The sequence below is a fragment of the Netta rufina genome (assembly GCF_964035555.1).
Source record: "Netta rufina genome assembly, chromosome: 5".
In the NCBI taxonomy this organism is placed as follows: Eukaryota; Metazoa; Chordata; class Aves; order Anseriformes; family Anatidae; genus Netta; species Netta rufina.
Window position 1 is genome coordinate 35,901,887 of NC_140128.1, and position 72,089 is coordinate 35,973,975.

The window sequence follows — 72,089 nt, forward strand, 5'->3', positions numbered from 1 at the left end:
TGAAGTAGCTGTGAAGTGACCCCCTACAGTTAGTGGAGAGAGACAGGTATCTGCAGAAAATGCTCTCTCTCTTTCCTGACACTTTAGAAATTGTGAGGATTAATTATCCTCTGCAGATACTTTTGTTTCCATTGGCAAAAGAAGTGTCTTAAATTTATGTTAGATAAATAGGTCCTTTCTCTTTAGCCTTAGATTTTTAATTACAATATCATCAGGACTATATCTAGCATAAACCTAAATGCAGAGCAGACTGAATTGTTTAGCAGACAATATTATGGTATATACCTTTCAGAATCTGATTTGTGATTCAACATATAAATGGTGACTTTCATATATAGAGGAATACAAACATATGAACAGACACACACATGTATATGCATATATATTGTATATTCAATCAATATCTGAAACTGTCAGCAATGTAAAACAGCCACGGGTCTTTTCTGGAAAGTAGAAAACCAAAATTACAAGGTGATTAATGATGATGGATTTTACTGATTTTATTAGCAAACAAACCTTCAAACAATTGTTCTTTGTTCCATGGAGGCAATATTCCCAGTGTGCTGAGCATCTAATATTTGCTAATTTATTATATGTGAAGCAAAGTCACTGAATGCACTGGTTTTCTTACCGCTCAGTAAGTAATATTAGAAAATACCTCAAGTCTTAGGCCCTCCAGGAGTTTTGAAACAATAAACATCAAACTCTTGGCATGGACAGATTGACTTGGAACATCTAAACTGAAATTCATCCACTTGATTTTGAATAATTAGTTTGAAACCAGCCCATGATGGTATTAAACTGCAGCCCTGTTTTCCACGTTGACTGTATGTTAACTATCTATACCTCTATTTAGACATCAGGTTGTTGATTTGGATTTGAAACAGCTTTTGTAAATTACAAACCCCTAATATGTAAGAGACCTAGTACAGCTATCCAGGGAGGATAATTTGGACTCTGAAAATCTTACCAGTAACCATCTTTGCATTTAGCATCTGATTGAAGCTTGCTCTGAGACTCTCTATACTCAATAAGAGAGACAAACTCACAAAGAAGATGATTCATTTCTGTTAGGTTAGTCAGGACATTAAGATAGAAGAGTCAGAGTCTAGAGGTGTCTATGTCTTTTTCAGTGATTATAGATAGGATCTTGGTAAATAGTTTATTGTTTTAGACAACTGCATTTAGGAACAATTAATCCCACTCCTAATGACTCCTTAGTACATGTCAGTCAAATCACAGGCAAAGACTTTGTCCTGTAAAAAGAAATGCAGACAAAAGTTGACAGTAGAAGTTGAATTATATATATATATTTGTATAATACATATACATATAAAGTCATATATATATGTATATTTATATATATATAAAATCTCCCCCTAAATGTGAAAAGAAACAAAAGGTTAAAGAGCTTACACTAGGAGGTGTCTCTTCAGTTTATGCTCAAGTTATAACAGTAGGATAGTTTGCATGCCAGTTTTCCTGTGTGAATGCCACTGCTGTTTAAACTCGTTTTAGTGCAAGCAGTTACTTTCTGTAGTTTCTAAATCCAATGTACTTTAATAATTCCAAATTTTATTTTTTTTTTCAACGATTCCTGAAAATACATGGGGCTAAATTAAGGCTCAAATTAAAAAGAAATAAAAAATAATGATGACTTAAATGACAAATCAGTCCTACAGACAGCATAAGTGATTAGAATTTTTAAATTTTTGTTGGCAATAGATTCTTATGCCATAATAAATGTTGCAATAGAAATCCATGAATTTGAGACTAATTGATCATCTCATTCTTTATGTTGTGGAAATGTAAATTATTGGCCACTCTAAGTATTAATCTTTATTCTATTTTTTTTTTTTTTCTATTTCTGTGGTCATACTTTACCACAACATTGATAATGCAATAAGAACTGAATCTGACCAGTAATTCTTATCCTGCTATCTTGCCACTAGTATGTGGTAGCAAATTTGGCAACCAGCAACAGGAGTCTGTCTGAAAGAAGGACTAGAATATATCTCAGTGATCCTTACCCTCCCAGCTGAGTAGTCTGAACATTCACACCAGGAGATACAAATAAAACCCTTAAATGAGTTGCACAACTGCTCCAACAGAGTTCTCTTCCATGGGTCTCTATGCTACTGTTATAATATTTGCTTTTTAAAGTCATTGCACCATTAAAAATCTGCAAAACAAACAAACAAAAAAACTACCACCAACAAAACCCTATCCTAAGGAGTAGATTTAATTACAATACTTAGATCAGGAACCATAGCTGTGCTTTTCCAAAGTTGCCTGGCCTTGGCCTGTGATTTGAGATCAAGTACAACTCCTGTTAAGAACACAAACCAGAAGACACTTTTAAAAGTCCCCAGACATAATGTAGACAGCACAGCACTCCTAACCAAGAGCCAGGCACGTGGCTCCAGCAGGCAGGTCTAATGAACAAGATTAGTAACTGTTTTATGAATTAAAAATTGAAGTAAAAAAAATAGTGTTTCATTTTCTCAGCAACCTCAATCTAATTATTACCAGCAGGTTCAGTTGGCAAATTTCAGTACTTTTTCCCCTTTCATTTGTAACTGAGACTTCAGTTTCATATTTATTTTCCTTCTCCTCTAATGCTGTTGTAGTTCAATGCCCGCCAGTCCTATTATTTTCTTTTCTTCCTTTTTTTTTTTTTTTTTTAATAAGGCTTCGTTTACCAGTAAAATAAATATATAATGTATAAATTGCTATAAAAGCTCACACTTTTGCATTTGTTTCTCCCCATTGTTAGCAATCCAAAGTAGCCACGTGTTCACAGCATGTCCCGTCTGGCAGGAGCACCCATTGCTTAATTTCCTACCATCACCCTCACAATCCTGGCAGGCTCTGGCTAGTCAAAGGCAGTTGTTTTCCCTAATTGCTTCATGGCATTTTAAGAAGACCTTTTCATGAGAAATGAGTGTTCACTGGAGACTTGTCCAGACACACAAAGACTGATGGTCAGCAGGCTGAAGGAGGTAAAAGAGTGTTGTTGCATAACTGTAATGAAGTTAAAGACATTATTGTTGTTATTATTATTATTATTATTTTTACTGTCGTTGTTGTTGTTACTATGTTATTTAAGTGTCCTGTTAATCTGATATTTTTTTCACAATGAAATCTCAAAGACACTCTCGCTCTCAAAGGTCTGCAGCTTGAAAGACATTCAAGTGTCAACTGCCTCAGGGATTGCTGAGTAAATGAGGGACTAGTGACCAGAAGGGTATGTCTTCACAAGATATACAACTCAATTTTTGGAAATTTTGATTGCCAGAGAAGGAATATAGAACACATTTCAGAATTCAAGAATTCCAATAACAAAACAAAGCATTACCTACTAAAAATGTATTGAAGAAAATGCCTCAAGTGTAATTCAAAGTATTTCCTCCTGTTTCACATACTCCCTCCCCACTTTCAGAGAGAATCTTAATGGGAGAAGGGATGCAATCAGTATTACCCCAGAGATAGCTATCAATCCTTTTTCTAGGAATACTCTGTCACCATACAGTTTAACATCTGAATATCTTAAAGTGGGATACTCTGAGTGTTTTAGGTCCAGAGAAAGATGCCAGATGCTTCTATTTATTTCACCTTTAATTTTAACAGCTCATGCAACTATGTGGGAGCCTGGTAAGCATTTAGTGTTGTGGTTTCAGTTTTGTTTTGATATACTGATTCTTTCATTTTGATGCAAGGTTTCCTTTGTCTTTCAAAGAATTGTTTCCTATGTTTCCTATGTGGATTTGCAAGGTATAGAGAAATGTGTGTGGGGGGGGATGCGTGTGTGTGTGTGGGGGTTGTTTCTTACTTTTTTTTCCCTTTAAGGTGAAGAAGAGAGGATCAGACCTGTTCTTTCCAGTGATGGGATTGTTAACTGCTTTTACCCTTTAAATTCAGGGCAGTCTTGGATGAAGCCATTTTACCTGGATAAATGCACTACCAATGGAACACAAAAAATGCAGTCAATAAATAGATATTTTGAGAGTTAGCATCTTGTTTTGCTTATTGCTTGATATTTGCCAATGGATCCCTAATCCATGCATAAACTTCTTCCCTTTTTTCCTGGCAGCCCTTTCTGTTTTGATAAAGCAGGACGGAATCAGAGCTGAACAGATTATTTTCCATCCCACACATTTTTGCCCCACATCTTAATCCTCTCCTGTGAATACTAAACATATATTTCTATGCATGAAAAGAAGCAAAGAACTAGCTAATTACTCCTACTATATCTGCACTGTAGTAGTCTAGAAGCAGCACCTAACCTTTACTTGGTAGTTATCTCCCAATTTTTTTATGTTCCTGTCATGCTTTCCTAGTTATGCTTCTGTCAGTGGTATGTGAAGCATGCATATAGACTTTCTGTCTATAACAGAAAAAAATTGGGGTAATCATAAATGCAAAACACCTTATCTGATTTGAGATGAACAGACTTAGACTGAAATGACATAACTACAGTCAGAATATCTGACTGCAGGAACAAAGCTTTCTTACAAAATCTACAGGTGAGAATTCAACTGCCTTCAAGAAGAAAAAAAAAAAGAACAACAGTTACAAAATGTATACTTACACAATCAATTATTCATGCCCTAATCCAGTTTATGATATTATCTTGAGGATACAAATCATTATTTCATAAATTGCTTAATTTCATTTGAAACCTTCATCATGTTTTAGCTTTTACTCACGTTTTTTTGTCCTTTGCGATTTAAAAAGGAATATGCAGAAGAAAAAAATAATACATGCACACACACACACACATATATATTTAGCATCAAAGAAACACAATTTCAGCAAAGAAAAAGATGCAAGTGGCATTTTACCTATGGCTAAATGCCAAGCACAGAAGTTTCCCAAGCTGTAATGTAGTCACTAAGGCACTTCAACATCATTGTAAGGTCAGCGACAAATGGTTGTTTTCAGTGTTTCTCTCAAAATGCTTTAAATTGTATATTTCTGTATTGATGATCTTGTTTCAAAACCCTTTTCCTACCTGGAAATAAATAAATAAATAAACAATTAAAAGTGGTATAATATATCAAAACTATCAAAAACGATAGTACTGATTCTGCTGATGGACTGTTTGATATGTAACTGAGACAATCAGTTTTTACATTTTAACATGACTTTTACAGTAATGGTCAAAAGTTTCACAATTTGAGCTCGTATTGCATTTCATCCGTTAGAGACACCCAGAGAAAGGCTACTTTAGAAAGGCTACTTTAGCTACAAAGAAGTCAGAATGGAAAAGATTAGACACAGATAAAAGGAGAAGAAGAATGATTCTGAATGATTCATTAGCTTCTGTAATGTGCACTATTTTTTTCTTCAGGGAGAGCAATGTATTGTACAAATTGTAGTGCAGAAGGCTGCTGTCAAAATATGTATATTACTTGTAAATAAATTTAAATGGTTTCTCATTTCACCAACACATTTGTCTAAACTTCACTACAAAGTGAATTGATTCAAAACTCAGACTCACTGTACCTAGGTACAAGTAAATACTTAATATGGTGGGCTTAGATATTGGGAAATGAATTGTATCTGCTTTTACTATACATTGCTACATTTTCGTTTACGTCAGATATTAATTTCTATCCCTTACTAGTTAGTATTTAGTGGCTGTATTATGGCAGCATTTTTCTGCCTGAGCTAACCTACATTGTTGGGACTCAAAGCACTTAGACTGTTCTCTTCCATATTCTCATTTTGTGTCGCCTGACACAAGCTTTGGGAAAGCTATCCAAACTAGCTCCACAGTATTTGTACAATACAAAACAGAGAGACATTTAAAAGTCTTAGAATTTTTGCTGTTGACCTTGAAATTATTTCAAATATTCACACAGAACAATCAGTCAAAAACACAGTCATGGCTTATGCCTAAATAGCAGGCTAAATAAGTATGTTTTAGCACTGGTGACTTATTATTAAAGATGGTCACGTATTTTAAAGAGAGGATGCCTAACCTGAATTACAGCTCTTCAGCTACAATACCTGTACTGTTAATAAAATTGTGTGCAGCAGCAGTGTTGCTTTATGATATGACTATTCTTCCTGTCCATCAAATGTGGCACAAGTAGAATAATGAAAGTCTATTAATTCCATCTCACTGCAGTACTGAGAAACATGGAGGACTTCTCTGGATATGAAGGTTCATACCTTACTTCAGAGTAATCCTTCAGCCATTTTTTATTTGAAAGAATATTAGAAAACTGGTTTATGATTCCAGATAGAGTTTGAGATAACAATCTCTTAAAATATTACCTGTCAACTTCCTTGCTCAGACTCACACTGCCATATAAATGTTAATTATTTAAATGAACCCCCCAAAAAAGGGGAAAAAAAATAAAAAATAAAGGAGAAAAAAAGAGTAGATGTTTGGATGAAAACTGATCACACACCTTGGGCCAACATGATGTACTGAGTGTTTCATCCAAAATATACTTTCTAATACTATTTTCTGTGCTTTTCAGTTTATTTTCTTTGTTAGAGTTATATTTAATACTTTATATTGTGTGTTTTTTTTTTTGTTTGTTTGTTTTTTTTGGGGGGTGGGTTTATTATTGGGTGGGATTGGTAGTTTTGTTTACAAGTACTTGAGGTTTTTATTGAAACTTTATGTTTTCTTATTTCTGCTGAGATGCTCAGAGGCTCTAAGGTCTGGACACATATAAATTAGGATTTATTATTATGATGATGGTTACTAAAAATATGTCTTTAAGTTCCTTGGGTCATGGATGTAATGTGAAGTTTAAGTAGAAAGGAAATCAATCTTTTATACTGATATCACTAATATGTTATGGATATGAACAAAACTTTTCAGGTATAGGAACAATAATAATGCTTTGCACTTAAAAAGATTGTCCTTTCTGATGATCTTAAAGCACATGACTGCCATTGATTAAATAACTTATGGAAGTTCTTCAAGTCACTGCCAGGATAAACAGTAAAACCTAGAACCAATCTTTTGCTTAGTCCACTAAAACAGATTGTGAGAAACATTCCAAAAAAATAATGCATTAGTAAGTTTATTTCAGAAGTTACACGGTTTATTTACATTTTACTTCCTCTGAAGTTTTACAGTAAACAAATATACCCTTTTTCCACCTTGACAAAACAATAGAAAAACTTGAAAATTCAAAAACCTGTAAAGAATATCATTATGAATAATCACAAGAGATACTAAAGTGCTTTTTGGAAGGAGATAGTGTATATTTTGTCAAATGAATGAAAAAAATATTGGCTGAGTTTCCCCATTAAGTTTACCTAACATATGTAATTATTATGATTGGTAACACATGGTATTCACAAATCAATTCAGGCTTGCAAATGTGTTTTTCCAGTAGGTGGCTATTTTTTGTGCATGTGTGAAGGATTTTATTCTTAACCATTTTCAAAAGTCTGCATATGGTACAGCTGGGTTTTCTCTATTGTTCTCAGGAACCATATCCTAAGCTCATGCAATTTTATATTGTGACACTGACTTCACCAGGGCCATGCCAAATTACTCCAGCTGGGTGCCTGGACCCTTACAGTGAAAGGAAGCCATTGTCATTGTAAATCTTCTTCAACATTGAAGAAGATTTCATATTCGTATTGTTTCTAGATTAAGTACTGCAGAGGCAGTAAGACTTTCTTACATGGGAAAGATGTTCTGTATAAGACTCCCTAGCGATTTAACAATGACTCTAGAATGATCAGTGTCACATAGCTTATTATTAGGAAATAAGAATGTTATATTGTTTTAACTTGGTACATGTACAAGATAAGTTCCAAAAATTTGTTCAAGTGTCCATGTTCAACACACTTGAGTCACTGAAATTCATAGCTGGATTCATTCAAGACAAAAAGAGTTTACCACTGAAACAGTAGAAATACAAATTTATCAATGGAGAATTAAGTTTTATATTTGACAATTGGAAAGGTAGTCAGTCTAAACGACCTAGCTGAAATCAAATTCGTGTTGACTTGTCATGGGCAATTTGAAGCACAAAATAAACAAGAACACTGAAATTTTAAATCTGTCCCTTGAGGACTGGTGCTTGAGGGCTGAGATTTTATATAAAAGATAAATATTGCTACCAATATATAAGTAAGCAAAAGGCACAAACAAGTACCTGTTGGAAACATGATCACATGTTTATATGTAGGATATATCTGAATATTTCTAGTAGACTTTACCATCTATATTTAGGTAGGAGAATGAGTCAGGTGTGGCTGCAAGACAGTTACTGTGAACTGAGGCTCCACACCAGGTTGAGTTACTTCTGTGAAACTGAACTCAGACACTCTTTAACATATAAATACATGGCCATGGCCCTGGGAGGAAACAACACAAAGAAAATCAAAACTGTCTAACATTTTGGGGCATGATGTACAGTTCAGTAGATCCTTGCTTTTAATTATGCAAACTAACAGTCTAGAATTCCTACCTACCTCACCACTTCCTTGCCTTGACTTCTAGCCTTTTTTTCCCTTTCACCTTCTTATATGTAAAATAAAGTGAATAGTCACCTTCAATTCACACTGATGTCTCTTTGTTAATTGTGTTAATATGTTTTTGGCCACCTTTGCTGCCAGGGCTGCTGACTTATATTCTACCAAACTCACTTTCTACCAAAAAGACCAACTCATTATTCTAACCAAGCTACTCCCCAGCCAGTCAGACCTCAGATTGTCATGAAAGCTAAGGTTAGTAACCACACACACACACGCACATGCGCACACACACGCGTGCATGCAAACACACACATGCGCGCGCACACACACACACACACACACAACTTGCCTCCAGAGAGACTTCTTTACATGACAAGAAGGAAGATAAGTTTTATTGACCATGGGGTCATAGTAATAACAACATTAATTCATGTTATAAGTGTTTATGTTTCCAGAAATTTGGCCAACTCTTTTTGAATCAATCCTTTAAAGATAATGATCAAAACAAATGAATATGGCCCAATGAATGAATAATCATAAAGTCCCTGGAATGTTGCTACTTCCATATCTGTGATATGGAAGGCTTAGTGAATGGATATTTAGTAAGGGTTCCTCTTGACTTTCTATTGCTGTTGGATAATCCCTTGGCTAGCTTGATGTCGTAACTCAGGCTTTATGTGTAAGGAATCTGAGAGGTTTGCTAAAGGTCAAAAACTTTTTTCCTTGCAATCAATTGATTTATAATGAATATAAAAGCCCAAAAGTACTTGGATTAGAGTGCTAATAGACTACTTCTGTCTACGTCCCAGAAAAATGAATAGGCTTAGCACGGAAGGGTATGTAGTATCTAACACAGCATTGTGCAAAGAGGGCTTTCTCAGTGTATAGGGCTTTCTACTGAAAGAGTAATCTTTTATATTTCTTAATATGTGCTAGGGTTAATTAATGTTGAATGTATTAGTTGTCTGGAATCACTTCTACGGACCTCACGGCCTGTCAGTCTAGGCTGAAGAGAGCAACTTCTTTTGTCTTTTTCAACTTCATTCCTATTTTTTTACCTGAGGTGACTCCAATATGACTGTGCTATTCTCACCTACTGTGGATTTAATCAGATGGAAAATCCAAGTGTTTAAAGAGAGGAAGAGCAATAAGAGGCTGCTATCAGGCAGAAGAATGTCAATACAATAGTAGTTGTGGATTAAAATTAAACCTTAAGACCTTACATTGCTGGAATTCAGAGATGTTTTACCAGCATTTCATTAGCATTTACTTGATTTTTTCTTCTTATACAAGGTTTTCCTTTGTTTGTTTGTTTGCTTTATTGTTTGTTTTGTTGTTTAAATCCTAAGTAGGTGATGGGTGCAGTTTTTATATGGGCGATTTTTGCAAATACATTATCTGTAATTAAACTCTTTTTGCCTAGTAATGCTGGAGATAAATCCTAAATTTATAAAGTCTGGACAGGAGTTATTTCAATTCTCATCTCATTCATATTTCAGATGAACTTGAAAGTTTTCTGTCATGTGTACTCTATGATCACACTGCAGGTCCAATAGGAAAATGAATTTAAAAAAAGGAAAATCAAGGCATCTAAAAGATTTATTTATTTATTTATTTACTAACTTGGTGTACAGTCAGCACTAAATTATTTCATTCTGTTTCTCAGTTTCCCCATCTGTAAATCTGAGTACAAATTTCCCTAAATAACTCTTTGTGTGTATGTGTGTAAAGGTTCATTGGTTTATAAGTAAATAGCCCTTTTAAGTGTTTAGCACTGTGCAGATACTAAGTGTTACTTTTCCTTTTCAAAGAACAAGATTGCCTTTGCAGCTATGGGCCATGATTTCCTGGGTCATGCAGAAAGAGTATGTGCTTTCCCTTTGACATCCTGTATCAGCACAGCAAATTGTTTCATTAAGTGCCACTTGTTCAGTAAGTATGCCAAAATTAAAGCCAAAGATGAATCATATATGAAGACAGAGATCAAGGAGCAATTTATTTTACAAATGTCACTATTAGGCACATTTTCTTTTCTTTAAAGTGAGGAAATATTTGACTCATTTCAATGGAAGCATCTGTATAATAAGAGGACATCTGTACTTTTCAACACTTTGTGTATATAACTGATATTCAAAAGATATTCCACCATTTTCATTCATTACTTCTGCTCTATAATATTTCTTAAGTGTCAGTGGTTTGCATCTATAATTGTCAAGGGTATGATTCACAAACGTGAGTTATTTTAAATTGAGAAATAGAAAGAAGGGTCAAGAACCTGCTTATCAGTGGTTCAAGAAAACATAATAGAACTGTTCCAAATTAGCCAGTAAAGTTTACAATCTAAGGAAAACATTGCAAATTAAGTTTCAAAAGATATCAAGTAAATCACTAAGTGCTATCTCTTTTATATTTATTTGAATTCACAGAATATTTAATAAAATCTTTACTATATGAATTCAGAAGTGCATTATGTGGGAACTCTGTAAGAACTGCAGTCATAATGAATCTATATGACTATGTTTATGTATTTATAGTCCATACCTGTCTTAGTTGATGTAGCAGAGTGAGTCAAGCTAATAGCTACAGAATAATCTTCTTTAAGAATCATTCTGGCTATCTCTACACACATGAAATGTTGTTTTCAAATATATTTGATATATGTTGTGCCTGAGGAAGGTGGAAAAAAGAAGAAATGTTTTATTCTTTAACAAGTAAACCTTGTTTAGGCTTGCTTCATCAGTGTCCTTTTAACAAATAATGTAAATAAATATTTATCACCCCTTAAGATTCTTATACATTAGTATGGGAAGAGATTATTTCTACATGTACATGTATCAAATGGTCAAAACTATTTGAACACATTAGAGAATATTTAGTATTTTGATTCTGACTTTATGAAAAGGCACAGGAGGCATATCTTTTCACTCACTGCATTTATAATGACAAAATACTCTCTGAAGTATTCCCCGTGGAGGTGGGTGTTTCTCCTGAATGCACTTTGTCTAGGTGCACACGATTGTGACTCAACCGTTGAAAAAGTGTTTTTGATGGCAACCCTGCTTTGCTGGTTGGTCTCACAGAATCACAGAATTTCTAGGTTGGAAGAGACCTCAAGATCATTGAGTCCAACCTCGGACCTAACACTAACAAGTCCTCCACTAAACCATATCCCTAAGCTCTACATCTAAACGTCTTTTAAAGACCTCCAGGGATGGTGACTCCACCACTATCCTGGGCAGCCCATTCCAATGCCTAACAATCCTTTCGGTAAAGAAGTTCTTCCTAATATCCAACCTAAAACTCCCCTGACGCAACTTTAGCCCATTCCTCCTCATCCTGTCACCAGGCACGTGGGAGAACAGACCAACCCCCACCTCGCTACAGCCTCCCTTGAGGTACCTGTAGAGAGCGATAAGGTCGCCCCTGAGCTGCCTCTTTTCCAGGCTGAACAATCCCAGCTCCCTCAGCCACTCCTCGTAAAACTTGTTCTCCAGACCCTTCACCAGCTTCATCGCCCTTCTCTGGACTTGCTCGAGCACCTCGATGTCCTTCTTGTAGTGAGGGGCCCAAAACTCAACACAGTACTCGAGGTGCGGCCTCACCAGAGCCGAGTACAGGGGGACAATCACTTCCCTAGCCCTGCTGGCCACACTGTTTCTTATACAAGCCAGGATGCTGTTGGCCTTCTTGGCCACCTGAGCACACTGCTGGCTCATATTCAACTATCAACCAATACTCCCAGGTCCTGTTTCTGTCAGTATTGTTTCTGTCAGTACTGTTTCTGACAGTATTGGTCCAACCAATACTCCTCAGCCCATCAGTCCAGCCTATCCAGATCCTCCTGCAGAGCCTTCCTACCCTCGAGCAGATTGACACACACAACTAACTTGGTGTCATCTTCAAACTTACTGAGGGTGCGCTCGTTCCCGTCATCCAGATCATTGATAAAGATATTAAAGAGGACCGTCCCCAGTACCGAGCCCTGGGGGATGCCACAAGTGACGGCCTCCAACTGGATTTGACTCCATTCACCACAAGTTTTTGGGCCCAGCTGTCCAGCCAGTTTTTAACCCAATGAAATGTACGCCAGTCCAAGCCGTGAGCAGCCAGTTTCCTGAGGAGAATGCTGTGGGAAACGGTGTCAAAAGCCTTACTAAAATCAAGGTAGACCACATCCACAGCCTCTTCCAATAGTCCACTGCAGTAGTTTTTCTTGGAGTGCGTTATAAACTCAGTGAGTTATTTAGATAGTATGGGACCTCTCAGGGAACTTGTAGTCCAGCCCTTTACTCAAAGCAGGAGCCACATGAATAGAGATTCACCTTCAAAGTTAGATTATGGTTCATCCACACTGGATGGAGTAATAAGCACAGGTGGTGTATGGCTATACAAGTATACAGTCATCAAGACTGTAGGGGATACTTTTAACCTCACCAGCCTGCAGCATAGGCGAAGGGTTACATTTTGTGCTGTCACTGAATCTGTCATATATTACATAGCAAAATGCAATATGTAATAAATGCAATGGTAGTTGCTTAGCAGGAACATGCATTTAGAGATATTGGTGTGAAGAAACAGGAAAGAAGAGCTGGTGGTAACTTTAGAAACTTGAATGCATACTGAAATACTTAATGTTGAAATCTATACCCAGAAAAGGGTAAGGGAAGGGAAGGGAAGGGAAGGGAAGGGAAGGGAAGGGAAGGGAAGGGAAGGGATAATGTAATAGGAAGAAAAGACTGTCAGAAAATTCAGGATTTTCTGACAGTATACATCTGTAGCACAGTGAGTTTGTGTGGAGTGTCTCAATATCCACATGATGCTCCAATGAACCAACATTACTTTTAATTAACCACAATGGTCGCTGCACCCATAAATAAAAGATGACACATGGCCTCTGATTTATAGAAGAAGCTGACATAATTAAAGAACAATTCATTAAAACAAAACACCAAGCACAATCTCTGAACTTTCACTCTCATTATTTTGAGAGAGAAATGCTGAAATATATGCTCTTCAGAAATAATTCTGTTAATTTCTGAAGATCTCTATACCTGAAAAAATAGAGCTGATAATGAAAGCTGTATATGATGATATGGTAGTAAAAAAGGTTACCTACAAACTTAAAACCAAGAGAAAAAGAGCTTTGGGGTATATTGGAACACAAGTCCCTCAGGCTTAAATCAGGGTAAAAAAAATGACTAAGGCAATGAAGCTACTTATAAGGAAAAATAATTTTCTTTCCTGACTATTAATCTTCCCTTTCTCAGGATGAAACCAGCCTTAAGCGCTGTTTCTGCAAGGCAAAATTTCAGCTTGTTGCCAACAGAAAAACTGCAGTTTGGGGCAAAGAAGCAAATGATGTCTGCAAATGATCTTGTTTCCAAGCAGCTGTCAGTAACAAAAGAAAAGTAAAATAGAGAAAATCTATGAGGCAGAGGCAGGAAGGTGTTAGGGAGTTCAAAGATTTTTTCACATTTTTTTCAGTGCAGCTACATTTCAGAGGGCCATCCAAGCCTATCCTGACAGTCTGTGAGGTCTGTAGAAGCAATTCACCACCAAGCTAACCTCTGCTGTTAAGTTTATTGAAATTGAAAGTTAAGACTTCTGTTAAACTAAAAATAAAACAACAATAAAAGAAAAAGAAAAAGAAAAAGAAAAAGAAAAAGAAAAAGAAAAAGAAAAAGAAAAAGAAAAAGAAAAAGAAAAAGAAAAAGAAAAAGAAAAAGAAAAAGAAAAAGAAAAAGAAAAAGAAAAAGAAAAGGAAAAAGAAAAGGAAAAAGAAAAGGAAAAAGAAAAGGAAAAAGAAAAAGAAAAAGAAAAAGAAAAAGAAAAAGAAAAAGAAAAAGAAAAAGAAAAAGAAAAAGAAAAAGAAAAAGAAAAAGAAAAGGAAAAAGAAAAGGAAAAAGAAAAGGAAAAAGAAAAAGAAAAAGAAAAAGAAAAGGAAAAAGAAAAAGAAAAGGAAAAAGAAAAAGAAAAAGAAAAGGAAAAAGAAAAAGAAAAGGAAAAAGAAAAAGAAAAAGAAAAAGAAAAAGAAAAAGAAAAAGAAAAAGAAAAAGAAAAAGAAAAAGAAAAAGAAAAAGAAAAAGAAAAAGAAAAAGAAAAAGAAAAAAGAGTAACAACAAGTAAGATCCAGCACATCAGCAAAACAAAATGAACAGGAAGGCAAAAGGAATCTGTTACATTACTCAGGCAGCTGAACAGGCTGCTGAACTCTGGCCCAGCGATGGTGCATGTCATGAATCTGCCATGCACATTTCCTGTTTTGCATTGTTTCATGAATCCCAAAGCATATGCTGTGCCACTGAAGTCAGGAAATGCCTCACCCAAGTCATTGTTTTGTACATTATGACAATAAATATTAATGATGTAAAATTAGAATTCTTCATGCCAGGGTCATCAATCTGTCCCATGGACCTTACTATGGCCAGAAATGTATAACAATCTTTGACTTCCACCTTACTACTTTAACCTTTAAGGTTCCAGTGGAAATTTTGTTTTATATTAAATATATTGTGTTATATTATGCAATGTATTTTAATATAATGCGTTGCAATGTAATGTATTGCAATGTAATGCAACAAAACCAATGAAATAACATACAGTCTGAATTTATGTCATTTAAAGGTATATCACAGTGGAAACATGAAAACTAAGCAGAAAGTTTCTTAGTTTCTTGGACAGGAAACTTTCAAATAAAACTAAACTTTCAATCTATAAATCCAGTGCTACTAAAGAGTTTTAAACCACGTGAAATACTTTTTTGGGGGTCAACATGGTTATGTGCAAATTTTATTGAAGTTTAAGATTTCAAGTTTGTAGGCATTTTCCTGAAAATGGTGCTTATCTCCTACTCAAAACCAGATCCACCTTCTGTTGAACTAAGGAAAACATTCCCACTGATCTTAAAGAAAGTTGCATTAAACTATGTTTTTATTTGGATTAAATAACTAAAGAGGTGAATTGGATCTTACTTCCATGCTGTTTTTTTGAGCAGAACCAAGATTCAGACAGATCTTCCCTTGTTGTCACAGAATCAGAATACGCTAGGTATCTTCTTATTAAGATGTGATATTTTCAGGAATCCCATGGGACAAAAAACACTATTGATTTTTTTTTATTTTTTATTTTTTTTAATATATGAAATATCCTTTCCTCCAAGAAATCAAATTTATAGTTATCAATGAAAATGAATCAGGGTATTTCTCTGAACCTGTAAGAAAAATAAAATATTAAAATATTCTGTATATGAGAATCAGTTCATAGTGCCTTAGTGATAGTGCAGAAAGCTTGTCATAGTGTATAACAATATTTCTTGCTCAGAAAGAAAATCATCTAAAGATTTCATTTTCTTTATTCATCATTGTAGAGATTTCTGTCATTATGAGCTTTGTACTATTCTTGTCCACTTAACAGATTGTCAGGAAGGAGACAATAGTATTAATGGCAAAAACCTACAACAAAAGATCAAAGGGGAACAAGTCCTTCAGTAGACTGAGACTGCTATGTTTATATTTAGTTCAAAATGTTTCAGAAGGAGAAGTCTTATACCACTGAATTTCTAGATATTAGATCTTTGCATGGTACGTGGAAATAACCAACGGAAGGAGAAAGTGAGGAAAAGGGATGCTGGAGACAGAATATTTCTTCTGAAATGCTGAGCATCAGGTTGTCAAAGTAAACAGTATTAGGTTTTACAAACATGCACAGAACTGCCAAGGATTCCTGCATCTGTACCCATTTACCATTGTAAATTATCACGGTTTATGCTTTGGAGACACTGCAATTGTGTAAGGAAAATGACAGTCAACAAAAGATATCTGAAAGAACAAAATTGAGAGGAGGAACCTATTCTGCTTTTTCTGCTGCAAAAAGATGGAACAAAGCATGAGTAAAAGATATCTATAGATCTTATGAAACTTCCTTTGAATATTAAATGCAAGAAGGATATATTCTGGGAGTTTTTTGTTATTCATTCAGCATATCTTTACCTTTATCAGAAACTATCAGTCCACATAAGAACAAAATGAACTAGAGACCTTGTAATAGCCAGGCTCTTGTAAGACTTTCAGCATTTCCCAATGAACCACGAGATGTCTAACTTCTTTCCAGAGCTTATTCTGAATTTTTTAAGATTTCCTCAAAAAGCAGTGACTTGGATTTGCTTTACATCTGGAAATTGCAGGACAAACAGACTGGAATAAAGCAAAATATGTTTAGTGCAATTATCTAACAACAACCCTATAGATGAGTTAGATACCTTTATGACTTTATCCAAGAGGTCAGCCAAGATAAACATTCTGGGCCTTTCATTATTAAAATCTATCATTCTACTTCATCTCCTTTGCTCCTTTATTACTTTAAAATTAACTTGAAACTTGAATTTAGAATCTCTATTTCTAAGTAATTCTAAGTATTTCTAAGTAATTGTTTCACAATTACTAACCTGTAACTGACATGGCATGCTGGTTTTAACAGTGGGCCTCACTTGTACAACAGGGAAGTGGTAGCTCATTAAATCTTTGAACGATATGTAGAAGTAACCGAAAGCGGTACAAACATTTACTTTCATGAGCTTTTCATGTTGAGCCCTTCATTATGCTTACTCCCTGGAATTGCTGTTCAGTCCTTTAAAGCCCTGGTGAATTCATAACATTTGTTATTCATAACATTTGTAATTCATAACATTTGTTATTCCTTATCTTTATTTGGCTTTTTTTTCATGACATGGGAAGCTAGTTGAGCAGAATCCTTCCATTCAGCCCTCTACTTTAGCACTACTTTCATTTCAGGGAGATTAGGAATAGAAATTTTCCTTCTCAGCTACTGTGAAGAATTTATCTAGATTCAAAATTCTCAGTAGTGGAGAATATAATGTAATCAATCATAGGTCACATTCTTTAGACCACTTCAGCAGAAATTGTAGCCTCTAGAGCAGTTGGTTCTTTACATATATGCAGAGATTTTCAAATGAATGGGAGGCAAGGTCACAATGAATATAACAAATCTATATAACGTGCATTGATAAGAGAAGAAACATAAAATTCATCTTTAGCTAAAATTTCAGTTAAAGCTGAGATTCAGTGATATATATAGGCTTGTAGATTCCTAATGAATTGAAACTGAGATCTTTAAGATATATATATATTACTTTGTTATAGAAGTTTGTGCTTTAGAAATATTGGCCTAAAGTCATTTAGATGGCCTAACGTCATTTAGAAATCACAACTGTTTGGTGTAAAACCTGTCACAGAACTCCACAGAAGATAGTATCATTTTATTATAATGCTATTTATTTATTTATTTATTTAAATCAGAATGTTAGTTTGAGGGGCCCTTCCAACTTGGTGTGACTCATTTAACATTAAAAACAATTGTGGATTTTTCTCAAGTTGATCCTTTTAACTCTCCTATCTCTTCTACAGTACAACAAACCCATCAACTACCTAGTCAGAACTTTGACCTATGTTTTACAAAACAGATCAGGGATTTCTTCTAAGGCAGATGTGAACAGCTACGTATAAAACCACCTGCCAGTTGCAATGCCATTCAGGGTATACTTGAGCAGACGTTTTTCCTTCTGAGGCCTCTTGTAGCAATGTGTCTCAATGACAAAAGGACAAGGCAAATGAGACAACTCCAGAAGTAATCTACTAACAGTCTGAAAGCTTTTAATAGTTGGAATCTGCTATTTTTCTGGGGACAGTCTTGCCTCTTTCTAGTTGTCAAAATCTGTTGATAAGGCAGACAGCTTTGTTATCATTATTTTGAACTAACCAAGAAACTTGTAATAAAAGAGAATGTTAAAATATTTTCTTAGCCTTATTTGATTATGTGTGACAGTGGTTAGTGCATCATGATGTATGCCTTTTTTTTTTTTTTTTTCCCATTCCCCGAAGGGAGAAGAAGCAAGTATTCCATTCAGATATATCACAGATTAATGTTCACACTGTCAGTATTCACTGGCTTCAGGAGTTGTTTATTGAAAATATGTAGCTGTGTCTCAAAGCCAACAACATTCCCCCAGGGTGTCCATTAGGCAGAAGGGCAGCACAGTTGTAAACAATCTATTTTGTAAAGTCAAGGAATTTGATAGAAAAGACATCTAAGTAATATTTGTAAATATTTAATATTTTACATTACATAGCTTGCAGGGAGAGAGAAAGAAAAAAAAATAAAAAAGAATAATTTAAAAAGAGTTACTCAAGGGAAACAAATCTCTCTAATAATAATCTAATAAAGTTTCATTTATTTTTTACAAAGTGGATGCATCATAGAAGCTCTGTCTGTGCCAGACAACATGAGTGGGTTTCATAAGCTGGATGGAGAAATACATACCAGGATACAACAGGCCAAATAGAGGCATTAGGGAAGTCTGTGTGCTATGAGTGCAAAACCTCTGGAGAGACAATATCTGTACTGAAACCTATGATAAAATTAGGGCATGAAGAACCTCATCTGTACAAGGTCACAAGCGCAGATGGGCATACACTGTGGCTATGTACCATATGGCTGGTGTTTGCTATGTGCAGATGTTACAGGACTGGTTAAGCACTTGGTTAACAAACAGACCACAGAAGTCCTCTCCAATATCTCCCTAGAAGTCTCCCGAGCACCACATCTGACCTCACTGGTTTAGGGGAAGCTATTGGGGTTGCCTTCTCCACTTCTTCAGTTGGGTGGCTGTGAATGAATGCATGATGGTACCAGCAAGCTCTGTGAGTATGTGAACATTTTGTGTTATTAGCTAATGAGAGTGACAGCTTGATTATATTCATAACAGTAGCTTAACGAATAAAAGGTGTTCTAAGAAATACTGGCTCTTTACACACCAACACCTAGCCACTCATCCCATTCCATATTAGAAGGGAATTTACAATATTAAATAAAATATATAATAATACTACCTGATCAAAATGTTTAAAACTTCCAGTTTTCATCCAAAAAATCATGGGAAAAGCTTGGTATCCGGACACAATTTTGCACCATCCTGAAGTATTAAAATTGAATTTTATAGGATCTATATTTCTTCTGTTACTTTTATCAGTCATACATAGAATCAAAGAATGTTAAATATTCATTCAGAAGAATGAACATCTGTAGCTTTAGAAAACACTCTCTCTAAAAGTAATAATCACATCTTAGAGATGTTCTTGGTTCTTTCCCCATTTTTTAAAAAATAATTCTTTCCATCAGCCAATTCTGATTTAGTGAAACACCCTCATTTTATTTATATTATGACTGAAATTTTGTTGTTGTTCCATATTGCATTGTTTCTAAACAGGAAAATAATGAATTGTATTTATAAAGATATTTAACATATCTTTAAGTCTATAATAATATATTTGCAAACTTTCAGCATCTGTAATAATCATAATTGTTTTAATGATAAGACCTAAATACAATTAACGTGATCACACCTCCTTTAGCTGTACTGGGTCTGGCTGGGATGGAATTAACTTTCTCTGCAGCAGCCATTACAGTGCTGTGCTCTGCACTTGTAGCTAGAACAGCACTGGTATTACACCAGTGTTGTGTCTACTGTTGAGCAATGCTGGCACTGCATTAAGACTCCTTCTAACGCCCCCAGAGCCAGCAGGCTGGGGGTGGGCAAGAGGTGAGGAAGGAACATCACAGGGCAGCTGACCTAAACCAGCCAAAGGGATATTCCATACCATATTCCATTCCATGTCACACTCACCAATAAAAGGTGGAAAAAGGAAGAAGAGGAGCATGGTAGGCTCTTATTGTGAAAATGTCTGTCTTTCTGAACAACAGCTACATGCGTTGTCCTGCTCCAAGGACATGGTCAAGCATCACTCATTTGTGGGAAGTAGAGAGTAATTTCTTTCCTCTGCGTTTCCACACAGCCTTTGCTTGTTGTTGTTGTAGTTGTTGTTTTCCCATTTTTCTCCCTTCCCTTTTTCCTCTTTCTTTAAATTATTTAATCAATAATACTTTTTCCTTAATAATTATTTTTTCATTTAAATAAATTATCCTTATCTCAACCCGTGAGCTGTTTCTTTCATTTTCTTCTTCCCCTCCCTTCTGAGGAGGGGAAGTGAGAGAGTGGTTATGGTGGAGTTCAACTGCCCAGCTGGGTAAAACCACAACATTAGGTTAGCATTATTTTATGCTAAAATGTACATGTATCTTTTCATTTGCTTTCATGTTTTATTTTCAAAGCATAGAGCCTAACTAGCTTTACTTGCCATGATCTCAGATTAAAAAAGAAAAACAATATTCTGATAATTATCAAGTTTATTAAGCCCTGCAGATAGTGAGTTTAATTTCAATTTTGTAATGAAATCCAAAATCAGTTTTGTTTCTTGTAGTTTCAAGTTTCCTTACAAATTCCTAATATAAAATTACAATTTTTGTTAGTACTTTCTTGCATGTGAGTAGATAATATCTCTTGTAGATAATTCTCATGAGGAAAAGCAGTAGTAATCTCAAACCAACATGGTAAAGTCATTCATGAAGCACCACAACTAGGTGGAAGGCTGTGCATGAACCTAATACATCCCAAATGTATACCAAATACAACTCTAGCATTGGTAGCATTGTAATATTTGTTTCTACAGAACAGAATTTTCATCCTGAACGTGAGAATGTGTTTCTACAAAAAAGTTACACAGAGTTCACTACTACTGGATGATCCTAGACTAGTAATCCAATCAAAGGGCTGAGCCACAGGTTTAGTTGTTGGCATGCATGTCTTGCTGCTTGTTAGCACACTCTTTTGCATAGTTTTAGTTTGCATTGACTAGCACAATCCCAGGACACCATAAACTTTTCTCAAAGGAAGTCCTAATGAAGCGAGTCCAGGAGGCTGCTATCTGTGATGTATACATTCTAGAAGTGACAAAGAACAAGACCTAGGGTATTTTATCTGCTACCATAAACATAGCCTATGTGATGCAAATTTGGTCCGGGTCACCATGGCATTTCTAACAAATCACTAAGAGTGCATTGAACAATGTTTATGCCAAATTTCTGATTTTATTCCAGTTTTCAACCATCTGGGAGAGTACACTTAGTACATTAAAAAATGTTTGAACTGCTATCAATAGAGCCAGTTTACTCCAGTTAATATCCTGTCATGTGGAAGGATCATTTATTATCTGGTACCAAATACTCTAAAAGTAGGTTTGATTTTTTGTTTGTTTTTTTTTTGTCTTTCCCCATGAAATCATAGCCTGAAAGTTTCTTCTAAGTATGCATTTTGTGTAGGAGCCTTGAAGAGAGACTGCCTCACCACTTCAAGCCAGCACCAGCATCTTTTAGTTTCTAAAGATAAATTTGATAAGCTAAAAATAGATATTTTTTTTCACCTGAGGAAGTCAGCACTGTTGAGCAAGAGACTGAACTGCCACTGTAGTATCAAAGTTCCCTCCTGTTCATCTGTATAATAAGAATCCTAGAATAAGTATCCTTTCAATTAACTTGGAAGGTTACCCAGGGTTAAAGGTAGAACATTTCTTAAGGAAGTACTGAGTAGGTGGGTTTTCATCCAATGACTTATCCGTTTTTAAGCAAATTTGTGAGCAAACTATTTACAATCTACTTCGAGAGTAACAAAGTAGATTGATGAACAGCCACGGGAAGAGACATTCTCTTTAATTAATTTGTGACACTTTTCTTTCATTAATTCACGAAACTCAATAGCCAAATTTGAAGAACAGTTCTTAGGTAACTGTGGCTGATGACTATGTTTAGAAGTCATCAATGCTTCTGTTCAATTTAATGATAAATGAATTTAAGTGCCAAAGACAAGGCATATTCTAGATTTATTATCATCATTATTATTTAAATGCAAATTACTCCATCATTCTATATAGATTTTTCTATCCAAGACAAAAAATTTCATTTTATTTATTTATTTATTTATGGTTGTTGGACTAATATCTGCACTGCAATATATAATGTAATGTAATGTAATGTAATGTAATATAATATAATAAATATAATATATGTGGCATGAAATTAACTTAATCGGAGATGACATAAGACATATGGGAGTTATTAATAGGCATTATATAGGAAGAAGCTGTCACAGAATCACAGAATCACAGAATTTCTAGGTTGGAAGAGACCTCAAGATCATTGAGTCCAACCTCTGACCTAATACTAACAGTCCTCCACTAAAACATATCCCTAAGCTCTACATCTAAACGTCTTTTAAAGACCTCCAGGGATGGTGACTCCACCACTTCCCTGGGCAGCCTGTTCCAATGTCTAACAACCCTTTCGGTAAAGAAGTTCTTCCTAACATCCAACCTAAAACTCCCCTGACGCAACTTTAGCCCATTCCTCCTCATCCTGTCACCAGGCACGTGGGAGAACAGACCAACCCCCACCTCGCTACAGCCTCCCTTGAGGTACCTGTAGAGAGCGATAAGGTCGCCCCTGAGCTGCCTCTTTTCCAGGCTGAACAATCCCAGCTCCCTCAGCCACTCCTCGTAAAACTTGTTCTCCAGACCCTTCACCAGCTTCATCGCCCTTCTCTGGACTTGCTCGAGCACCTCGATGTCTTTCTTGTAGTGAGGGGCCCAAAACTCAACACAGTACTCAAGGTGCGGCCTCACCAGAGCCGAGTACAGGGGGACAATCACTTCCCTAGCCCTGCTGGCCACACTGCTTCTTATACAAGCCAGGATGCCGTTGGCCTTCTTGGCCACCTGAGCACACTGCTGGCTCATATTCAACTATCAACCAATACTCCCAGGTCCTTCTCCGCCAGGCAGCTTTCCAACCACTCATCTCCCAGCCTGTAGCTCTGTTTGGGGTTATTGCGCCCCAGGTGCAGGACCCGGCACTTGGCCTTGTTGAACTTCATACAGTTGACCTCAGCCCATCGCTGCAGCCTATCCAGATTCTCCTGCAGAGCCTTCCTATCCTCGAGCAGATCGACACATGCACCTAACTTGGTGTCATCTGCAAACTTACTGAGGGTGCCCTCGTCCAGATCACTGATGAAGATATTAAAGAGGACCGTCCCCAGTACCGAGCCCTGGGGAACGCCACTAGAGACTGACCTCCAATTGGATTTGACTCCATTCACCACGACTCTTTTGGCCCAGCTATCCAGCCAGTTTTTAACCCAATGAAGCGTACACCAGTCCAAGCTAAGAGCAGCCAGTTTCTTGAGGAGAATGCTGTGGGAAATGGTGTCAAAAGCCTTGCTGAAGTCAAGGTAGACCACATCCACAGCCTTTCCCTCATCCACCAAGCATGTCACTTTGTCATAGAAGGAGATCAGATTCGTCAAGCAGGACCTGCCTTTCATAAACCCAAGCAGGCCTGATTGCCTGCTTGCCCTGTAAGTGCCGCGTGATGACACTCAAGATAATCTGCTCCATGAGCTTTCCTGGCACTGAGGTCAAACTGACAGGCCTATAGTTCCCTGGGTCTGCCCTCTGGCCCTTCTTGTAGATGGGCAACAAGTTTGCTATCTGCCAGTCAGCTGGGACCTCCCCCAATAGCCAGGACTGTTGATAAATGATGAAAAGCGGCTTGGCCAGCTCCTCCGCCGGTTCTCTCAGTACCCTCGGGTGGATCCCATCCGGCCCCATCGACTTACGCACATCCAAGTGCCGTAGCACGGTCGCCAACCATTTCCTCGTGGATAGTGAGGGCCACATTCTGCTCCCCATCCCCTTCCAACAGCTCAGGGTACTGGGTATCCAGAAAACAACCAGTATTGCCGCTAAAGACTGAGGCAAAGAAGGCATTAAGTACCTCCGCCTTTTCCTCATCTTTTGTAACAAAAAAAAAAAAAACTGGAGCCCTGCATCCAGTAAAGGATGGAGATTCTCCTTAGTCCTCCATTTTGCACTGATGTATTTGTAAAAAGATTTTTTGTTATCTTTAATGGCAGTAGCCTGATTGAGCTCCAGATGAGCTTTGGCCTTTCTAATTTTGTCCCTGCACTGCCTCTTTACCTCCTTATAGTCCTCCTCAGTGGCCCGCCCTTTTTTCCAAAGATTATAAACCCTCTTTTTTCTCCTAAGCTCAAGCCACAATTCTCTGTTGAGCCAGGCCGGTCTTCTTCCACACTGGCTCATCTTTGGGCACGTGGGGACAAACGGCTCCTGTGCCATTAAGATTTCCTTCTTGAAGAGCGCCCAGCCTTCCTGGACTCCTCTGCCCTTCAGAACTGCCTCCCAAGGGACTCTACCAACCAGTGTCCTGAGCAGCTCAAAGTCAGCCCTCTGGAAATCCAATACAACGGTTTTACTGGTCCCCTTCCTGGCCTCACCAAGAATAGAGAACTCAACCATTTCGTGGTCACTCTGCCCAAGACAGCTTCCGACCACCACATCTCCCACCAGTCCTTCTCTGTTTGTGAAGAGAAGGTCTAGCGGGGCACCACCCCTGGTAGGCTCACTAACCAGCTGCGTCAGGAAGGTGTCTTCCACGCTCTCCAGAAAGCTCCTAGACTGCTTTCTCTGGGCTGTGTTGTGCTTCCAGAATATGTCAGGGAAGTTGAAGTCCCCCCCGAGAACAAGCGCCGATGATTTCGCAACTTCTGTCAGCTGCCTGTAGAACTCCTCATCCGTCTCCTTATCCTGGTTCAGCGGTCTATAACAGACCCCGACCAGGATGCTAGCCTTGTTGGCCTTCCTGCCGATCCTAACCCAAAGGGACTCGACCTTGTCATTCCCAGCCTCGAGTTCCACAACATCGAAAGATTCTGTAATATAGAGAATCCACCACCACCCCTTCTGTGCTGCCTGCCCCTTCTGAAGAGCTTATAGCCAGTCATTGCAGCACTCCAGTCATGAGAGTGGTCCCACCACATCTCTGTGATGGCAACCAAGTCATTGGTTTGTCATTGCCTGCTGCACGATGGCTTCCAGCTCCTCCTGTTTGTTACCCATGCTGCGTGCATTGGTGTAGATGTACTTCAGCTGGGCCATTGCCTTATCCCCCAGCCTTGCCATCGTTCCCCCTGGCACAGCTCCAACAATCCTTGTTTCAGCCCCATCCCGCTTCTTACCTAGTTTAAAGCCCTCTCAATGAGCCCTGCCAGCTCCTGGCCCAGGATCAGTTTTCCCCTTAGAGATAGGGACCCGTCTGCAGCCATCAGGCTGGGTGCCAAGTAAAGCGCCCCATGGTCAAAAAAAAACAAGATTTCTGTGCTGGCACCAGCCTCTGAGCCATGTGTTTATCAGGTGGGCTTTTTGTGTCCTGTCAGTACCCCTCCCTGCCACAGAAACTTTATTGCAAGTTGTAGTACAGATGAGAAGCACTTGACAATACATTTGAACCTGTGAATGATGGGTAGACATATCTTACAAATTTATGTAAGAACTGTTTTGTTTTGCTTTGTTTTCCTGCTGCTTCTAAACTAGTGCAATGAACATCTTGGGCCTCATCTCTGGTGCTTATTGACACAAATATCAGCATTCCATGAAAAGGCACAGTTGGTGTAGGATATTTGTCTTTTGCTGCCATGTTTTGACTTTTCTACTGAGCTGGTTTGTGCTTCATAATGAAATTAGAAATCTGAAAATAAGTATTTAGAAATTTGAAATAACTAAGAGATACATAAAATGAGTGACAACTCCAATAAATTATTCTCTGAAATATTAAGGTAACAACGTCCCACTGTCTTTTTTATTTTTATTTTTTATTTTTATTTTTATTTTTATTTTTATTTTATTTTTTTTTTTTTATTGTTAGTTGATGCATCGATGTATTTCACATCTACTGTGTTCTCACCTCTCTTGTTTTTGAAATGTAAAAAGGGCAGTGGAATAATGATTAGGATAGAGCCGTGTGTGTACTGGGAAAGGTTTCTACACCTGCACAACCAGAGCAAGGAAAACTAAAAAGTGTAAATTTGTGGTCGGCTGAGATCTGTAAAACAAAATTACTCTCAAGAAAGTTTCAATCAAATATTTAAAACCCCCTGGCTCCTAAAGCACATCATCTCCTTAAGATGATTTGTAAGATGATGTTCTCTTTGTCCTGTTATTCAAGGTGTTCCTGGTGCCCCTGGCTGTTTTCTGCCAGGTTTGTCATTTCACATCCTGCTTCTTAACTCATTATATGAGTAAATCAATGAAACTAAAGATCTCTCAAGTGCCTAGACAAGAAAACAATATTTTGTTTTGGCTTGTTATCACCTGTTGAAACCCATAACCTAGCAAATCCATTCTTCACTGTATGTTGGAAGATTTAAGATAAATTTCTCTAAGACGTGAGTATTATTCCAAGCAGAACACATGGACATACATGAAATTACTGACTTGAAGATAAGAAGCTCATTTGGAGGAAATAAATTTCAGTTTAGCCTGATTTCAACATAGAAACTTGGACATGCAAGATAAGATTTGAAGAGGAATTGCACTTCAGATCTGGGCCCTACTTAAACGATTAGGTGGGATATACATGTGGGTATAAACTAGCTTTGTTCAAAGTCACTAGACTCAGTAGGGTTTTTGTTTGTTTCTTTGTATGTATGTATGTATGTTTGTCTTTAAACAAATACAGTAAACACTCATGTTCACTTTAATAGAAAATATAAGTTTATTCCAGAGAGAATACTGAAGTGCAAAAAAATAAAAAAGTAAATACCCTCCTTGAAACAGATGTTGCATTTTTTTTCTTCTTTAATTTCTTTTATATGGAGGCATCCATACAAATACAAATAACATTTATAGTGCTGAAGTCATCTGAGGCACTTGTTTTGACTTAAACTTTTTTACTGCATATGTTATGAAAGGATCTCTTTACTTGATTTTAGATAAGAGTTTGGACTCACAGACTCAGAAGAGTATCAAGAAGAAAGAGAAAGATGATTTTGTTTTGTTGTTGTTGTTTTTTGTTTGTTTGTTTTTTTGGTAGAGAAATTCATTGCAATACATTGCAATTCATTGCAATTCATTGCAATAAGAAAGTACAGTTATAAAAAACCTTTCATTTTTTAGAAACATTTTGTGCTTGACAAACTGTATGCATGTATGAATTATTTCACAGAGCTAGAACTATTTTCACCCAACACCGAAGTGAAATCAACATGGCAGGTGCCTCAACAGTATGGCACAATAACTTTGGAAAGGAAGGACGAATAGCAAGTGCTAAAATAAAGCTTTACAAAGAAAGAGTGTGATCAGTCTTTCAAATAGAACATAGAGATGCTTGACCTGCTTTATTTAAAGCTTCCCTTGAGAAGAAAGTCACACCAAAAGAAATCAAATTATTTTGGTGAAAAATATTGAATTTATATGCATTAATTCTTCCATGTTATCAATCAAGTTGGTTCTTCTGGAAACAAGGACTAAAAGAGGTACAATAACTTTGGAGAGGAAACATATAAAGAGAGAAAATTTATAAGCAGATAAAAAAACGATTGTGAAGCACCCTGTCAGCCATTTGAAATGAGAATGCTGCCAACAGCTTTTTAAGAAGAGATGTATCTCCTCAAAATTTCTGCATCTAATTCTCTTGTTTAAATATTACAACATAAATTCTTGATATCTTGAAATTATACTTGGTAAATTTCCATATCTGAAGCAAAAGAAGTTCCATAAACAAGGTAAAATACCAACCTTTCATTTACACCACTTTTTATTACAGTATTTAGTAAGGATACTCTTCTTTGAGCCGTCACTGTGACTTTCTTGCCACCAGGATCTGGCGCACTACACATGTAGGCACTAGTAACAAGGCTCGTGCTGATGCTGAACTACCTGTCCCCAGTACAGCATCCCCTCAGGAGCTCAGCAGCACTCCACTTTCATTAGGTATGTGTATGCCACTGAGCGGATAAACGTATGCTAATCAGTCCATTGAGAAAAACTGTTTTACAAAAATTAATTCTCATGATACTCTTGTGTTAAGCAAGTTTTATATCAATTTCACACACAAGCAATGCATGAGATGAAAAGGTGAAATTAGACTGCAGAGTACTTACCTCTGAGATTGAAATCTAGGAATACTGTTGGCTTACGATTCCCTGTTGTAGTTGGCAGTCCTTCTTAAAACTGCCTAACACTGAAGTAAATTGATTTAAAAGACTTTTTGTGCAATTCTAAACCAATGAAAACTACTAAAAACCTACCTTGCGAATTTCATTAAGCCTTAAATCCAGTAATCATCTAGCATAGGTCAGTTTAAAGTATCTCTATTTCCTTGAAAGAATGTGAAGCATTATAATTGTGCATACCACAGTTCAATTAATAACAAATATCCCTTATCATTAAAAGTCATACTAGTAATTTATGGAGGTAGTTTGATGTACAGCTTCTGAAAAGTAGGAAGTAAAGTGTTGCTCAGAAACCTATGCTGAAAATGGGATTTCTTGTTACTGTGACTGAAGAGAAACTGGTCAGTATTGACTTTTGCTTTCCTGTATGTGACTTTATTTATTTATTTATTTAAATGACAAGAAAATGAAAGCAACAGCAAAAGGTACCATTACTGGAATTTCAATCGTACTATTAAAAACTACTGCCTGAAAATAGAACAGGTAGAAATTAAAATATTGTTCTAATAAAAAGAAGATGCCAACTGTTAATACATATGAACACGAGAGATGATACGATAATAGTTTCTGTTTTGTAATTAGATTAATTTTATTTTTAGTGCAAACTTGGGTTCAGTTTTTGTTACTGAAGAAGGAATGAAAATTGCAGTTTTTATAAATGCAAATCTAGAGGAAAAAATGTTCACAACTACAAAACCAGTTGTAAAAGATGGGCTTCTTAGGCAAAAGTGTAGGCAAAAGTGGGTTTTGGATCACAAAAAATAGGCAAAGAAGAGGGTCTGAGGTTATGCTGGGATAAAAATGCTTTTGCTATTGGAGAGACAGGTTCTACTTTGTTTAATATTGTAGCTGTATCTGCTAGCACACAAGGCTGAAGACAGTAGCATTTTTAGTATCTCTCAGATAGTAGGGGCTGGTTTGCTCAGTCTGAAATCTTTTTTGACAATTAAGAGACTAATTTATAGCAAAACTTTTGAAAATCTATTAGGAATACAATTCTAACTCTGAGGAAAGAAAAGCCTTAAAAAGGTCACCAAGAAAAAAAAAAGTCCTTATCCACCAGCGTTTTTACATAAAGACTGAAGTAACATTTCAAGATTAAAAGATTTTTATTTTTCTATCAGATATAGTTCAATAAAGTTCTGCATTAGAGTTCTTCCTATGCCATTTTCCTGTGGTTTAATGGTAACTGTTGTTAGTCATAACTGTATTTACAAAAAATGTTCTTCCCTGATAGTTTCTTCAGGTGAACTAATGCAGTTTAAGATTTAAATTTTAACTTTACCTAACAGAAAAGGAGTATTTAAAATCATGGATTTTTGTACTAGTCTGAGGTATCGATAAGAGTGTTACGGAAACAAAGGGGAAAAAAAAAAGGGTCAACCTACATAGGAGTACTGCATACCTTCCACCAAAGACTCTTTAGATCCTCCACCCTAAAAGAGTACAGTGCAAGAGAAGATAGTCCAGCTGACCTACATCATTTAGCAGTTTCACACCTTCCCTGAAAAATGGAGAATATATAGAGATTTGCCCATAGTTGGTTTTATAGTACCATCTTTTGTGCCGTTCCTCAGTAATATATTTGGTTTATCTAAAGAGCACATTCTTTAAATACCAGCAAACTAACTGTCCCAGAATATGCTGTGAGTCAGCCACACACATTCTCTTTTAGTGAATTTAAGTCACGCTTTCTGCAAAAGTCACGAAAAAACATAATTTTATAAAATCAACCCTGTTTTGTTGAACTTTCTGCTCAAATTCAAGCAGTGTCAATAGAGCCCTGAGACTTACACAAGCATATTACTTTAAATAGTTGGTCTACTCTTTTGATTTTTGTGCTTTTAATCTTTGCAAGCAACCAGAATGGCTGTGACAGTGACAGAACAACATGAGTTTGTTAGGTGTAATGCAGTTGGGTGCAACGTAAATTATTTTGTACTGTGATACCAGTACACTTTGACTCTGACTTTTGCTGTTCCAGGTAAATGTCACTGAAGGCTTCATAAAATATCATGAAACAAGTTGTGGTTACCTTAACCCTCTGCAAACAAAATGGACTAAAATAAACAGAATAAAATCCTAGAATGGAGCTTTAAAAAGAACCCTTAAAATATTGCTTGATGATAACAAGGATTTCATTTTGTACTTTTTTACTTTTTTTTTTTTTTTTTTTTTTTTTTTTAAGTTTAAGGCAATGTTTTTCTAAAGATTCAAAAGTATAATAAATAAAATTGCACATAAAAAAAGAGTTCTCCTGATAGGACTTGCCAAGTCTGTCTGGAAGCAAACTCACGGAGATCTGTCCACCCACTGCATAGTCCTCGGGGCTGAGGCACTACCTCAGCAATACCTATTATGCAAGGCCAGAGAGACAAGTGTTTCAAGTGTTTCATGAGCAGCAGCTCCAGGGGTTTGGAAAGAGTAAGACTTTGCTGGCACTGTCAGAAGTCTTATAACTGGACTGCCTATTTCCATGGATTTTGTAAAATTTTAGCAGATAACATCCTGTATAAAAACAATGATGCTTCTTCCTTTATAAGCACCTGCATTTCCAGACACTCAGTTGCATGGCATAACAAGAGAAACTGAGAAACTCCCTGAAATTGGGATTGTCTTGGTGACATGCTTAAGATTGTTCTTATTTCACAGTCAGAGCCTCTTCTGAAGCAAAATGAAATATGTTAAAGGCATAAAATAACATATATAAAGTTTAAGAAAAGTTTAAACAAAAAGCCTTAGCCAACTGAAACTTCAGGGCATTCCAGACAATTAATCAACATACATGCTAAGAAAAATTCTATTAAGTATTTTTTTAACTCTCTTCGTATGCATTCTATCTTCATGATCCATGAACATTAAGACATTTGAGTTTCCACTCATCAGGATTCTCACAGGGACAGTGATCAACTTCAACTGGAGTTGATGGAGAAAAATTCTCACTAATTTCTAGGGATAAGACCCAACACACACTGTTTTACACTGTACTCTCACACATCAACTACTTGCAAATAGGAGTTGTTGCACTCAAACTGATGATAATAATTTGGCATGGGGCATTGCTGAAAAAAAACAGGAATAGAGGTTTCAAAGCTCTGTTACAAAAGTCAGGAAGTACGAGTACAATGCAATTTATAAGATACACACACACACAGAATATCAATAGAATTCAAATATCAGAATGCCAAATACAGTTTTTGAAATCCCCGAAAACTTGTAATCATTCTATCCAGTAAAAAATAGCATGACAAAAAAAAAGTAAATAATTACATTTTCAAAACAAAAAATATGCTTTTGGTTTGGTTCACCATGAGAAGGAAAAGAAAATGAAGTTGTCAAATAATTTATATGCCAAGAATCACTTGCTTAGATCTATTCATTAAACCAAATATTTTATGAAACACGTTGTTCTATATGAAAAACGTTGTCTCTGTTTCTTCCCATCTGCATAGAGATCTTCCATTCAAAATTTCATTTTATTCTGCTAATTAATTATGCTTCTTTATAGCTCTAACTTTAAAATATTATTTGAAAGAGAACACACTTTTGAATCAATATCAATCATATTGTTTTATTTTCTCAAGGGAAAAAAGGATGCTCAAAGGAAATTAATCTTACATCTATATTAACTTGCTGCTGTAAAAAATGTGCTGTCTTATTCTGGCCTTTGGAAAATCTTCAACATTTCTTATATAAGTCTCATTTAAAGGTTTCTCTATAATGCATTCATAAAATAACTTATGTTTTTTTGATTTAACATGGCTGTTTTGCAAGATGAAGTTCAGTGTGATGTAGTGTTTTGGGTTTAAACAGTACAGTTCTGGTAGCAGGGGGGCGTGCAGTGGTAACCTCTGTGAGAAGAATCCAGTAGCTGCTCCATGTCAGATCAGAGCCAGCTCCAGCCAGATCCAAAAGGGGCCTGCCATGGGCCAAAGCTGCATCAATGAGTGATGCTGGTTGCATCCCTGTGAGAGCAGATTTAAGAAAAGGAAAACAAACAACAAACAAACAAACAAACAAAAACACTGCTGTGGAGCAAGGAGTGAGAAACAGCCCTACAGACACCAAGGTCAGTGCAGAAAAGGTGGTCCATGTTCTGGAGCTTCCCCTGTGGTCTGTGGAGAGGCCCATCATGGAGCAGGCTGTCCCCCTGCAGCCCATGGGTTCCACATGGAACAGATCTCCACCCTGCAGCCCATGGAGAGCCCCTGTAGGAGCAAGTGATCTAAGTGATCTTGGGGGAGCTGCCGCCCACATGTGGCTGACCCGTGTTGGAGTAGTTTGTTCCATTTTGAATCAAAATTTTGTCTAGTATATCTCTCCTTAAAGGTTGTTGAAAAGGTGTCTTTTCATGTTTAACCCTTTCTTTGTGGACACTACAAATGATAAAAATTTCATTTTTTTCCCATTCTGTTGGTAGCTGCCCCTAGTAATTCCCTTTTAATTCCCTTCTAATTTCAGACTAAAATAGATACTAACTCTTTTTAGAACATGATCTGTGAGACTGTTCCATTCCTTTCAGCTCTGTTCTTTGTTCTTTTAATAGTCTTTTCATCAGCTGAAGAGATTCCTCAAAGCCATGTCTGTGGTATCTTGTGGATATAACGAGGATAAATCCAAGTGTTTGAGAAAATTACTGAAAGTATATTTTGCACTTTCTTATGTGTTTGCATACTTAGTTAATGTGCTTCCTTCTGAAATAGGTGTGTAGAATAAGATTTCCATGCTCTGGTCTACTGTTACAGAGCCAGACTCCCAAAATTTCAAGGAGAGTTCTTCAAGCTTAGATAAGTCAGATCCTTTCTAGTTTTCATGCACCTTTTGATAAGTGTTTACTTATATTGTGTTCTTATATTCGATACAGTAATTTTCTAGCTTCTGTAATGAAATTTTAAGATAAACTTACTGTGATTGAATGAGTTGGAACATTCACTCATAATACTACACATGGTTCAAAAAAACCAGAGCTATCTCACAGAGATATCCTCTGTTCAATATCTGAGGTCCTTTCAACCTATGTTTCATAGAATAAGGTTTTGTTACAACACGTAGCTAGAGCCTCCCAGTACAGTTGACCAAAGTTGACCATTTGTACAGATAATAATTCAGACCTATTTTGCCTCAATATTTTTCTGAGTTGCTATATTACAATACTTCTACATCTTGACTTTATTAATTTCAATTAACTTCAAGAATTACAGAATTCTCTATGGGGTTTAAGCAATACATGGATTACAGCAATGCATATCTGTATTAAACTCACCTTTTGTGCTCCATACAGGCTTCTTATAAGAAATTCAAACTACTTCTGGACAGCCTTAATACAGAATATTTAAATATATCACTTTAAGACTGGGGCCAACAGTTTTACTATTATGCCACAATGAAACTTCGCCATAAAGACATATTTCATTTGAACAGAAAACAATGCTTTCTCCTGGATACACTGAAGACAAAATATTGAATCATTGTTATAGTGCATACCAGCAACTGAGATATTTCATGGAATGCATTGCTTTCCATCTTAATGCAAGACTGAGTTTTGGCTGTATAACGAACATCATGACTGAACCCCATGTAACCCCTACACACAGGCAGGAACAAAATAGTTCAGAAATAATTTTTGCCTGAGGTATTAGATTCCACCACTCATTTAGCCACTAGTATAAATTCTATCAAATTCAGAGGTATGTTCAGTCATTCTTTTCAATATATTCAGAATACGTATAGCTTTCACCAAGATACAAAAGCTAAATGAACAAGAAAGAATAGGAAGAAATTATTTGGCTCTGCACTGAGAAACAAACAATTGCTGTTATAAAGTTGGGAAATATATAAGGTGAAGAAAAAATGAGCAGTGAAGCCCAAACCACCAGCTTTATACAATCCTAGGAAAAAAAGAGAAAACTGAGTTACACATTTTCATCACACTAATCATGATGTGAGCTTAGGGAAAGCTTTGATTGCACACCATAACAGCCAAAAATGATTAAATATAGCATAGTATGCTGGAAAGGAAAGCCAATGATGACATTCATGTGTTTATGAACAGTCACAATGAACATCCATGTGTGTATTTCAATGAATGATGTCTCAGCTCTCCTTATGAGAATATGAGTTATGAGTTTATAGTCCTTGCCTGTGATTTTCTCTTTATACTTAGCTCACAGATTTTCTTTCTAGATTAAATAACACTGTGATAGAATGTGCTCAAATGATAAGGTCAGAAAAAAAATAAAAAGATCATCTTTGAGTACTGAGAAATTAATTATTTGAAGAAATTCTAACAGAGGCTGGTAGCAGAATTTTCTCACTATCTTGTGAGATAATTAGTCAAGCTTGGTTATATTAATGCAAAGTAAAAGTTAAGACCTGTAATACAAGGAAGGTGCTACCTTAAATACACCTTTGGCCTTGTTAGATATAAGTTTTAAACAATTAACAAGCATATTCCTGGTTTGAGTGTATAATTACAATGATTACATTTGCTGATAGGGTAATTAAATTTGCTAATGACAATTAGCCATTTGCACATACAATTAGCTAATTAATGTACACAATTTCAAATGAAAAATGGTGTCCTTCACAGCTTTTAAAAATAATTTTCTGTATTATGGAAACTGGGATTACTGACAGTTTACTTTAATAACCCACACTGATCAGAATTATTTCAATCCACTGTGTTAATCAAATAAACATACTCCATAACCACACAGCACATATTATACGTTTAGCTGTACAGAACATAGGCGTACCATGTCTTCACCTCATGAACTAAGAAGGATGGGAAATTTTCCTGTGGTACTGTTAACTATTCCTGAGGGGAATGTAAATAAGGAATATAGATGGCTGCTAGCTACTGATGTCATGTTCACTCTCACAGTAATTTCTTAAAATTCTCTTGATTATGAACAGTTTAAGATCAGGAAATTTCAGGTACAGTTAAGTTCAGGTGGCATCCTGCATCACAACAAATACAACAGTAATGATGTACACACACACACACACACACACACATAAGATCATCACTCCCTTCTGGTTGTCATTTTTGTTTCCATCTAGCTAATCATAAGATACCAAGCAAAAATGTGCAAAATTCATTATTGCAAATAGTTTGAAGGAACACAGAAGTGAGCAGACTGGTGAATACGTCAAATAATGACATTAAGTGAGATGACTGAAATTCAGTATTGCATTTTCTATTACAAACACTATTAAACACTTAGTTAAATATGGAGATTGGAAAGCACTTTTCCAAAGTGGTAAAAATCATAAAGCAATATAATATAGACCAGAAGCTTTCACCATGATCATGTCTGGCTTCCCACAGAATACATTCCGAGAGATTTCATCAAGCTACTCTTGGCATTCCTAATGAAGTGGCAGAGGCAAAAATTGACTTCTTTCTTATTACTCAGTAAATCAGTGGTAAATGCATCTCAGACTCTAGACTCCCAGCACTTTTGTAGTTCAACAGTAAGTTCTTAGGAGAAACAAAAAGGGAAATATTGCACAGAAGATTTTCAGACAGACTTATGTGCACAAAACATTATTTGCAGGAATCTGTAGTCAATGGTCTATATTGACTTCAGTGACGAAAAAGCTACTTTCTGTGAATAATAATAAAAATACGAACAAAACCAAATGGAGAGAGCAAGAGAGAAGTAAAAAAAAAAAAAAATGGGCAGCCAATAAGAGCAGTGATGGGGTCCCAAGGCAAGCTTCCTCTTTTGGGTATCCACAGGCAGCAGGTGTTCCCATCAATAACATCTTTTTCACAGTAACTACTACTAATTCCATCAGCACCTGCTCACACTCTCTATTATATGCTCCCATTTACAATGCTGTAAGCATGAATTACATGATGCTTTGATCTGAGGTGGGAGCCGCACACAGAGCAGATCTTAAAGTTTGTGCATGTGTATTAATGGTCCTGAGTGTGAAACGTTTGGATGTAAGAAAGGAAAAGTAGGAAAAAGTGGAAAGGCAAAGACAGAAGGGGTAAATCTGGTACAGTCTCTGCAGGGAGGTGGTCGTGGCTCTGAGCCTGCCAGAGTTCAAGAAGCATTTGGACAATGCTCTCAGACACATGATCTGAAGTTTGTGAGGCCCTGTGCAGACCCAGAAGTGTGACTCAATGATCCTTGTGGATCCCTTCCAACCTGGGACAGTCTATGATTCTATGAAGTCTGTATTGGGCTTACTGATCCCCACAGGATCAGTTTGGGAAGGACAGCATCCCATGGGAGGGACCCCACATGGAGCAGGGGCAGAGAGTGATTGTGAAGGAGTAGCAGAGACTAACTGCTGCTTAGTCTCTGACCTCTGTTACTAACCACAGCCCCCCAAGCCCCTTTCTCCTGTGCCACTTGGGGGGAAGAAGTAGAATAGGGTGGCTAGGGGAAAGGTATTTTTTTTTTCACATTTCTCCAGTCTGTTAGTAATAGCCAACGTTACATTAATCTCCCTATGCTGAGTCTGTTTTGCCCATGATGGTAACAGTTGAGTGACCTCCCTGTCCTTATCCCAACCCTTGAGCCCTTTCTTCCACTTTTCCTTTTCAGAGGGAGAATGAGAGATTAGCGTGGTGGAGTTTAGCTGTCCATCAGGGTGAAACCACCAAGAAGTACTGTGCTTTCACTACAACAGCTAAAGCTGTGCGTGAAAGACATGCAAAACTCATAGGAAAGGCATTTGCAATGGAAAGCTCAGGATGGATCTTACTGATATGCTTTGTGACTTCTGTGACACTGTGCAGGTACTTATGATATAGCCTATATATACATAGCATACCTTGATTCTTATCTCGATAGTCAGAAAGAAAAAATATTAATTGCATATTTAATTTCTGTGTATGTTAAGGACAGGAATAATGGTCATATAGATATGGGATGGGAACTCTAGTTTCTCTTCTTGAACATGTAACATTTCTGGAGGTTAATGTAAAAAAAATAATGTTACAAATAGATGAGTAATAATATAAGATCATCAATATTACTCTGTTTCAGAAACATGCTGGAAATCTTATGGTAATGCATGTGAAAGTCTCAAAGATATTTGGGAACACCTTGTATTGTGTTTTTTTTTTTTTTTGTTTTGTTTTTTTACAAAAAGACAAAAGGAAATTGTATTATTAGGATTGTTATTTCACACTGGTTGCAAACTTATGTTGAATTCTGTCGACAGTTGCCTTTCCCTCTGTTCTCAAAAAAGAAGCAAGGGAGGATTCAGTTCAGAAAACTGATGGGTTTGTAGTGCCATCATGCACTACACCAAGAATGACAGCATGCCTTCAGGTTTTAGTACAGAACTGTTTTATTCCATTGCTGGAATAAATTTGCACTCGCTTCTCACCTCTCTGGAGTGTCTTCTGTTATCACATTACTATAAAGCAACGGGTATCAAAAATACAGGGTCTTATTCCATCCTGATGAGAATTGTTTCATTTTACATACGTAACTGAGCATTCACTGGATACATTAGAACATTAGAATAAAAATAATATTAGAATAAAAGAAGTAATACAAACAGAGCAGCTCTGACTGTAGGGGTTAAAGGTGACCTAAGTATATTGCATCTGCACAGTAATTAGGTTATAAATGTATATATCTAGGAAAAAGCTATAATTCTAATTGGTAGGTGTTACATATGAAATTCAGAGGCATTTCTTATAATCTCTTACCAAAAACACTCAGAGAATGGCTGTGATCATAGATACCACTTCTTGCAGGTGAACAGCCTGTTCAGTATGAGGTATTCTGGAGGTCTTTAGCCTGAAAGCATTTCCTCAAACATCTTCCACATGACATGGACACCTGTGAGATGAATGAGAAGGTGCTATGGTTTCCCCATTTTCTCTGACATGCTGCTGTTTGTCTTGCTTATAAATCCTTATATATATTCTTATATATTTACATATTCTAAACTCACATCAGATAGATGATTAGGCTTATAATAGTGCTTCTCTTTGATAACCTGATTTAAGGCTTTGGGTTCCTTTCATTTTTTGCTCTCTGGCAATGTATGCTAAATAGATAATTTTCTTGAAGTTATAGCTCCTTAACACCAGAAACAATTCAGTTTTCATTTTCACAATTCCATTTCACTGACAAAACAACTTCAGAATTTTATTTTATTTTTTTCCATTAAAAAAATAGGGTTTGCGTTAAAAGATAACCAAGAGTCATAATCTACTTTTGCTACAGCATTTAACAGGTCAAACTGTGTTATCTTTGCTTCTATTTTTCTTGGAAAGTGCCTCAAAACCAACAAATGCAATGCTAGGGAACTAAAAAATTATTTGTACAGACAAGACATCAGTTGGTTTTATCAAGAGCTACCTGCAGCATTCCAATTCTCATAACCAGCAAATGCCCCAAACCTTAGAAGACATGACAGCAGCCCCAGGTGCAACTTCCTTTGCCAAATTACTCCATTCAAATTGACAAACTACTTTAGGAAAGGTTAGTAATTATCTTTAGATACACTGCAACATGGGAGAAGCTTGATTTAATTTAATCAGTAGCACTGTAATTTAAGTTATGATGCATGCTTTAATTATTCAAAGCACAAATGTTCTTCTCAGAAAACTTTCATTAGGGATCCAGTCACTGGGAAAACCTAGTCATATATGAGTTTTCTTGCTACAGATACTCTGAATATTAGTGTTGTCTTCTTGCCCTTTTTTTTATTTTTTTTTTTCCTGAGAGTTTTAACCAATTACATTTTAATGATGATTAAGTCCAACTAAGTTAAAATTGTATGACTGATAGCATAATCAGATACTTTAGTTATAGTTAATTATGCATTAAATTTACAAATTCATAAAATTATACCATTATAGTTTTTGCAACTACTTTTGATCCAGTTCCTAACATTTACTCTATTATTTTTTCCTGTTTTAATCACATAATTTTAAATTAATAAAGGAATTTTATTAGTGACACTGGAGAAATCAGTTAATGACACATACATACCAAATGAAAAAAAAAAAGCAAAAAAAAGCACATTGCACAAATTGTTCATGAAAAGCAATAAGGACTAAACTACCTCAAAAAAAATATTGCTAAAAATTTGATTTTTTAAGCCATTCCTAAAAACAGGCAAGACAAGCAGGCTAACAATTACATTATATTAGTGATCATTACAGTGCTTCACATTTATATAAAACTTTTAAATATTTCATAATATATATATATGACTAAATTAAATCTCAAATGCTTTCAGGAGACAAAGGGATAAATTACACTCCAGAACTGTTTGTTTTAAGGCAGAAAAATGTTAAATGACTGAGTGAAGTCAATCTTTAGAATGGAAAAATAAAACAAATGCAAAACAGCAAAAAACAGAAGTCATGCTCTTGAGCCTTGATCAAACTAGCTAGTACTCTTAGAGCAATGGTAGCAAGATACAAAATTAACAGCCAGAATTTCTGGTGATTTTGTGAAACATCTGTTAGTGGAACTGTCTTTAAGTCATCCTACTTCTGGTAAATAAATTCTTCCTCCCACCCCCAGTGTAAAATACTAAAAAATAACTATGTCTAAACAGGAAACAGAGTATTCCTTCCTTCAAATCCAGTCAGTTGTGAATCTCATACAAACACTTTGCTGCTTTGGGGTTTCTTTGCTGTTGATTTTTAGTAAATATCTAGAGAGGTTTTCATATTATAATATATATTGTCATTATTTTTTAACAAGGGCCTTAAGGTACCTTGTGTAATATGAAAATAGTCCTGAATTCTAAGAAAATATATTGACTCAGAACTCGATCTGTGCTATTGATCTGCATGTACAGCTGCAACTTACAGTACAGGTACATTTGTTTCTGACAGTAACAGGCCATAGTTTCACACACACTCTATGACAAATAGAGACCTCCTCATATGTTGCTCCTCCTTTGTGCAAAGAAGCGATATTAGTTAAATTTTTATTTATTTATTTTTCAACATACTCCCTCCACCCTCAGCCCCCTAAAGCATAGGAAATATCCTTTGTGGAGTATTTTAGCAACAACTCCTTTTTAATGTCTGATACAATGGTTTTAATTACCAAATTTCTCTTTGGTAATCATGGCATCATGGGCAAAACAGACTCAACATAAGGAGATTAATGTAATGTTGGCTATTACTAGTGAAATGTGAAACTAAAAATACCTTTCCCCTAGCCACCCTATTCTACTTCTTCCCCCCCAGGTAGCACAGGATGGGGGCGATGGGGGCTGTGGTCGGTCCATAGCACTTAGTTTCTGCTGCCTCTTCACAATCACTCTCTGCCCCTGCTCCATGTGGGGTCCCTCCCATAGGATGCTGTCCTTCCCAAACTGATCCTACATGGGCTTACCACAGGCAGTAGCTCTTCAAGAACTGCTCCCACGGGCTGCATCTCCAGCCCAGGGCCTGTTCCTGCAGGGGCTCTCCATGGACCACAGCCTCCTCCAGGCCACATCCACCTGCTCCACTGGGGGCTCCTCCATGGGCTGCAGCATGGCAATCTGCTCCATATGGGACCCATGGTCTGCAGGGGGACAGCCTGCTCCATGATGGGCCTCTCCACAGGTAACTTCTGCTCCATGCCTGGAGTACCTCTTACCCTCCTCATTTGCTGACCTTGGTGTCTGCAGGGCTGTTCCTCACTCCTTGCTCTCCCAGCTGCTGTGGTGCAGCATTTTTTTCCCCTTTCCTAAATCTGCTCTCACAGAGGCACAAACAGCATCACTTATTGGCTCGACTCTGGTCAGGAATGGGTTTGTTTGGAGCCAGCTGAAACTGGCCGTTATCTAACATGGGGCAGACTCTTGATTCTTCTTACAGAGGTCACTCCTGCAGACCCCCCTGCTACCAAAACCATGCCATGCAAACCCAATACAGATGTATCAGAATATTATGATGACAAACACTGGTAATTTTACTGTCCTCCTATAAAAAAAACTTATAAGCCTTCACTCTCATCTCCTTATCCGTAAAATAGCAAGCATTTATATAATATTATATATCCATACATGTATATCATTCTCTTTATATATCTTCCTCTTTAATATCTTCATCGATGATCTGGACGAGGGCATTGAGTGCACCCTCAGTAAGTTTGCAGATGACACCAAGTTAGGTGCGTGTGTCGATCTGCTTGAGGGTAGGAAAGCTCTGCAGGAGGATCTGGATAGGCTGCACCGATGGGCTGAGGTCAACTGCATGAAGTTCAACAAGGCCAAGTGCCGGGTCCTGCACCTGGGGCGCAATAACCCCAAGCAGAGCTACAGGCTGGGAGAGGAATGGTTGGAGAGCTGCCAGGCAGAGAAGGACCTGGGAGTGATGGTGGATAGTCGGCTGAATATGAGCCAGCAGTGTGCTCAGGTGGCCAAGAAGGCCAACGGCATCCTGGCTTGTATCAGAAACAGTGTGACCAGCAGGGCTAGGGAGGTGATTGTCCCCCTGTACTCAGCTCTGGTGAGGCCGCACCTTGAGTACTGTGTTGAGTTTTGGGCCCCTCACTACAAGAAGGACATTGAGGTGCTTGAGCGGGTACAGAGAAGGGCGACAAAGCTGGTGAGGGGCCTGGAGAACAAGTCCTACGAGGAGCGGCTGAGGGAGCTGGGCTTGTTCAGCCTGGAAAAGAGGAGGCTCAGGGGCGACCTTATCGCTCTCTACAGGTACCTCAAGGGAGGCTGTAGCGAGGTGGGGGTTGGTCTGTTCTCCCACATGCCTGGTGACAGGACGAGGGGGAATGGGCTTAAGTTGAGCCAGGGGAGTTTTAGGTTAGATGTTAGGAAGAACTTCTTTACTGAAAGGGTTGTGAGGCATTGGAACAGGCTGCCCAGGGAAGTGGTGGAGTCACCATCCCTGGAAGTCTTCAAAAGACGTTTAGATGTAGAGCTTAGGGATATGGTTTAGTGGGGACTGCTAGCGTTAGGTCAGAGGTTGGACTCGATGATCTTGAGGTCTCTTCCAACCTAGAAATTCTGTGATTCTGTGATATATATAATATATATTATACATGTATATAATTTATTTTTTTTTTCTCTGTGATTTTCTTCTTTCCTACTTTCACAGTTCACAGAATATGTTTTATTCTTACTATTTTTGAATGGTCATTTCAGAGTTTAAAATCTTCAAATTACTCTTGAAAAAAAAAAAAAGTGTCCAACAACTTAGAAATTCTTTAATGTCACATCTATTGTATTTTCCCCCTCCCCTAGTATCTCCTCCTTGTATTTAAGAAATTATTTTTCCATGTTGATATGATAAAGTAATTTGGATTTATATCCCCATATTTATCTTTTATAAACTGTATTTATATATTTATATAGATTTATATACAGTAAAGTAATACAGAAGATGTTAAAAGATTCTGAAATTATGTTTAAATTACCTTGTAGGTTAACAGTTTTTGTGTGTCTAATAAGCGGCCAGTCGTATAGTCTCTACACAGACAGTAAGTGTTAAGAATACAGTACTAAAAAACTTTGCATAGAAGCATAAAAGAGTCATAAGCTTATTTTATCCATAGCCAATTTAATTTTAAACTCATCTTCTATAAGAAAAAAAATACACCCAGCAAAAATGAAAAGGTGTCAGCCCCTGATGTAGACTAAGTTCTCTTAACTTGGTGTAGAAATGGAGTCAAACCCTGCATATCAGCTTCCAGAGTACTAGCTTTTGACTAGGTGGCAGTAACTTCTTAGGCTGCTTGAATTCACTCATCAGAGCATGTCTGGCTGTGCTGTAAGCATACACAGGAGAGAAAAGTATTTAATGTCTGTGATTTGCAGGCAAAGGAGAAGCTATAAATAATGTGCAAAGTCATAACAAACATAAATTCCTTAGAATTTTACCAAAATTTCATTAAAGTTCATAAATAATATTTTTTATTTTCCCTGCAAATTGTATTTTTAATATGATGAAAACTGATTGGTTTCTAGATTTTTGATTTAATAGCCAAGACTTGAGTACTGTAAATACTTTTAAGATATACATGTATAAGGAGTATTACAAAACATCTTTCTTAAGAATGGTGCTACATTGCCAGTAGCAATTATTGTAGCTATTATTTTGAAGATTTTTTAATAAATAAAATTATTGTAAATATTTTTTAACTCAAATTATTTACATTTTTGATTTTCCCCTATGTTCTTTTCAGCATATTAGACAGGCTCAGATTCTTTTATGTGAAAACATTGGAACATATAAAAAGGCTTAACTTTAAAACAAATTAAATGGAAATTAAATTTACATTATTCTCATGTTTCATTCCACTTTTACAAATATATTTTAAATGTATAAGATTGAATACCCAACAGACATCTTATTTCACAGATGTCTGCATAGAAGTTTACATCTAAATGATGTTGCAAAAAATCATGCTGCAAAAAAAAGTCTGCTATTTGGAAGAAACTATTATTTCCAATCTCTTTTATTTTTCCTCCCCTCTCCTCTAAATATACACATTGTTTTATTCTGAGTATATTTCAGTTTGATTTCAGTGAAACTGGGCAGTCAGTATCACCTGACAATCTAACAACAATTTAAAAAATATCTGAAAGCAAGTTTCAGAGCCTTGTGGAAAATTTCTAGCTCTGCACATCATTTTAGTAAATTGTCATGGGATTTACATCCTGAAAGTTCTCTTTCAGATGCTATTTTTTATCTACCTACAATCCACCCAAAACCAGGGATACCACCTCAGCCTTCTCCAGGTCGACAGGATATTTTTACTGTACTTGAATTTGTCTCTGTCGTCTTTCTTTATCCAGCTGATCAGTCCCTGTCAAACTAAAAGCACCTTTCAACTTCTTCCTTAGTGAGGTTGAAACAGATAATTCCTGCACATATGTTTCATGAGAAAATAAAATGCAGAGTTGTTTATTTTTTAAAAAATACTCTCAGTGATATGGTCATTTTATCAGGAGCATCTAACTGTGTTTCTAAATAAATGTAAGTAAGATTTCTTATTTTACATTCATGATCCAAAATTTGCAATATAAGTATTTGCTCCAGACTGTTAAAATTGACTTCCTTGTTATGCTTCATTCACTTCAATATGCAAATTAAACAAAAGTATCAAGAATCTGTAGCATATCTAGATTAAAATTAATAAAATAATGCAATTGCAACAATATATAAAGCTATAGAATATTTTTCCCAGTGTGCTTCTAGTAATGCTTCCTTTCTTTAATAATTTAAACAAGTAGGCAGACAAACCTGCTGTGGTAAGCCATACCTAGGGTTTTGACAGACAGTGGACTGGAGTTTAAGTTCTATTTTATTTATTTATTTATTTCTGTTTATGTGAATATCAGTCCTATGCAACTTTATATTCTAATAGCAGACTCTTGCACTATAGGCTGTCAGATAATACATGGTGACAGTTAGGCATGGTGACAGTTAGGCCTTCTAGGCATGAAGATCTAATGAAGTGTCTTGTTCTCTAAACAAGTGCCCTTTTGTCCACATAGTGTCGTAGCCTGGTTACTATTGGAGATGTGAATATATCCCTATCTTAAGTCTACCAGTCTGGGGCTTACGAAAACAAACAGAAAAACAACCCTATCTTTGTGTGATTGCCTGTTTGAAATTGAGATACAATGAATTGCTATGTTGAGAGCATGTACAGCAGTAGCTCCAATGGTCCAAGAGAGATGCAGAAGACACACCTCTAAGTGCTCTGGGCAGAAGCATAATCTATTATGGTTTTCCTTTTTACAGATCATTTGTAACAGTATATAGTCAAAATAGTTGTAAATTTAATTTTTGTGAGAGTAAAGGAAAAGGTTATACAGGGGTGAAATAATTCTAGCCAACAAACACTGAAGAAATGGATACTTTCTGTGGACCTATACTGAATTCTTTATGGACACCATGGTAAAGGTATAGTGATTTCCAAGTCAGTATTTTTGTTCTTGCAGTCTGTCAACTCCCTTCTTTTCTTTCCTTAATTCCCTTCCATTCATCTACAACGGTGTTAATTCACTGTTTTAAATGGGAGAGAATTGCAGACCTCACTCAAACTTGATTAAATATAATAAAAGGTTCAGCACAGAGAGTTTACTTAATGCAGCTATGCACAGTCAATTGTCTTCCCTTATAATGCAACATTATCACATTAAATTTAAAATGGATCATATGTTCTGCCTGCTCACTGAATAAAGTGTGCAATACTCATTTTGGCATATTTTGCACCATGCAGTGTTATCCATCATGTTATAATTCACTGGACATGGAGCAAGGAATAAAGAAAAACTATTTTGGTAGATTTAGTTCTTGAGACTTATATGTGGACTCCATCTTGTCATGTCCTATGAGGATCTGTCATTCAGATCCTCATAGATCTGGAGTTCCGGCATTACTTCAGATTAAATCCATAAAAACACACTTAGATTTCTAACAAGACTCAGAGAATTGGCATTGTAATACAGAGACTTTAAACTGTAGGGCACCTGGCTCATACCCCACTAAGACTGGTGGTGAGTGAAAGCTGACAGTACCTAAGGGCAGTTTAACAGATCATAAGTGAACAGAGATGGTGGTCACTGCCAGTCACTGGTGGATGAGGAGCTCCTTGCATTCCAGGTGGCACTGATGTCACATATAATAAAAAATAAAATTAAAAATTAAAAACCTCCACTGCGAAAGCTAAGGAGTGAGAATGTGGCAAGTGAGTTAGTGTTTACTCCTCATACGATTTCTGTAGGCTGCAACAAAGTTATAATACTGATGAATGATGAGAAAGTTTCTCAGATTTCACTTACTTCAGAAGGAAATGTAGAAAACATAAAATACATATCCAGGTATATATTTCTATTATATCTCTCTCCGTACAATAAAAGCATATGCCATTTAAAAATTAATTCAGCCATCATTGCAAATTAGTGTTTACAGTGGATTATAAAAATTCCAATAAGATTGAATGCAAATATATTCTTCTAAGGTTGATTCATATATATATATATAAATCATATGCATCTTATCATACCATGTTTTAGAATCAAGTAGTTGCATGGCCACAAAAAATTGGCAAACGCAAATATTTGGCAAGTCATTAGGAAAAACTAATACAGATGCAATTAATTCAACAAGCATAATCATTTTGTACAGGTGCAGGCCTGAAAATTTGACCTGCAGTCAGTGACACATCAGACTTAATAAGTTGTACATCTGGGAAAAAGTAGACAGACCACTCCAGCAAATAGCCTAAGGACATATGCCATACCACGAGATTTAAAAAGTTTCAACAAAATAATAAAATTAGTCAGAAAAAAACTCCCAAATTTCTTTCAGGAAAACATTAATTGAAATAATATTATTCTTTTTAAGTAAATGTGAAATATAAACATAATTATATATATCAGGTAGATTTAACAGATGACAATGAAAATGCAAGTTAAAGCAAGCCAAGACAAGTAAAGGAAGAAGGCTGACATGCTGTCCCAAAACACATTCTGCTGTGACATTGTGTACCACCTGCAAAACCAAGCTGTATGTCCAGATCAGTTTACCTGCAGGGTGAATGCAACAAAAAAATGATGTGGTGTCATAATGAAATTGTGTGCCTATAAATAATTTTGACAGAAATACCAAAAAAAAAAAAAAAAAAAAAAAAGCTAAAAATAGGAGGAATATCAGAGATAATAAGATATAGTATTAAGAAGATATTCTTTAAGGAAAGGTTAATGAGCAAACCTTCCAGGCATGAAAGACTCAGTGAGAAAGGACCAGAAATAAACAAATGAGCAATGACAACAAAAAACATGTGCTGCTTGATTTCTATTTCAGTGAAATTTGACCCATTTTCCCAAATCATCTGCCATTGCGAGCTCCTTCAGACCTAAATCTATGCTGTGCGTCCAAAAAGGTAAAGGCAATTGGAAGCATGAATGTAAACATTTGAACCTGTCTTTTCGCAGAACTCTGTAATAAGCAAGGTATACTTAGGTAGGATTTGCTTTCTTTGTGTACAAAGTATTTCAGGATTCAGCTGTCTGAAATAGGCAATAAGTTATTTTCTATTTTATGCAAAGAAGATTGCTTTTTCATATCAAAATTTTGGAACAGGAAAAAAAAAATGAAAATAACCCAAATCTAAAATTTAGAGTATTTGGATTGTAAATGCCTATTAGCATTTTTTAAATAGAAAATATAAACTACACCTCCTCTTTATACCTCTCCCCCAAAAGTTTTTGAAAGTCTGTTAAGAACTGTGGATTAAAAAAAAAAAAAGTTAAAACTTCTGCTTACAAAATTAAGGGAAAGTAAAGAAATCAATTATCCTCTTGCAGTTCAAAAATAAGGTATTTTTTTATCTTCTTTTTTTTTTTTTTTTATATGCTTTTATTGCATGGGATATTTAGTACAGCATGCTTCCATGCATAAAAGATCAGAGAGCAATTCTGAAAACAAATATACGAGCATTGTAAATGGCAGATTTGAGCTATTTTTTTAGCTGGGGACTTTTTTTTTTTTTTTTTTTGTAAAAAAAATATATATTTTTTGTCTAATTTCTGTCACTTATTGAAGAGTTTTCTAATCTGACTGGTTATTAACATTTCTCATTAATCTTGGATGAATAAGGGAGACAGGATCTTTGAGGCTGAAGTCAATTATGTATAAAGAGAACCCATTATTTTAAGCATCATTATTTCCCCAGTTCATCCATTATGTCCCTATCATCTGGAAATTACCCATCCTGATTAACATTTCTGCATAAATTAAAATATTTTGACTGAGGTAAATTCCATCCCACTTAGCAGAACTAGATAGGAGTCTCATTTATACAATTTCTCATGCTTTTGAGTCTATTTTCAGTAGTAGCCAAGGCAAAATTTCTGAATGTGCATAGCAAAAATACATTCAAATATATGCTTTTATCTTGCAAAAGAGGTTGTGTCTTCCTGAGTATTTTGGGACAATTTTGGGATGTTGTTAGGACACTTAATAACAAAATATTAACGTAGAAGAACCAGCCTAAGTTGTTTTTTATAGTTTGGTTAGCTTCTGTTTAATTTTTGCCCTGGCAAGATATTGATCAAGTCAGTAACACAGAAGTCACAAAAACTGCTCTCTGCGACCTTCCTTTAGTTTAGTTATACAGTGTAATAAAGATGAGTATTGACCAATTCTCTTCACCAGTCCTTAGACTTTTACTCATTTTCTCTTCTGGTGGATTTTTATGTTCTAATTTCTTATATTGTTTGTTTCCTTGTTTGCTTGTTTGTTTTAAATCTCCTAAGAGTTACACTACAATTATTTGCTTTGATATCTATATGAGGGTAAGGTATGGAAATAAAAAGAGGTAGGAAGCAAAGATGTGTATGTTTTAGGCACTGATCATCTTGTGGTGAGGGTTGAGAGGGAATGGCAAATTAGCAAATTGTATTTTTTGGTAACTTTTAACCTTAAACTTTTTTTCTAACTTCAGACAAACCTGGATCAGGTCAATTGAGGAATCCATTCTGTGTAGAAAAATCATGCATTCCAAAAGATTGGAGAAATTTCAAATATGCTTTAGCATGATTTATTCACCGACTAAAACCAAGAAAATGTGATCGCTTATCTTTACATTGTGTGTGTTTGTTGTTTTCCGTGTCAAGCTCTTTACCACTTTTAGTTCACTGTGGGACTTTCCCTGGATCCATTGCCAGAGTCAGAGAAGATTTTCCTAGCCTCATATTCTTTGCTACAACCAATTAGGTGAAGCTGTACTACTACTTCTACTTCACATAGTGTCTTCAGTGATGTGTGACAGACACATCAAAACATAGAGAAGAGAATCTGCATCTGTCTGGCTTTGAGTAAACCTTAAGTCATAGACAGTAAGTCAAGAATCATTACACACACAGAGAGACTTATCATCTAGTATAAGGCTGCTTGAGCAGATCCGGCCTCTTGTCCAGTTCTAAATGCCACTTTAAAGCATTAAATATTTATGAAATATGCTTTGTCTTAAGAATTTAATCTATTTTTTCATGAATGGTTCCTGATCTTTGGAAATTCTGGATTCAACATTTTTAAGTGTTGAGGGATTTTTGAAATAGCAAAGATCCCATGGCTTGCTGCAGCTGAGCAAACCAAGCTGCCAGGGTGACCATGAGAAGTTCCCATGACAGTGTTCCCACATCGCCCAATTGAGGAATTTAGACAAATATTGTTACCAGCAGCTGACTTCAAGGACAAGGTCTACGTGACTGCTAATCACAAGGGGGTTGTTTTCTTGCAGGTAGGGTTGTTTTCTTGTAGTTGTTTGTCTGAGTGCTTTTGACCAATAATCTTGTGTGAGACACTATCCACCCCTGTTAAGTTCACTATTCGGGTCAGGCTATTCGGGTAATAAAATGGAGCGTGATCTGACCATACTGGTGTCTGTTGTGCTTTTGCCCATTCTTCCTGCAACATTTAAGAGTAAAGTGTCAACATTGTCTATAATTTATGGGAAAAATGAAAAAAAAAAAAAAAGAGAGATGCATGAGATGCATTCATTGCTACTTTTGATGGGCAGCTCCTTGTTTAATGCCATTCTTTCATTTTTTACAATAGAAAGAGTTAATTTCAAGGAACAAGAAGAATTATATTACAGAGTATGAAGCCTTTAATTTATGGTGAATTGTTCATGCAGAGAAATGGATTTTACAACGTACTGAGAGATTCCAAACCTTTCAGCTGTTTAATAAACCATATAAATAGAAGTGATGGGTTGGGATTGAACTTCTCAGCCCACCTGTCAACCTGCACATATGGCTGAAATACTGTTTGGTAGCAAAGAACAAAATAATCTCTTTCCTATTTCTATAAGCTAAAAAACTCATGAGCAAGGATGACAGACAGGCCAATCAACCAGGCAAATGAGCACTGGTGGTGGTGGGATATTTTTGTTTCACTTTCCAGTTCAAGTAAAAAACAAAAATTTAAAAAAAAAATCCAAGAGTGGGAACATATAATTTATGATTTCATACCTATTGATTTTTATTCCTGATTCTGTTTTGTATGGTCTTGCTCTTTAAGTTTAACCTGTATTTGGTCTTCCATGAAGAAAAAAAATTAAGGTAACACACAGATAAGTTTAGGAATGAAATATGCAACAGATATATATGCAGCAGCTATACTTTTTGCTCTCCTTAACCCCAAAGAACCGCTTGTAAGATGGCAAAACAGACTTTGACCTAAGCCATTTCACTTTTCAGTCATTGTGTGGTGTGGAAGTGCAGAGACTTTCACTAACAGCTGATTATAGAAAATCTTGTCCATAATGAACAGCCTTACTAAATCATAAATTTATGAAGGTAAGTGTATAAACTTAGGTTCCAAAAGAGTCATTTGGAAAGGTTTATTCATTTCCTTTCATCCTTTTTCTGGCCTGTTCAATTCTTTCCACAACATTTTAAATTTTGCAGTATTAAGGTTACAAAATCAGACTTAGTGGAGAGCAATTTTGAAATGTAACAGCGTTGTAAATTTTTTTTTGTTTGATTGATTGTTTTGTTGTTATTGTTGTTTTGTTTGGTTGGTTCATTTTTTTTTTCTCTACTTTTTTTTTTTTTATTTCCTCTTGGCCACAATTTTTTATTCTATACCTTTTGAAGGTAATAATATTTGGAACCTTCCTAAATGATTGCCTATGGAAAAACTAAATATCAAAATTGTTATTCAAAATAATATCAGACAGCATTCATATTGTTTCTTTGTTAGCAGTATACTTGAAGTTTTCTATTTTCTCCATTTTCAAGACAGAGATTTGATACTGAAAATAAACTAGAAAAATAAAGTTTTCCTAAATTATGGAAACTGCTGATACGGTAATCCCTAGTCTTTGTTTTTTCTAGTCTTATTATAGTTATGGAGAAACTATGCAGTTTCCAATATACAAGAAGTACTTCACCTTGTAGATTCAAACTTTGTTTACTTTTGTAAAGGACAGGAATTTTTCATGGACAACAACTTAATTACATCTGAACTTCAAAAGCCATCATGATCTTCTCTTTGACTCTTTTCCTCTACACCTGATTATCTGAAGCTCACCAACTATTTTGCTTTCATGAGAAGCAAAACTATTCATCAATACTTTTTGTTTTTAAAAAGAGTTTTGTAAATATAAGATGTATTTCAATTGCCTTATGCTCGTTTCTTTAATTTCTGATTCACAAGTATTGAAATGTCTATTGATATTATCTTACAAACAGCAAAGTAAATCCAGTGATAGTTGAGTGTCAAGGGTGGATGAATTCTAAATGTATGTTTTCAAAAGGGTTGATAAAATTTTATTCTTGAAAAACAATATTGTATGCATCTAAATTGTACAGACATTATATATATATATATATATGTGGTTATGTAGATACATGTGTGTGTATCTACCCATAGCTTTTTGAGTTATTTCAGGCTCTTTCTTCCATTCTATTAGAGACTTTGTATATCAAAATACAGATATGATTTAGTTCAAATGTCAAGAATCTATTTAAATTGTCATTGCCTGTTGTTGGGAGTCTCTGTTTAAAAAACAAGTTGCTATTTTGATTAGTGCCATTAGCATTATATTACTGTGGCCCACCAAAGAGAGCACAGACCAACCTCAGGAAATCATGAGAATGTTCCAATTTTCATTCTCTCTTGCTCTCCTATTGTGCAAAACAATATCAGGAGGTATTGTTTTCTCTCTCACACAATTACTGAGCTTTTTTATAGTTTCCATCTTCTACCACCAATTAAAGAAAATGACAGAAACATAAGGTGTCAAAAACATATCTCTGCATTGGTTGTCCCAGTAAATAGGATGATGATTTTTCACAAAAAAGAAAACAGATTACTCAAAAAAAAAAAATTACAATAAATAGAAAAATAAAAGAGAGAGAGAGAGAGAGAAAGGGTGACTGAGTTGTAACTAATAAGTCTTTTAGTTATATAATGAATTATTGTTGGGCCTAAACTATACACAAACTAATGGTAGTACAAACAGGTGAACTCATCATTGTCATTATCTGGGAGGTAATGCCACAAGAATAAACTATTGAAATGTCTCTGGTCTTCCCAAGCTCAGCACAAAGTATGTGAAAAAAAAGAGTTTATTCCACCTTTAAGATCTGAGATATCTTGACATGACACCACAAGAGAAAATATTTATCTAAAAACAAAAAACAAACAAACAAAAAATACAGTGTGACTGATATTTCTTCTCAGTTTATAAACATAGTATATGTTACTTATTCAATCACAAAAATTTTCTCGTTCCCCTAACTAAAATTAATTTCAATGCCTATCCTAAAAAAAAGATCAATATATTTACCTCAACTTCACGTGTAAGTAACTAAAATTCTCAATAATTAGTCAGTTTACCAAAACCTTCATACATATCCTATCTGAAAACAAAGATGAATATTTTATTCATCTTATTTTTATTATAAATGAATATATTATATTCATTATTATATTCATTATTATAAATGAATATATTTCAAATGGGAAATCCACACCAACCAGTGGAATAGGTGATTCAATAGCATTGTCCTTTCAGGGAAATATACAAAGGACACACTGTTAAATATAGAAAGTGTCATTATTCTCCCCAGAAACCACTGTAGGTTGGAAAATGCCTGATGAAATATAAATATTGATTGATATTATTTGATTGAAAAAATAGTTTCTTTTGAGGTTGTCTTTTCAGCAGCTTATGTTTTGGCATTATAGAGCTGTCCATTAGTTTTTTTTCATTGGGTGGGGGGGATGGGGGGTGATGGGGAACAGGGGCTTCCTTCTTTTCATCTTCTTCAGAGCAGTATTTTTTATCTTTGATATTTAATACTTTAAAAGTTGTAGTTCATAGTATTTGATGTGCTAAAGTCTCTCAAATACATTGGACACCAAAATTCATCTATTCTGAAAAAAAAAGTAACAAAAGCACAGTTTTGTTCTGTTTAGAAGGTGAAGGAACTCAAATTGATAACTACTTATTTCTTGGCTAGCACTTGTTTTGTTCTAGCAAGCGCAAAGCAGTAGCAAGTGCTTTGCTTATGCTAGGTAGGTGTATGCCTTCCTTCTTCTATCCACAGGAAAAGAATATTACAGAATAAGAAAATAAATTCAGAAAAAAATAAGTAATGACTATCCAAGTTTCCAGTAAAAGTGAAGTGAATAAGTTTCATGAGACACTGAGGGTACTTTAAAATAATGGAAAGAGAAAAATAAAATATAATGATAATAATAATCACAGTACTCATTTCCATTGGCTTCTTTCTAAGGTAGAAATATGAAATATGATTCTGTCCTAGTAAAAGTATATGTTACCTGAACTGTGTTTCCTCAGAGATGTAAAGTAATTAGAAGATGAAGTCATCTAAATTTAAGTCTTGATGATCTTTATCCAGGATACATGGAATTTTACTAAATTCCAACCACTCAGGTAAAGTATCTAAAGTATCATAAGCTACTGCCTTGGTTGAACTATTAAAATATATTAAAAACTGACACACAAACAAACATAAATAATGTTTTAAATATTCGCACTTTTTTTTTTTTTTTTTTTTATTAAATAAACGTCACAGTTATGCAACTCAGAATAACTGGTAATCCTTGAAGGAAATACAGTTTAGGTAGTCTTTTATCCAGCTTCATCATGTCATCTTAGATTTGATTTTATTTTCTTTCCCATGGAGGGAAAGTACCTCCTTTCCAGTGCAGGTTATTCTAGTCTGGTGCTTGTCAAACTACTTCTCAAGTACTTCACTGTAATATTTAACATCTCATCTTCTTCTTGGATTTGGCAGAGCCACAATTTAGACTTTTATGAAAGCTAATTCTATGTAATAGGTAGCTCAGCACCTATTGACACTGTCTGTACAGAGGACTCCAGTTCAGGTAGGGATGGCACAAAATTAATTAACTGCTATTTTATTTTATTTTTTAAACACCTGCTATTTTTGTTCTATGCTATTTAAATATGTCATCTGGCTCACAGGAAACCCCTAGCACAAGCAACATTGTGCAATGGAAAATCTCTCTTCAGGAAAGACTCAGATAAAAATCTATTCTCATGAAACAACAAAGATACGTACTTGAATAGCTACAGAAACTAACTCCTGAATATGAGTCCAGCTCTTCACAGGTAAACAGCTGGAAAAAAAAAATAAAAATTGTTTAGAGTAGAATGAATATGATATTTTATATGTCTGTTCTCTTAAAACTGATCTCCATTCTTCAGCATTACATATGTAATTTCATATGTAAATATGTAGATTCATAGAATCATAGAATCAAAGAATCATAGAAGAGCTTGGGTTGGAAGGGACCTTAAAGACAACCTAATTCCATCCCTCCTGCCCCATGGGCAGGGATGGTACCCTCTAGATCAGGTTGCCCAGCACCTCATCCAACCTGGTCTTGAAAACCTCCAGGGACAGGGCATTCACAGCTTCTCTGGGCAAGCCTAGAGGCAACTAGAGGGTGCCTCACCACCCTCTGAGTGAAGAATTTCCTCCTTACCCCTAATCTAAATCTCCCCTCTTTTAGCTTAAAGCCATTCTCCCCTGTCTTGTCATTATCTGCCTGAGCAAAAAGTAGCTTTCCATCTTTTTTTATAAGTCCTCTTTAAGTATTGAAAAACTGCAATAAGGTCAACCCAGAGCCTTCTCTTCAGGTTGAACAGCCCCAGCTCTCTCAGCCTTTGTTCATAGGAGATGTACTCCAGCCCCCAATCAACTTTGTAGCCCTCTTCTGGGCCTATTCGAACAGAACCACATCCTTCTTTTGCAGTGGGCCCCAGTCCTGGATACAGCACTCCAGGTGAGGCCTCACAAGGGCAAAGCAGATGAGGACAATCCCCTCCCTCAACCTGCTGGCCTCCTTTGATGCAGCCCAGGATGCAGTTGGCCTTCTGGGCTGCAAGTGCTCACTTCTGGCTCTTGTCAAGCCTTTCGACCACCAGAATTCATAAGTTCTCTGCAGGGCTGCTCACAATGTGGCCTTCTCCCACTCTGTGTTCATGTCTGGGATTGCCCCAACCCAGGTGCAGCACCTTGCACCCAGACTTGTTGAACATCATCAGGTTCATATGGGTCCACTTTTCTAGGTTGTCCAGGTCCCTTTGTATGGCATCCCTTCCTTCTGAAGAGCTTACAGCCTTCTATTCCAGAGTTCCAGTTACACAATCTATCCCACCACATTTCTATGATAGCAATCAGGTCATAGTTGTCTAATTGCACCATGGTTTCCAATTCCTCCTTTTTTTCCGTTCTGTGTGTATGTAGATGCACTTCAGCTGGGCTATTGGTTGCATCACTTTTCCAGAAGAACCCTTCCTGATTGCTTTGGGAGAGTTCACAAGTGTTTTCCTGTTTCTCAAAGTAACATTGTTCTCAGATTTGCTTCCTTCACTCAGAGGTACATCACCATCCCTCATTGCATTTATTTTAAATCCCTCCTGATAAGCCCAGAGAGCTTACTGCCCAGAACACTCTTGGCCCACCTGGTCAGGTGAACCTTGTCCAGTGTCAGCATGCCCCCTGTCTCAGAAGTACTAAGATTGCAGAACCTAAAACCTTAAGCATGGCACCAGCCTCACAACCAATCATTCACTTGATCCTTTCATCTCCTTTTTCTTGGGTCTCAGTCACCAACTAGGAGGACAGAGGAGAATACTACTTGTGCTCCTGATCCCTAAAACATCTTTACATCCATGACACCTACCTCTGCCTTCAGGACCTAGGGAGACTTCCAAAGACTGGAGTTCCCTTTAACTGAGGGTCTGGGCAGCTCTTTCAATCCTTGGGAGGTCTGTTTTGTTGTAGGCATCTGCCTGGGGAAGTTGTAGCTCCTTCATTTGGGATTCAGCTTCCGACTGGCAGGCTTTGTGAGGGGACATAATTTCTGTTACAGTAGAAGGCCCTTTCTCTGCTGCTTTCAGAATATAAAATGACCCACCTTGTGCCCTGCTTGCTTGCCCTCCCTGTGCACAATGCCATGCAAACTGCTGCACCCTGCCCTGACTGATGTGCTGTGCCCTGTTCACTGAGTCCTTGTTGTGTGTGTTCCCAAGGGGCTGCCTTTATACAAGAGTTGGGGGCAATTCTGGCCCCATCACAAGCCTGGTCAGCCACCCTTGCAAGGGCTGCTGCGTCCTGGTGGCTCCCTTGTCTGCCTCAAGTGGTCTCAACTCAGGAAACTCCCTGCACGCAGCTGGAAACTGGATGCAGGAAACCCCTGCTCCACTGCCAAACGTCTGCCCCAGAGCCTTGTTGACTTGGTGACTCTCATCAGGTTCCAGCCTTTCAGCTGTAAAGATGCTTTCAAAGAGGCTCTGAATCTATTTGATAAGAACTTCCACTACACTGTTCTGGAACATCCTTTCAGTTCAAACCTTTGATAACATAAAAAATTAAGAACCTCATGAGAGACATTGAGAACCTCCATCTCCTATTAACTTCAATGAGGAATAAGGGCACTCATCAACTCAGTAGACCCAAGAAAACGTCCCTGCATAAAAGAAAAATTAATTTTCCAGCACATTTAGTTCCAGGAATATCACAATAGCTTTTCTTCTCATGGCATGATTCCTAGTCAAATTATGTAGTGATTACTCTATTTCAGTTTCTGCATTGAATATGCAGTTTAATTGCTCAAAAAGAAACACTTTGCTATTGAATATTAAAAAAAAAAAAAAAAAAAAAAGAAAGAAAAAAAAAGAAAGAAAAAAAAGAGAAATCATAATCATTTTTGGCTGAGTCTATCAGCCAAATGCTGGTTGCCTTGGGTGCAACCAGCAGAAATTAAATGCATTAAAGAAATGAAACTTTTCCTCCTACTCCTTGAAATAAATGCTTTCTGTCTATAATATGTTAACTTTCTAGCAGTACTGATGACATGCTACTCAAATGACACCTGTAGTCAGTAGTCAGGAAGACTCAATTGGATTGTTATAAAATCTATCCTTTAACTGGAAGAATGTCATTGCCTCATAACCAAGTGGCTATTAATCACTCCTGGCCAACAAACTGAAAATGTATATATTCATAAATGTCTAAGACCAAAAAAAGAAAAATAAAGGCTGCTGTCATAACTTCAATAATGCCAATTAATAAGATTTCATTCTTATTTCATCAACAGTGATCAAGTACTTATTTATTAGTAGCATTAGTGTTACTGTTACTATTATTACCATTATTACCATCATTACTATTACTATTACTGTTGCTGTTACTATTCACTATTACTACTAGTCTTGTTGTTATTACAAAAAAGGAAATAACAATGACCTTATATTATGACAGGGGAAGTTTAGATTGGGTGTCAGGAAGAATTGCTCCACTCAGTGAGTTGTTAGGCATGGAACAGGCTGCCCAGTGAAGTGGTGGAGTTGCCATCCTTAGAGGTATTTAAGAGGTGTGTGGAAGTGGTGCTTAGGGACACGGTTTAGCCCATGGAATTGTAGTGTTTGGTGGATGGTTGGACTTGAGATCTTATAGGTCTTTTCCAACCTAGATGATTCTATGACTAAAACATCCCTAAACCTTTCATTGGTTGGTATAATGCATTTTACAACTCCCAAAATTATTAACTAATAAGTATTGATATATATTGCCATATCATATATTATATTGATATATAAGTATATATCTCTGCTGTCTTACAATAACTGTAAATAACCCTACTACTTACACTGGTGGTGGTGTTCTAGTTTTAGCTATTATTTTGGGAAACCCTTGTATTTTCACACTTCAAGAGCAATAAAATTCTTCATATGCCAATAATTTTATTTGCTGTTCTCATGTTGACTCCAGTTGAAATTTTGACACTCAGATTTTCAACTAATCAACTGATGCAGGTTAATGGAAGCCAATAGGGATATAATATATACCAAATTGAAATATTTTCTTTTTACTTAAAATAAGACTGACTACCTTTTGCTCTGCATCCTTTTCTTGATCTTCAATTTTATAATAAATTCAAAGCTAATCCATTTACGTCCTCAATTACAAAACAACTGAAAACTTTATAGCAAAACGAGATCCGGGAAAGAAGATATTTATACAAGTCTTAAAGTAAGTTAAAAGCATGAATGATGATTAAATTATGTACAAAGCATGTTAAACTAAAGCATGAAGTAGATATTATGTTAAAGAAATTAGGAAGCACAGATGAATATGTCCTTACACAAACTATTAAAACTATTGTCCAATTCTGCTTTTCTGAATTAGGTATTCCCTCTGAGGCTACAAGAATTAAGCTCAGTACATGACTTGTTAATCTATGCTAGAAACCCTTTAACTTTAAATTATACTTACAATAATGGGTACCTTTATATTATTTTCTCATTCTTCCAAGAGAAGAAAAATAAACATTCTGCAGATCTTTTGGGGCTATTTTATTCTGTGATCATAAGCCACAGAAAACAGTAGTTCTGCAAAAATATGTGGAATCATATTAATGATTTATGCTGGAGAAAATAACTAATTCAAAGTACTTTGGTTCTTAATAAACAACTTTGTTTTTTTTTTTGATGCCATTAAAGTAAATGTAACTGAGATTGGGGTTCTACCAATTGTCTTTTAATTGGAATGAGAGTTGCACATATCGAGAAAGCTAAATTAATATGAGAAATGTATTGTCAGGGCAGCTGTTACTGAGACACAAAAAATGGATCTGTAATTCAAATTGGACTTTTTTGTCTTGATCTGAAGGAAAAGAGAGCAAGAGAAGTCAATATTGGGAGAAAAACATAGATGATTTATAGTATAAAATTTAAAAAATGTAGCAGCTCCTCTTCATTTTCAAAAGTAGTCTGACTGCAAAATAAAAAGAGCAGATAAAAATACAAAGACTGCATTGTACTTGTTCCTAATCATGTAAGATAAATAGTGATACATGACAGACACTGAAATCTATTCACAAATGACCACTTTCAAACAGATGCTTAAGCCAGGACTACTATGGCAGACCTATCACTCAGTAGGAAAAACAGTATTTTAAAATTCTTCACGATCTTACCTTGCTAAATGGGAAAAGAAAATGTTCAGAAGATACAAGCTGAGAATATAACAGAGAATGATCTTTCAAAGGCTCAGGAGAGATCAGAGAGTCCAATCAAACTATCTATTTTCTGCTGGGTAAGTCATTATGGTATCAAAATACACTGCATAAGGTTGTGGAGGGTTGTATGTTCTGTGAACTAAGCTATAACCCAAGTGTGAGAGAGAGAGAGTTAAAACGTATCTTCTTCAGTTCACTGATGTGATCAATGATCAATGCCTATTCCAATAAAAGATACTTTTACTTGATATTTAAATGTGTTTTTATAAAGAATCCACATAGATTTATATTTGTTTGGGTCAACAGGTTTCTAGGACTTTTATTTAACTTTCAATTAGAAATGACAAAAGCAGGATGGGTAATTCAAATATCTCTTAGATTGCTAACTGCTGAAAAACAGATTTTATCAGAAAAGATCGGACTATTTAGGTTGTTGATGTGTTCAAACCTCAAAGCAAATAGAAACTTCAGATTTCAGAGTGCTTCTCTCCACATAGCTATTCTCAAAGTCTGGTGAATTCCAGTTGTGCAGACCAGTTGGTCTCTCCAGGTTTGCCCAACTGAGGAGAGACCAAATTAATCTTTTTAATTAAAAAAACGCTCACAAACTGTTTTATGGGTGGCCCATATAAATTAGCTGTTTTGTAGTTATAAAAAAAGAAGTTTGACAGTTATTGAATAGAAATATATTTAAATATATATATATATCTTTCAAAAACTCTTGATATGATAATGGCCAAGAGACACGGGGATATATTTATTGGGGATTTTAATGCTGCAAATATCATTCATATATGAGGAAGTTGTCCATTCTCACTTATGAGAGAAAGTGTGTTCTTTGTTTTTTGGATCTTTTTTCTTTCTGTAGGCTGCAGTTTAATGTTTCTGTGGCATGAAGATCATCATTAAACAATCTCATTACCTCTGAGTGACGTAGAAGCATTTGTATATTAGCTTGCATCCAATATAATCATAATCATTTAACTTACTTTTATATAATCTTTGATGCTGAACTTCCAAATGCCAAATTATTTTTACTCTCTTGTATCCAATACCCTTGGGTTTCCTAACAAAACTCCTCATAGTCACCACAGAGGTATCAGTGCCTATAGCAACTCTATTAGGAATGAAGACCTCTTAGTCAGACCTCTTTGTCACTGACATTTTAAATGTTTCCAGTCTTCATAATCCTTTGCTAGTATTAACTGGTAACATATCAGAAAGCCCCAAAACCACATATTATCATTGTCCCTATCCTCAAACAGTCAGTCCAAAGTATGGCGATTAAGTGAAATATAGGGATTGAACTTGGTTTTATTCTGAAGTGCAGCAATAGCACAGCTTCAAATGTAATAATGAAGAATGTAGGAACTCAGAAGTTGGCTCCCATTATCGTCTGGTTTAAGATCCTCATTTGATATTACCAGTGGGAATTCCAGTGCTAAACCAGATTTCTACTGGGTTGATCAGTGATTTAGATGTTGATTAATAGTGACTTTCTCTCTCTGTCTCTCCAATAATTGAAGAGACTAGTTAGCTCCATGCTATACAGGTGAAGTAATTAGAAGTCAAATACAGTGAGGAAAATCTTTCTCCCCTGCAAACACAAAATGTGCTCATGACTTTTGGACAGAGAAATCAGCTAACTGCTTTCCTCGTCACTTTCTCTGGACTTCATAGCAAAAAATCTGTATTTAAGTTCAAAGGAGGTAGGGAAGACTGAGGCAGCATGACAGAGATTTCCAAAAACACTTTTATCACTATCTTATACAACAGAACTCATTTCCAAGCAGTGCCTTGAATCAAACACTTGCTATTTTGAAGCATGTAATAGTCTGATAGTTCAAAAATGAACTACTTTTGACCACTGAACCACTGTGAGCTAGACTGTGTTGGAAACTTTTCTAAAATAATTATAAAAGGAGTCATGGGTAATGCTACTTTAGTTGTAGATCCTGAGGACACTTAAAATTAGGTGAAATACATCAGACTTAATGTCTTTGATAAAATACTACATAAAGTTTAATTTGATAAAATACTACATAAAGTTTAATTAATTAATGTAGGAAATAAGTAAATAATAAAAAGTTAATACTTCTTTTATGAAATAAAACTTCAGAAATAAAAGCATATGCTCAACAAGAACAGTGTAAGAAGCCCTGAAAATCACCAAAATGCTTAACATCAAATAAATAATAACCCGTTAACTAGAACATCTGTATACGCAAATAACAATGAGTTCGGAAAGAGTTCTGCTTTAGAATAAAGCAGAAGATATCCATGATGAAGTCAATAATCTCTCAGTTAAAACAAAAACAGTTAACAGTTAAAACAAAAACAAAGAGAAACAAAAATTTAATACTTTTATCATTCTTAATCATTTTAATAAAAGATACTATTTATCTTTTGGGAAAGAATAATCTGAGTTGTTACCCCAAGCTGAATTCTGAAAATTACTTTTGAACCACAATTAGAATTACTTTTCTTGCTCAATTTCCTTTTTAATAAGTGAAGAAGATGCCAAGGACTTAAGCAGAGATTTCCTCCAAGAGAAACCAGAAACAAGCTCATCCAACTCTAGTTAGGTTTATAATTTTTTAAGTTTTCCAAATTTGTCTTGACCTTTTCTATAACTCTAGCAAGAAACATCAGTGTGATGTATATCTTAACTTCTACTGTATACACTTCTGTCAAAAATCTGAAGAAAACAAAAAGGTTTAATTCAGTAGCAGAATGCACATGGAGGTTTGGAGAAAATTTTCGTGATGTTTTTCGAAGGAATCCTTGAAGTTGAACTTGGTTGAATTTAAAATGTGATAATGGTCGCCACCAGGCACGGCGCGCTCTCCAGGAAGTCGGTACACACGCAGACCGACTACCCGTTAAAAAATGCCGCAGTTCAGGTCACCGGATGCAAGGAGTGTCTGAGCCTGTTGCTGCCATCGGCGGGAGGCAGAGAAACTGCGTGCGTGAGGTGCGAGCAGGTGGATGATCTGGTCCGCATGGTGGCGGAGCTCAAGGAGGAGGTGGAGAGGTTGAGGGCCATCAGGGAGTGTGAGCGGGAGATAGACTTCTGGAGTAACTCCCTGCAGGGCCTCAAGGGGAGGTGCCGAGGTGAGACTCCTCAAATGGGGGCGGACCCCCTGCCCTGTCCCCGTCGGGCAGAGGGAGGGGATCTGGGAGCTGAGGAGGAATGGAAACAAGTCCCTGCTCGACATCGCAGGCGATCCCCTCCCCTTTCGGCCCCACCCTCCCAGGTGCCCTTATGCAACAGGTTTGAGGCCCTAGAGATTGAGAGGCCGGTGTGTGAGGAAGAGGTAGCAAATGTTCCCAGGAGGATGCCTGGGGCGAGGAGGTCAACTCCGCGCCTCAGGACTGCCTCCACCAAGAAAGACAGGAGGGTTATTGTTGTTGGTGACTCGATTCTTAGGGGAACAGAGGGCCCTATTTGTCGGCCTGACCCTACCCGTAGGGAAGTCTGCTGTCTCCCTGGGGCCAGGGTCAGGGACGTTGCCAGGAAGCTTCCTAACCTGGTACGCCCCTCTGACTATTACCCCCTTTTGATAGTCCAGGCGGGCAGTGATAACATCGAAGAGAGAAGCCTCAAGGCTATCAAAAGGGACTTTAGGGGACTGGGTCGGTTAGTGGATGGAGCGGGAGTGCAGGTGGTGTTTTCGTCCATCCCTATGGTGGCAGGGAGGGGTTCAGAGAGGACACGGAAAGCTCACCTGTTAAACACGTGGCTCCGGGACTGGTGCCAACGCAGAAATCTTGGGTTTTTTGATCATGGGGCACTTTACTCAGCACCTGGCCTGATGGCCGCAGACGGGTCCCTATCTTTTAGGGGAAAAAGGATCCTGGGCCAGGAACTGGCAGGGCTCATTGAGAGGGCTTTAAACTAGGTAGGAAGGGGGATGGGGCTGAGGCTAGGATTGTTGGGGCTGTGCCAGGGGGAACAATGGCAAGGCCGGAGGATAAGGCTATGGCCCAGCTGAAGTGCATCTACACCAATGCACGCAGCATGGGTAACAAACAGGAGGAGCTGGAAGCCATCGTGCGGCAGGCAGGCTACGACTTGGTTGCCATCACGGAGACGTGGTGGGACCAGTCTCATGACTGGAGTGCTGCAATGCCTGGCTATAAGCTCTATAGAAGGGACAGGCAGCATAGAAGGGGTGGTGGTGTGGCTCTCTATATTAGAGAGTCTTTCGAGGTTGTAGAACTCGAGGTTGGGAATGACAAGGTCGAGTCCCTTTGGGTTAGGATCGGCAGGGACAACAAGGCTAGTGTCCTGGTCGGGGTCTGCTATAGACCGCCGAACCAGGATGAGGAGACGGATGAGGAATTCTACAGGCAGCTGACAGAGGTTGCAAAATCATCAGCTCTTGTACTCGTGGGGGATTTCAACTTCCCTGACATATCCTGGAAGCACAACACAGCCCTGAGAAAGCAGTCTAGGAGGTTTCTGGAGAGCATGGAAGATAGCTTCCTGACGCAGCTGGTTAGTGAACCTACCAGGGGTGGTGCCCCGCTAGACCTTCTCTTCACAAACAGAGAAGGACTGGTGGAGGACGTGATCGTCGGGAGCTGTCTTGGGCAGAGTGACCACGCAATGGTGGAGTTCACTATTCTTGGCGAGGCCAGGAAGGGGACCAGTAAAACCGCTGTATTGGACTTTCGAAGGGCTGACTTTGAGCTGCTCAGGACACTGGTTGGTGGAGTCCCTTGGGAGGTGGTTCTGAAGGGCAGAGGGGTCCAGGAAGGCTGGGCGCTCTTCAAGAGGGAAGTCTTAATGGCGCAGGAACGGTCTGTCCCCACGTGCCCAAAGATGAGCTGGCGGGGAAGAAGACCGGCCTGGCTCAACAGAGAATTGTGGCTTGATCTTAGGAGGAAAAAGAGGGTTTATAAGCTTTGGAAAAGTGGGCAGGCCACTAAGGAGGACTTTAAAGAAGTAGCGAGGCTGTGCAGGGACAAAATTAGGAAGGCCAAAGCTCATCTGGAGCTCAATCTGGCTACTGCCGTTAAAGATAACAAAAAACGTTTCTATAAATACATCAACACAAAAAGGAGGACTAAGGAGAATCTCCATCCTTTACTGGATGCGGGGGGAAACTTAGTTACAAGAGATGAGGAAAAGGCGGAGGTGCTCAATGCCTTCTTTGCCTCAGTCTTTAGCAGCAATACCGGTTGTTCTCTGGATACTCAGTACCCTGAGCTGGTGGAAGGCGATGGGGAGCAGGATGTGGCCCTCATTATCCATGAAGAACTGGTTGGTGACCTGCTACGGCACTTAGATGTGCACAAGTCGATGGGGCCGGATGGGATCCACCCAAGGGTACTGAGGGAACTGGCAGAGGAGCTGGCCAAGCCACTTTCCATCATTTATCAGCAGTCCTGGCTATCAGGGGAGGTTCCAATCGACTGGCGGCTAGCAAACGTGACGCCCATCTACAAGAAGGGCCGGAGGACAGACCCGGGAAACTACAGGCCTGTCAGTTTGACCTCAGTGCCAGGAAAGCTCATGGAGCAGATCCTCCTGAGAGTCATCATGCAGCAATTGCAGGGGAAGCAGGCGATCAGGCCCAGTCAGCATGGCTTTATGAAAGGCAGGTCATGCCTGACGAACCTGATCTCCTTCTATGACAGAGTGACGCGCTGGGTGGATGAGGGAAAGGCTGTGGATGTGGTCTACCTTGACTTCAGCAAGGCTTTTGACACCGTCTCCCACAGCATTCTCCTCAAGAAACTGGCTGCTCTTGGCTTGGACTGGCGCACGCTTCGCTGGGTTAGAAACTGGCTGGATAGCCGGGCCCAAAGAGTCGTGGTGAATGGAGCCAAGTCCAGTTGGAGGCCAGTCACTAGTGGCGTCCCCCAGGGCTCGGTGCTGGGGCCGGTCCTCTTTAATATCTTCATCGATGATCTGGACGAGGGCATTGAGTGCACCCTCAGTAAGTTCGCAGATGACACCAAGTTAGGTGCGTGTGTCGATCTGCTCGAGGGTAGGAAAGCTCTGCAGGAGGATCTGGATAGACTGCACCGATGGGCTGAGGTCAACTGCATGAAGTTCAACAAGGCCAAGTGCCGGGTCCTGCACCTGGGGCGCAATAACCCCAAGCAGAGCTACAGACTGGGAGAGGAATGGTTGGAGAGCTGCCAGGCAGAGAAGGACCTGGGAGTGATGGTGGATAGTCGGCTGAATATGAGCCAGCAGTGTGCTCAGGTGGCCAAGAAGGCCAACGGCATCCTGGCTTGTATCAGGAACAGCGTGACCAGCAGGGCGAGGGAGGTGATCGTCCCCCTGTACTCAGCTCTGGTGAGGCCGCACCTCGAGTACTGTGTTCAGTTTTGGGCCCCTCGCTACAAGAAGGACATCGAGGTGCTTGAGCGGGTGCAGAGAAGGGCGACGAAGCTGGTGAGGGGCCTGGAGAACAAGTCCTACGTGGAGCGGCTGAGGGAGCTGGGCTTGTTCAGCCTGGAGAAGAGGAGGCTCAGGGGTGACCTTATCGCTCTTTTTAGGTACCTCAAGGGAGGCTGTAGCGAGGTGGGGGTTGGCCTGTTCTCCCACGTGCCTGGTGACAGGACGAGGGGGAATGGGCTTAAGTTGAGCCAGGGGAGTTTTAGGTTAGATGTTAGGAAGAACTTCTTCACTGAAAGGGTTGTTAGACATTGGAACAGGCTGCCCAGGGAAGTGGTGGAGTCACCATCCCTGGAAGTCTTCAAAAGACGTTTAGATGTAGAGCTTAGGGATATGGTTTAGTGGAGGGCTGTTAGCGTTAGGTTGGAGGTTGGACTCGATGACCTTGAGGTCTCTTCCAACCTAGAAATTCTGTGATTCTGTGATTCTGTGAAAATTTGTATTCTGCATGAATAATGGTTATTCCACCCCCTAAACAATAAGGGACAGTGTCAGTCTTTCCAAATGCTTACTGATTTCATAGTGTCAATTAAAACAGATTGAGTAAGGATGGAAGGGAGTTAATATATTATTGAGAGCTGTTTTTGTTGTTGGTGGTGTGTTGTGTTTTGTTGTTGTTTTTGTTTGTTTGTTTGTTTTGGGGGATTGTTTTGTGTTTTTGTTTGTTTGGTTGGTTGGTTTTGTTTTGCTTTTGTTTTTTGAGCAAATGTGGTATTCATTTTATGATACTTTCTTTCCAATCTTCTGGAACCAGGGTGGGGAAAATAGAAAGATCAGTCCATCATATAAAAAACCTGAAAAGTCTTTTGCATGATTCCTGTTGCTATTTTTTTTATGGTTCTAAATATAAGCTGGCTAGTATTTTCATCCTCAAATGGTAACTCCACAGCCTGCTTGGCATGGGTACAATTATTCACAGCTGTATGCAAGATGTTGTTAAATGCAGAACAGCATCTCTAGCTATCTCCTGCATACTGTCAACAAACAATATTCAACTGATTCCTCTATCTAAACAATTCCTCCAAATGACAAAAACCTGCATATCAAAGACAATTTGGCAACTATGAATAGGGTCTATTTGGTTCAATATCATCTCATTCTTCATATTGATCAGATGAGTGCAACCAAAATGGGCACTGAGATGTTTTTTGTCATCTGCATAAAAATATTTGGTTATTCAGTGAATTCCCTTTACATTATCTTCTCTATAATCACTGGAAAATAATTCACAATGGTCTCTCTCTAAACGAACCCCTTGTAGAAAACTCAACCTGGGCCTCAGATTTAAGGTGCTTTGTTAAAAATTATGATTATGCAGTGCAAACCTAGTTTGTATACTTGCCTTGTCATTCATTATATTCATGTTATATATATATACACCATGTCCAGGTGTATATTTTAACACTGCTACTATCCTAATGTCAGAATATTATTAAAATATATTTTAGACTGAAGGATGCATTTGGAAAAGCATCAAAACTACAGATTATTTTCTAGTATAATAGAAAATTACTAGTTTATAGTTTCTAATTTTCTAGTTTCTATAGATTATTTTTCTAGTTCTACTTCAAACCTTAAATTTTTTATCTCTAATTCACTTCAGTGTACTACATAAGAGTTGCTTTTTATTCTCTAAGATCATTATAGCTTCGTAAGGAAAATAAGGACCAAGGTGTTACACATGTTGTTGTATAATACAGTATTTCTGTGAATTACTGTACTGTAGGAATGACCGTAATAGAAAGTCACCCCTTAGTAAACTTGGTATGTGACTGTTTTCTTCTCATATTGTGGGGCACATATATATATACGCATATATATATATACACATACATATATATACACATACATGTATATATACACATGTATATGTATATGTATGTATATCTGTATGTATATACAGATATATGTAAAATACCTCCTGTCAGAAATTACTTCTCAGTAAAGAGGCCCTCTTTTTTTTTCTTTTTAACCCTTTTTTTCTTTTTCTCTTGTCACCTCTACCTCCACCCCCCCCCAAAAAAAAGCAATAAGTATTGTAAAAGTGAGTCTCTTAACAAGAGAATTAAATGAGAAAGATAAGTATTGACTAACAGCACAGAAATCTAAAACTATAGCATTTTCACTTGAGAGTTCAGAAAAAATGTATTAAGATATCTGAAAAGTTCTTTCTTTTCAAGACCAAGCTGTAAATGAAATGCTAGAGGAATAATTTCAGTGACAAGGTAACCTAGCTTTTCTGAAATCATCTTTTTAAAGTCTTACTTAAATAAAAAATATATTTCTGACTTTCTCAATCCAACACAAATCATTTCACTGCAGTTTTTAGACTTTTTTCTATATGTTACGAATATTTTCTCTTTTGTATTTGAAGATTTCATCACTGAAACTCTAGATTAATTCTAGGAGTTGTGCTAAATTAGCAAATGTGGTTAATGTTACCAAGCTGTGGTATTTCATCTAGAGTTCAAAAGGTTTAGCAGAACCACAACCAGTTATAGCTATTCCCCATGATAGCTGTGAATTTCATTTCTATGTAAAGTGGAGGTAATGCTCTTCAAAAGTAGTATCTTCTCCAAAAGAAAACTAGCAAGACTGGGGCAATTTGAATAAGAAAGGGAGAGATCTCTGAAAATTACCAAGATAATTAGATTCCAATTGCCTTGAGCCAACTTTAAGGCCAAAAAAAAAGCAACCAACCAAACAAACAAAAAGTTCAGAAGCTCAGGTTGTCACCATGAATCATCACAGAACATCTTACATTGTATTCAGTGAAGCATTTAAATATAATTAATTTCCTAAAAAACTCTAGTCGTTCAATGTCTTACTGTTCTATGGTGGACTTGTTATGACTGTAAGCTTTTTGTTTATGGACAGTGTTGAAGGTTTTTGAACATTGGAGCATGCCCACTTTACACATCTGCTATAAGATCTAAAACATTAGCAGTGGAGCTGACAAATGATCAACCTTAGAACAGAGTTAATTTAAGTAATAATGTATTCATTTGTGCTTTTGGAGGCAGTTTTTCAAATGCCTGAACCATCAATTATTTTCAGAAGATTCCAACACACAGGCATCAGAATTTAAAACTACTTTGAAAATGGTCACAACTGAGAAATTAGACTGGTGTTTATACTTCAGAAGCATTTCACCAAATGTAGTGGGTTTACGTGGCAAGGTTTTGGAAGCAGGGGGCCATAGGCGTGGTTTCTGTGAGAAGGATCTAGAAGCTGCCCCATGTTTGGGAAGGGCCCCACTGCTGACCAGAGACGAGCCAATAAGCGATGTTGTTTTCAGCCTCTGTGAGAGCATATTTAAGACAGGAAAGAAAATGCTGCACCACACACAGAAGCTGGGAGAGTGAGAGGAGTGAGGAACAGCCTTGCAGGTGCCAAGGTCAGTGAAGAAGGAGGGGGAGAGGTGCTCCAGGCACTAGAGCAGAAGTCCTCTGTGGCCTGTGGTGAGGACCATGGTGAAGCAGGACGTCCCCCTGCAGCCCATGGAGTACCACGGTGGAGCAGGGTTCCACGCTGCAGCCCGTGGAGGAGACCACGGTGGAGCAGGTGGCCCTGCACTGACGGAGGCTGTAGCCTGTGGAAGACCCCTGCCGGAGCAGATTCCAGGCCGGACCTGTAGCCCATGGAGAGAAGCCCACGCAGGAGCAGGTGACCTGACAGGAGCTGCTGCCCATGGGGGAGCCAGATTGGAGCAGTTTTCTCCTGAGTGATGGACCCCATGGTATGGACCCACATCTGGAGCAGTTCTGAAAGAGCTGCTGCCTGTGGGAAGCCCACGCCGGATCAGTTCATCAAGGACTGTATCTTTTGGGAGGGACCCCACAGCACAGGGGATGAGAGTGACCGAGAAGGAGTAGCAGAGAAGAAACGCTGTAGACTGACCATAACCCCCATTCCCCCATTCCCCTGTGCCGCTCGGGGGGAGGAGGTGGAAGAGGGTGGATGGGGGGGGGGGGGGGGGAGGAGGGGAAGATGCTTTTGGATTTCTTTCCTTTGTTTCTCACTTCTCTAGCTTGTTAGTAATAAGCAATAAATCTTACTATCTCCCTATGCCAAGTCTGTTTTGCCCATTACAATAATTACTGCATGATCTGCTTGTCCTTACCTCAAACTTTGAGCCCTTTAAAATCTTATTTTCTCCCCATTCCTCTTTGAGGAGAGGAGTGAGAGAGTGGCTGTGGTGGAGCTTGGCATATGCAAGAATCTTAGTGCAGATTAAGTGTCAGAAATATAAATATCTGAACTGATAAATTCTTTCAGATGATTGTGCAAATATGTCCATCTCTTCACCACTGTTTTTACTTTGAGTGCAATAGCTTTTCGTTTTATATTACAATATATTTTAGTACATTCCTGGCTAATTCTTGTATTTTTGTTCTGGTCAACACCTGCTTGTTAGACTATTAGAACCCCTACTGCTAAACTTTCAAAACAACAACAACAACAACAAACTTATTTTTAAGGAAAAAATAATAAATAATTTTTGCAATATTCCTCTTTCAAGAACAAGAATATAAGCATATTAATAAATTTTATTTCCATTACCATAAATGTTAAATATGAAGCACTATTTTACATATGGCGAAAGTCAGAATACAAATCACCACAGCTGTGCGTGATGTCGTTCTATACTTTTGTGAACTACATCTTCTTGAGTATATGCCAGTTTAATAATGGCACACAATTTTAAAGTCACTTAGCAGTCTCTAAAGAGACAGACACCGTATATTACAATTTTAATCTTTACTGGACACAGCTGGAGACTAAATTATAGTTCAGCAATGGCATGAATGGAATAGGAAATAATTTACAGTGATTTTTCCCTCAATCTATTGTGGGGGCGGGGAAGGGCTAGACAAAACAAACCAACCAGCCAAACAAACTGAACAAGTATGGCCCTCCTGGATAAAAGAAAAGAAAAAGAAAAAGAAAAAGAAAAGAAAAGAAAAGAAAAGAAAAGAAAAGAAAAGAAAAGAAAAGAAAAGAAAAGAAAAGAAAAGAAAAGAAAAGAAAAGAAAAGAAAAGAAAAAAGAAAAGAAAAGAAAAGAGGAAATTTTAGTAAATTATCTCCTGAAACAAGCAAGCCAGATCAAAATGCCTCTGAATTTGAAAGCAACCATATAGGCTATTAGTTTTATGTAACCTGTGTTCAGAACAGACAAGTTGAAATACAAATATTTTCTGTGAAGATCAGAAGTACTCTAACATGTACAGCTCACAGCTCACAGCTTTGTGAGTATGTCAAGTACACATTAATAATTACTTAACCCATTAAGTGGAGTCACTTATTTAAGAAAAATTTTACAAAGAGTCTCCATAGAATCTGAGGTTGCAGACTCTTACTGAATGTTTTAGTGAGATTATTCATCATCCACAAACCCAAGATTGAAGTTATGGCCTACCACAAATGATATACATTGTAGACCAGCCAGAGTAAGATTTACTTCTTCTTCTGGTTTGATTACACGTTTCCACACATTCTGTGGATTCCAGAATGTGTGGATTCCTATAACAGATTTCACATTTTCCCTCCAAATGCAAATGTGGTGTGCATCTAATCTCAGGTTTCTTAGGCTAGAAAGAGTTGAGAAAATATGTTGAGAAAAAAAAACAAAAACAAAAACAACAACAACATATAAAACAGAACACAAGAAAACTTTCTCCCATATAACAATCTGCAGTGAACTTGAAACAATTTTCACCAGTGCAGAATCATGAGACTTAGAAGTAAAATACACAGAAACTTAAGACAGTTATAAAGCCTCCCACTCAGGTATGCCCTTAAGATATGAGTCCCATTGCAGTTATAATTTACTGCATTTGCTTTCATTTTTATGTAATCTTACATAAGTAGAAAATATAACATGGTGTATGCCTTGTTGAATATAATATAACATTACTTCTTTGTATGCTAAATCATATTAGATTTTTTTTACATCAAGAGAAAATCTAGCAGAAGCCTTGCATATGTTGTTATTTAGTGCACCACTAAGAGCAAAACTGCATTATTTCAATAACACACTTCATCCAATTGCATTTGGAACTACAATGAAAACACTATTAGCAACAGAATGGTAATTTATTGGCATGGAAATTATGACAAGGGAATGGTCCTTAAGACCAGTTAAGACATAAATTAGAGTAGACAAACAGGAGTGATAAATGATGATTTCCTGAAAATGCTACTTGAACAAAACTGAAACATG